This window comes from Netta rufina (genome assembly GCF_964035555.1).
Source record: "Netta rufina genome assembly, chromosome: 20".
Lineage (NCBI taxonomy): Eukaryota > Metazoa > Chordata > Aves > Anseriformes > Anatidae > Netta > Netta rufina.
In genome coordinates this window covers 9,443,837-9,512,095 of record NC_140144.1, presented here as the reverse complement: position 1 = coordinate 9,512,095, position 68,259 = coordinate 9,443,837, and the positions used below count along the sequence as shown (strand labels likewise).

Here is a 68,259-nt window from a genome sequence, read left to right as displayed (position 1 = left end):
CTGAAGGAAAACGCCCCAAAATCTGCTAGGAGGGGCTCCCCTCGCCGGGATGGGCGGTGGGCCACGTGCTGCTGGAGGAAGCGGGGGCGATATCTCCCCTCGGCCGCTATCTTTCTCTCTCGCACAGTTTCCCTTGTGCGGAGCAGCTGGCTCGGGGCGATAGGGCTGGGGTGACCAGGAGGGAAAATATCCCGGCTCCCAAGCCCGGGGGCTTTGCTGGGTGTGCTCCCATGGGTGCTGGCCCAGACCCTGCTCCTCTCCTCGTAGAGAACCCCCGCCGCCGCCTCCGAAGCCCCGGTTATTTTCACAGCGCTTCTCCCCGCGGTGACGCACCGAAAGCGGTGGGGACAGAGGAGCCGGGCTCGTTTTTGGCTCTCGTTTCGGGCCGCCAGGGCTGTCCCCAGTGTGTGGGAAGGTGACCGAGCGGGGACAGCTGCGAGCTGTGCGTGCCACCCCGGCCGAGCCACGCTGCGTCTTCCAGGAAGCGTGGGCACGGCCGCGCGTAGGAGCCGCTTTCCCCTGTCTGCTGCGCATAGGATCGCACAACCGAGCGCCTTCCCCCTCGGGCTTTCACCGCCGGCTAATCACAACCACGCTCCTCCAGCTGCCTGCAGCTCTCAGCGAGCCTGCCGTGGCCACCCGAGCTCCTCGGAGCCACCACGAGGCTTTTCCTATATTTTATGGGATGTGGAAACGGTGTTTGCCCATCCGCAGCAGGCAGGGAGGGACCCAGCGAGCTGAGCCGGGGCGATGGGCTCACCAGCACCCCAAGGGAGCTGGGGATGCTCCCGGCTGCCTCCCATCCCCGTTCCCAAATCTGGGTCCGTTTAGGAGCCCGTGTCCTACCGAAATTGGCGCTTTCCAAGGATGCTGGGTGAGGATTGGCCTCCTCTGACCCACGGCCTCGTTTGCCAGCAATAAAGCCCAGCATTTTGAATCTGCAGCGCGGGGTGGGGCGGGAGGGATTTTCCTGCCCCCCGGGGCAGGGCTGGGCACCAGCGGGGAGCAGCTTGGGGGGGCCCTGCAGCACCGACTGCACCCCCAGAGCCTGCCCTGCTCCTCGGTGGAGACACTGAGGCACGGGTGGCCGGGTGCTGTGCCCTGCTGCAATCCCCTTACCTTAATTTGTTTTTTTTTTTTTTTTTATCCCTTCTTTTACAAATTTAAGGCTTTCTGCGCGTTCCAGGGATCCCACTGTTTTGCAAGCCGAGGGGGTCTTTCGCAAGAGGCGGGAGGGGGAAGTTTTGCAAGCACGGGAGACCTGCACATGCCTTTTGAAAACAAGCCTGACCTCAGGGCACAGCCGCTGCGCCTCTCGCCGCTGCCTTCCCCTTTCTGCCCGCAAAGCCAGGGCCGCAGAGCCCCATGGAGAGCCCAGAGGGGCCACCCCTGCCTCCAGCTTGCTCGTGCACAGCTGCAGCATGGCAGGGGCAGGGAGGGGAATGCACCCCTTTGGGAGAAAATACAAAACCCCAGGGCCTGCTAGCATCTCCCTGCGCTGTGCCGGAGCCTTTGTGCGCCCCTGGGCTGGGCAGGGAGGGTGCGCAGGACACAGGGGAGCTCGGAGCCCAGCATCTCCCCATCCCCTGTGGCCACAGCTCTTGCAGAGCCACCAAAAGCCCCGGGGGTGTCTCCAGAGCAGTGTTTGGCTCTCTCTGCCACGCGTCCCGTGGCCCAGCAGGGCTCTGCCAGGGCTGCCCCCGCACGGGGCTCGCACCCGGTCCCGTCCTCCTCCCGCGGGCTGGAAGGGCTGGGTTACCTAATAGGAAGGGGTGGGGGTGGGCGTGGGTGTGATAACTGCACACAGATAATTTTACTTCAGGGTAAGTCAATAAATTACTAAAGAGCCTTTGATTGTGCTCTGGGTGATGCATGTTGATTCAAAAACCCGAGACATTTAGCCTCAATTATGTCTATTTGTATGTCTTTCCTGCCTCGCTTCTCCAGGGGCAGGGGAAATAACCCTGCCTTGTCTGCGTTCCCACACCTCTCCCACCTCGGCCCGGCTCCAGATTTCGCTCCTGTCCCAATAACGCTTGCAGTGGTGAGCAGGAGAGGTCCAGCTCCTGGCACGGCTCCTCCCGGCTGTGCCGAGCTCGCACCGGGCGGAGGAAACGCAGGGGCACGGAGCTGGGGGGGGAGCTCTGCAAAAACAGCTTTGTGCTGCCAGGGGGCACGCCACATTTCCTAGGGCATTTTGGGGGAGAACCTAAAGGTCCTTAAAGCCAATCCATTGCTGCCCTTCAGCCCCCAGCCCTGCCAGGCAGGCTCCCCGCAGGCTCTGTCACATCCCTGCCTCCTGGCACGGCACGGCTCAGCCACGAGCCCCTGTAGGACAGGCTGCAGCGATGCTCAGAGCACGCAGGTGCCTTAAACCAACACAAATTCGGCTTTGCAACACAACCTGGCACTGGGTGTACTGCAAAGAGGCAAAACTGCCCCGTCTGTGGCCGCAGCCAGGCTCCTCTTGCAGCAGCAGCCCTGAGGCAGGGCAGGAGCCGCAGGAACCGGCCCCGGGTGCCGGCGGGGGCCCCGCTGCTTTTCCTACATCAGGAATGCAAAATCCGCCCCTGGAGTGGGAGTTCATGGTCAAAGTCCCTTTCGGATGGATGGCGTGTGCTGTGTCATTAGGGACGAGCTCCTTTCCTTGGAGAGACACTTCTGTCCTCGTGGGAAACCCTCTGCGCCGTGAGGGGCTCAGGGAGCGAGCTGGGGGTGTGTTTGCCATCCTGCCTTCACCCAGGGCTCTGGGTCGAGAGCTGCTTGTGGCCGCCCTGTGGGTTGGTGGGCTCGGTGTGCAGAAGGAAGCCGGGATGGCTCTGGAAACCAGAGGGCATCATCTCTGCTCCTGGACCGACTACGTGCGTGTTCGCGCATGCAGCTCTGACAGCGGCTTTTCAAGTGCAAATCTCCCATGAAAACAAAAAGGAGCCCCCAAACCGGAGCTCCTCGCGCTGAATCGAGCTGCTCTTGCGACATCCACTTATAAGCTGCATCGAGATCTTCCTTCCCCCGTGCCTTGCGCCTGCAGAGATGCACCCAGCACCTTGCCCCGCTGCGCTCCGCCGCCTATTTTTAGTGTGCGCAGAGGAAGCACGCGGTGCCCGGCCCTAACCACCTGCCTCAGCACAATTTCTGCTCCTCGGTGCTGACACACGACCCAGCCCAGTGTGTGCCTGGCAGCTTGGGGCTTCGCATCGGCGAGGGTTGTTACCTGATGGGATTAGATGGAGAAAGGGAACGGGGCAGGGATGTGGGATGAGGCAGGGACGTGCTGTGCAGGCACAAAGGGTCCAGCCCCAGGCTGCGGGAAGGGAGCGATGGGGATGAGGGGATGTGGCCAGTGCCTGCACACCCGGACAGGTGAAGCTGTGCACCCAAGTGTTTTGCTGCCTGCTGCTTTGCTTTTAGGCTCAGAGGCAAAACGTAATCCCTACATGTTCCCAGTGTCCCACCCAGGTCCCAGCAGGAGTGACACAGGTGACAGCGGTACCAGCCGGCGGCGTGTGCCGGGGCTCTGCGTGCCACAAGCCACTGAGTCACCACCCAGGGCTATTTCTGCCCCGTGGGCTGGTCGGCTGGGTCGCTCCCAGTTCCTAATTGTCAGGATCAGACCTTCATAAATCTCACCAGAATGAGGAAGTCCTGGGAACAGAAACCTGCTGCAAGCCAGCCCGGCGCAGCTGCGGCCAGACACCACCAGCACCTTGTGCTGGGACCACTCCCGTGGAGGAGGGCGAGAGGGAGGGAAGGAGCCGTGCCTTGACCTGGCATTTCTTGGTCCCTGCTGCTGCGTTTTGGCTGACGTTTTCCTAAAGCAGCCTCTGGGACGGGCCTCTCCCAGCTCCCTGCCTGCTCCCCCAGTGGGGCCGTGCCGTGCCGGCACAGAGGAGCAGCGCTGGGTGGAAAAAGCAACCCTTGCCCAAAAGTCGCACCACGCCCAAGTATCTGAAAAGGCTTCAATGAACGGTTTGTTGGCTATTTTTGTCGTTGCCTCTGCCCTTCCTGGCCTGGGCTGGGAGCAGAAACACTGATGGCACACCACAGAGGACGAGGCAGCCCATGTCCTGGGCGCAGATGGAGGCGCTGGAGCCGTCTGGCCACGTTCTCATCATCACACTCCGGTGCTCTGTGCTCTCCGGTTGGCGGTGGCCGAGGGGTTCTGCTGCTGCTGCTGGGTTTTGTGGTGGGCTGTGGTCTCAGACGGAGATCTGCAGACATAGGCAGAGCACAGAAATATTGCCATCTGCTGTCACACCCGGACCTCGCCACGCCACCGGTCACCATCTGCACGGGGAGCTGGTGGCCTCCCTCCGCGCGTCCCCTCGGCCACCAGCAGGGCTGTGGCGTGACAGCGTGGCCCTGGCATGACGTGACTGTGGGAGGGCGAGGGGATCAGCGCCCAGACCTGGCACATCTCCAGGCTGTGGAGGCGGAGGTCTGACCGCGGGGCTGCACGAGCCTAGAAGCCAGGAAACGACGGAGGTCGCCCTGCTCAGCCCCGAAGAGTTAAGAAACTTTTGCCTTGCTGCAAGGAGCGACTTCAAAGTGTCGGGGCAGCATCCAGCACGGCAGCCACGTGCAGACAGAGAGGGCAAGTCCCGGTAATTACAGCCTCTGATGCAAGAGCTGAAAAGGATTTGGGAAAATGTGCACTTGGCTGAAAAAAAAGGGTTTGATTTCCCTCGTCTTTTCTCCCCCCCAAACTCCCCTCTGTGCCCTCCAGCTACAGACCTTCAAGATGCGTGTCTTGGACTGGATTTGCTTTGTTTCAAGTTCCCTGGGAATCTGGCACTGGCATCACCCAGAGGAAGGGTGCTTCCAGCTTCCCAAGCGTGGGGGCTTCGCCACAGGGGGCAGAGAGCTGGGAGCCCCCCGATGCTCTGGCCTGGCCCTGCTGCACCTGCTGGGAGCAGCCCCGAGACCCCAAGATGCAGCCCCACAGCCTCAGCAGGGCTGCAGGGCAGCCCTGTGCACCCCAAGCCACGAATGTGTCCTTGCACAAGCACCGGAGCAGAGCAAAGCGCAGCCTTTGGGCAGCCAGCGGGCAGCAGGACGCCTTCACAGCTCCTCCCTGGGGACTGCCAGCAGCAGGGAGCGGGAGGCACAGAAGATCCCAGTGCCATGAGCCTCTCCTTCCTTCCAGGAGGCACCGATGCAGACAGGTCCACGGGTGCCCAAGGGGCAGCTCCTGCAGGCACCTCTCCCTGCAGCCTCGGCGCGAGGATGGCACCGGGTGGCTGCCTGCTGGCACCCCACACCCTTGCACCCAAACCGAGGTCCCCCAGACGACTCCAAGCAGCCTCTTCCCCCGGCTTGGCCGTGCTCCAGCCTCCTCCCCTGCAGACGGAGGACGCTGCTCCCCCATCCAGCCCCCGTTTCCCCCCTCCACAGCGCCGCGTTCCTGCCCGGGGCCACGGGCAGGTGCACGCACCTCCACGTTCCCACCGCCCGCCGCTGGGCTGCTGCCAGCCGGGGATGCGCTGGCTCTCGCCTGGCCTGGCTGTCACTTGCGGGCATAAAAAGGGGAGGTGAGTGTTGCTGCTGAATGGGCAGGGGGGTAGGAGGAGATGGGGACGCGTTTCGGGGCAAGGAGCGGCCCCCCAAGGCTCCCTGTGCAGCGGGACCCCTGCCCTGTGCCAGGCTGGTGGCACCTGGGGGCAGGAATCCCTGCGAGGTGGTGACACCACGGGGTCCCCACAAAGCCGTCACCTGCCCCAGCCCCCAGCCCTGTTCTCCCTGCCCGATGCAGCAGTGCAGGAGGACACGGCGGTGCTGCTCCTGCTGCGGTTCCTTCTCTTCTTGTCCGGGCTCCCCTGGCCCTGTGGCTCGTGGTGCTGCTGCAGCGGGGCCGGAGCCGCAGCTCCGAGCTCTCCCGGCCGGGTGGAGCATCCCCGGGGCACCACGGGCAAACCCGGGCACGTCCCGGTCCCTCCTCGCGTCTCCCTTCCTCCGCCTGGCCCGAGACCTGGCAGCAAAGGCAGTGTTTCACTCCTGTGTCAACATTTGGAAGAAAAAAGGGGGGGGAAAAGAGTCATTTCTGTCCAACCCTGGGAATGTGGATGCCCCGAAAACAAACAGAAGCTCTGTTTCTTCACTGAAAGGCCGTTTTAAATCTGGTTGGCTGCCAAAAAGTGATAAAAATGATTGCTGTTCCGGCGCTAGAGAAGAGATTTGTTGAAAATGTCACCCCCCACGCACCCTCCCCCCAAATCTCACTTTTATGAAAACACCATTTTTTAGCAGTGGGCTGGCAGGCAGATGTTTGGCCCGGACCCCACCGGAGGCCAGATGCACCCGAACCGCCATTCCCAGCCCCCTCCGTGTCGTCTGCTGATTGACAGCTGTCAGTCACCTCTCGGAGGGGCTGAGCGTGCTCCCTGCGCTCCGTGTCACCTCCTGGGGGACCGGGGGCTCCTATGGTTTATGGGTTTTTCTAGGGTCACCCCCCGTGGAAGGGTCTCCTGGGTACGGCGCCGGTCTCCTGCCTCCGGAGAGCGCAGGAGGGAGGATGCTCGCCCGCACGCACGGTGATGTGGAAGGGCACGGGGAAAAGCTGGTGGTTGTGTCACCGGAGCTGCGAGCTGCACTTGTCGGGGCTCGTCCCCTGTTTATTTACGAAGGGTGGCAGGTTTCCAGCAGGTTGTTTTCCTGGTGCAATACTCAACTCCCAACCTTTTGTTCCAAGGTATCGCCCAGCCGGGGTACGTCAGCCCCAGCCCCGCGGTGCTCCCGTTGCAGCCGGGATGGCACCGAGCCCTCCTCGGTGGGGCAGGGGCAGGGGCAGGTGGCAGCTCGGTGCCACAAGACACGAGGACAGCTCCGAATGTCCCCCGTGCTGGTGCTGGCACCTCCAGCAGGGACTTTCCGCGATGCTCCTGCACTCGGCGCGCCCTCGCCCCGGGGCAGCGCGGCGCTGGCGGGGACGTGGCTCTGCCCCTGCAGAGTTTAAGGCACGGCCCTGCCCCGACTCCCACCCTCACCTCCAGGCTGTGCCCAGCACTTTGGGCTCCCTGCAGCCTTACAGACAGCCCCACGTCCTGCAGGGTCACAGATCGAGGGCTGGAGGGAAGCACTGGCCAGGGGATGAGAGGCTGGGGCGAGGTTGTGGGTTTCGGGGTGCGCAGCCCCAAGCACCATGTGCTGCAGGGACGTGCCTGGGCGCAGCCGCTGCCCCGCGCCGGGCTGAGAAATCCCACGGTGCCGAGGCTCCTCCTGCACCGAGGGGGCAGGTGGAGCGCCCGGGGGCACGATTCCCAATCAAAGCCACACGTGTCCCGGCTGCGATACGGAGGCGAGAGCAAAACCTCCGGGACCAGGCGGAAACACGCGCTGGCTGGGAGCGCTGGAGGCAAAAACGCGTGCTCGGCTTCCAAGACGTGTGGCTTTTGCTTCTGCACACGCAGACATAAATAACGCCAGGAAGCACGGGCAGGCTCCCAATTAATGGATAGAGCACCCCATTACCTGGGCGGGTTTGCCTCCCTCTTTCTGGGCTGCCCGGAGGCTCCCCTTGCCCCCAGCGGCTCTCCGGAGGGACACTGCTTTTGGAGCAGGTTGTGCCTTTTTTGCTCAGTTCCTGCTGTCTGGAGTTCAGCTTCATTTAGGAAAAACTCCCTCTTCTACACTTGCAGCCTCACTTAGAGAAGGCGGGTGGGCATGGAAAGGAGCACAGCTCCCTCAGCCAGCTACATCTGCTCGTGATCCATGCCCCATGGGAGGACAGGCAAGGTGCTCCAGGCTTTGGATCAAGCCTGTGTCCCTCTGGAGCACAGTTCTCAGAGCGTCCCTCCTCTCCTCGGGTGCGTGGCAGGCAGACCAGGCAGGCTGGTGGCAGGGCAGCTGGGTTCAGAGGGCCTGGGATCTGATAAAACGTGTGTTCATGGGGCAGTGCCACCACGGGATCGCCAGGAGCACGGCCCTTCTCCTGTGGGTAGGACAGGATATTTCGAATATCCCGAGTTGGAAGGGACCCATAAGGATCATCGAATCCTTTGTTTGAATGATCAGGAGGCCGAGTTCCTCTAGAAAACCCCAAGGGGTACAGCACTGAACAGCAAGCAGGGCACTTCCCTGGAGATCTGACCTTGCCCTTTGGGATTTTCCCTGTCCGGAGGGAGCACAAAGGGGCACGGGGCCATGCTGGGGACCTGTCCCCAAGCTCCTGCCCACCCCAAATCCCCGGCACGGAGGCAGCACCACGGAGCACACGGTGGCTCGTCTGCAGCAGGGAGGCAGCTTCTGCCCCGACATGTCCCACAACCTGCTGGGAGGCGAGAGCTGCTCTCTGGTAGCGGTACGAGCCGGGTGCTGCTGCAGGATGCCCACAGCATCTCGAGAGGGAGCTTTGCTTGATTGCTTGATTGCCTTTCAAAGCAGCTCATTTGGAGCACCCACCTTAACCCGTGGCTCCATCGGGGCACTGGTGATGGTGGGAGCTGTGGTGAGCTGCACCCAGCTGCGTGCCAGGGGTGAGCAGTGTGGGCACAGCCCGGTCACCGGGCACCTGCGGGCGGCACCGTGCCCAACACGTGCGTGCAAGCCCGAGCCCAGAGATGTGCCACGTGGAGGGACGGAGGAACCCAAAAATCCCGACTTCACCATAAAAATATCAATCATCTCCAAACATCCGTGCGATGCTGATCCTTCCCTCCCTGCCCAGTATTTTCTCACGCTCTGAAGCTGGCAGCAGGCGCTGGGAAGCGGTGTTGGAACTTGTCCTGCCGTCCCATCAAGGCCGTTTATCTCCTCCATCGAGCCCTGGAGCTGGAAGGGCTGCAAGTAGGGGCAAGGCGCGCTCCTGCTTGCCGCTTTCCATTGCGTCACTTTGACACGGGCTGAGCGAGCACCCCAGGGCCAGATCCCACACACAGCACCTTGCCTGGTCCTGCAAAACGCAGCAGGTCCGGGCAGCCCGGCGCTACCCCACAGGTGAGCAGGACGCGGGGACCCTACTGACACCCCTGAGCATCACCCTGCCCTCCCTTCCCGACAGCCCACGAGGAGCCGGTGCCTGCCTGCGCCCCCAAAAGCCCTCGTGCCCGGGGGCTGCACATCCAGGGTGACCCCAGAGGTGACCCTTGCTGTCTGGTGGGGATGGGGAAGCCTCCTGGGAGCGAACTTTGGAGCAGAGCACATAGATGGGGACGGGATGGGACGATCACCTTGAAAGGGGGACAGATGAACGCTAGATGGATGAGGAGGCACCTGCCCTTGGCACGAACGGCACAGCCCCTGTTGCGGTGTGCTCAGTGTGGGATCCTGCTCGGAGCGAGCCTGCTTAATTAAGGCAATTATGAGGCAGGCTGCTCCCTTGCCCCTCCCTCGCCTGCTGCTCCGAGAACCAATGGGTTTGAAAACCCGGCCAGCCGGCTCCGCGCCCTCCTCCTGCTCCTGGCTTTGAACACAAACGTCCGAAATTTTGCCTCCAAGCCCTGGCGAGCACCGGCCTGCAGAGCCTGGGACCGTGGTTTCCTTGGGCTCTTTGCCTGTGTCAGTGCTTGGCCAGCATGGCACGGCACGGCACGGCACAGCTTGGTGTGGCATGGCATGGCGTGGCAGGGCCCTTCTCCATCACAATCCAAGGATTTTGGGGCCCAGAGCTTGTTCCCTGCCTGGGCCAGGTTTGTGGAGGTCACAGCATGGTGGTCAGTGCCACCAGGAGCACAAGCACCATGTCCCTGATCCTTCCCACCTCTCGCTGTGCCCCGGGACAGGGACATTCCCCTGCTCTTAGTCCCTAGGGAAGCCTGGGGATCTGTTGTAGGGCCTGAGAGCTTCAGGGCAGGGGGCTGCCTGCTGGAAGGAGCCCCCTTTTCCCCAGGAACCTGGCCCTGGACACTGGCCAGGAGCACGCTCTTATCACTAGAGGAAGCGAGAGTTCAGCAAAACTTTATCCAAGAGTTCAGCACAACCTTATCTGGCGCTGCAGTGATTGCTGGTGGGGTTGCACAGCCCTGGCCACTGTGGCAGGGGTGACAGTGCCCCACAGGACCCCTGTACCACGCTGCGATGGAGCTGGTAGGGACCGAGCTGGGGCTCGGATGGGGCTCGTGGCACAAACCTGCACTGGGAGAGCAGCAGCAGGGCAGGAAACCAGCCTGGCTTCCTACGCACTTATGACTCAAAGGGTTTCTGCCGTGCGGGCGCTCTGCTGTCTAATAAGAGGCTGAGCTCCCCTCGCAGCCTGCTGCTCCGAGGTGACACCAGCAGCGACACCACCGGGGCCTCTCTGACCTCATCTTCCACCGCCTACGCGCACGACAGTCGCCGGCAGCAAACATTTCTGGGGCTGGAGCACCCCGGTCAGAGCAGGCAGGGTGCAGCCGCCCAGACTTCTGCGCAGCCGCAGCCACCATGGGCACGTTGGGGGGCAAGTTGGGAGAGCAGGAGGCGTCTTCGGCTTGTGCAAAACCCACGGGGCCAGGAAAGCTTCTCTTCCCAAACCTGGGTGTTAAAATATATTCTTTTGGGACAAAGGAAACAGCTTTTAATTCAATTTCTGGTTTAAAAACCAAGCAAGCTCCACCTTTAAGGAGTGCTTCGAGGTGAGAGAAAAGCCTTCGTTAGGCAGAAAGCCACAGATGGCCGGTGTTGAAAGTGTTAAAGGCAAACTCTCAAAATATTTGTCTTTGGCCAGCCAAGTGCTTGCTTTTCTAACAAAAAAAAATACTTTTGTTTCAGTGTCACCAGGATCCTGTGGCTCACCCCAGCCACGCTTGCATGGCGGGCTAGCTGCGGGGTGGGCCTTCCCAGCCTTAGAAACAAGTGAATCCTTTAAAAAAAAAATAGAGCAATGCTGCAAATGCTTGTTTACTCCAATAAGTTCCCATTTTGGTCATTTCCCAGCTCGCCTGGGTGGGAGCCTGCACGAGAGGCATCACATCCGTGCCGGGCAGCTCGCGGGGCTGCGGCCGGCGGGGTCGGGTGAGGAGTGCTCCTGGGGCTGCTGCACACGGGGAGCTGGAATCCGATGGGCAGGAAGGAGGAAAAGCGAAAAAATAATAAAAAAAAAATACCCAGGCTGTTCTGATGGCAAGAAACCAAATGTCCCTCTGCGCCCTGACCTTCATTGTGTGGGGAAGGAGGGAGCACGGCTACTGAGAAAACGTGATAAGGACGGCGAGCGGCACCCGGGCTGACACCGACCGTGGGTTTGGGCTGTTTGCACGCCGTGAGCTTGTGCGTGGATGTGGAGAGGTTGTGAGTGTGCAGGGAGCTTGTCCGAGCTCAGAGGTAGCGGAGCATGGAGTTTTGGGTCCCATGGCAGTGCTGCCGGGAGAGAAGTAGACCTGGTTCCCAAAACAAGAGGACCTCGCTGGAGGAGGCAGGATGGGACAGCAGAAGGGAAAAATGCTGGGGAGAGAGGCCCAGGACATCTGCAGCAGCTCTGCCCCAACCCCAAACTTGGGGTGCCCAGGCAGGACCCCCCTGGGGGCTTATCTCAGGTGGGACCCTGCCCTTTACCCATCCATGGGGTTCATTGCCAGCTCGGGGGCAGGATTGGGGCTGGCCGGGAGCGGGGTCCAGGAGCTGTTGTCCTCCCCCTCCCGGTGCTGGGGGGGGATGAGCTGTGCCTGCCGCCTGCTCCCGCCCCACAAACGGCGCAATTAGGGCCGAGGCTTAACTGAGTTCGCTAATTTGACATCTGGCGATTTGATCGGGCTGAGGAAACTGTTTACATTCACCTTCCACTATGTTTGGTTTGCGATAGCAGCGGGACAGAAGGCGATGCTGCGGGTGTCCTGTTCTCAGCGCTTTTATGGGGGTTTCCTATGAGAACAGCAGAGATAGGGCCGAGCCTGGCAGCCGCCCATCCAGGCCTCCTCTCCCTGATTTTTTTTTGTGTGTGTGTTTTATTTCTGTTTAGCCTTCGCCTCGTTTCAAATAAAAAGAGTGATTTAAAACTCTTCGCAATAAAACAATCCAAACAGAAGTCGGTCTGCAGCGCCGGGTAATGGGGGAGATGGCTCATGCTATTTGCTTAATTGCAGACTTGTGTTTGCCGAGTACTTGTGGGTGAATTGTTTGCAAATAACAGGTGAGTTTATTCGTGCTCAGAGCCCTGAGATTAGAGCAGGGCGGGGAGGCAGGAGGATGCTCCGGGCTGCGGGTGGCCTCCGGCAAATCCCCGCTGTGGGAGGCTGGAGGGACCTGCTCGGGGTCCTGGTCCCCTCGGGGGTGCTGACCACAGAGGGCAGCAAGGACACAAGGTTTTGGCACTGGGTGCCTTTGTAGCAGGATCTGAAACCCACGCAGTTCACCCTTTGATAAATTTCAGATCAGGTCCCAGCACTGGGGCACGGATATCTCCCCGGTGTGTCCAGGCTGATGGAAACCACAGCTGCCCTGCCTGCACGGAGCAGGGAAGTGACACCAGGCAGGGGGACGTGGCCCCAGCCAGAAAAAAACAACGTGCAGGAGGTAAAAACATCCCCGCAGCCCCTCTCCGCAGGGTGCAGAGAGCAGAGGCCCAGATGCTCAGACAGAGGAGCGTTCCCAAAGCTTTTCCAGCAAGTGACGAAATCTGAAATGGAGACGGAGGCTGGAATGATGAGGAATACCTGAAGGGCAGCAGCCCCATCTCCACCTCCTGCCCTGCTCCCCCACGTGCTGAGGCCCAGGGGCCCGCAGCCACATCCCAAGCAGGGGCAGAGGGGTGAGGAGGAGCCGCCCGCCTGCCATGCGCCTGGCTCAGGTGTGGGGCTGGGAGCAGAGGGAGGCTGCCCCGGCACGGCGTGACTCAGGGCCAAGTCACAAAGCACCCGCTTCACCCCGCCAGGGCTCTCGACTTGCTGCTTTGCCTAAGCCCGTGCTTGTACATTGTGCTGGGGGTGATAGGGAGCCGGCACGGAGCCACGGGTGATCCCTCGCCATGAGCCGGAGTGTGGGAAAAATGCAATCGCTGCAAACAATCAGAGGCAAAGCCGGCAGCAGCACGCAGCGAGGCAGCGAGGAATTTGGAGGCACATTCCAGAGGGGATGACAGAGGAGGGGCTGGGAGTGAAAAAAAAAAATAAAAAAGCGCTCTGAGTTTTTTTTTTTTTTTCCCCCTCTCTACAGCGTTGTCACACCCCGCCTGGCTTTCGAGTAAAGCTGCTGGGTGCTGCAGTGTCCCCGGCAGTGGGGACAGGGCAAGATCTGTCTAGGCACACCACTGCCCTGCTGCAGGAGGGCATCTGGCAGCCCTGGGGTGCTCCGTGTCTCTGTGTCTCCATCAAGGCCATGGAAAGTCACCTCTTTCTTGCAGCTTTGAGACATACAAGGCCCAAAGGGGGCCAGCTCTGGGCATGGGGACTTGTCCTTGTGCATCCCACGTGTGCTACAGGCGGTGCTAGCACACGGGAGCTGTGCTGGCCACCGGCTCAGTGTCACCGCCAGCCAGGGCAGCGCATCCTCTGCACGTGCTGCCAAGGGGCTGCAGCACAGCCCGTGACCTTGCAGCTCCCCCGTTCCCTCCTGGCTCTTCCTGACCCACTTTCTACATCGCAGGATCCGAGCAAAGCGAAATGGAGCAGGGGGAAGGGAGCCACAGGGCTGGCACGGCCGCTAGCACGATGTGCAGGGGAGGGGACGGTCATAGGGCAGGGGAAGGCTGGTGGCAGGAGGGTGGCTGGTGCCGGGAGAGGCTCAGGATCAGAGGAATTGGGGTTGTGTGGTTTTCCCTTGCCTGCTGCCCTGTGTAGGACATGCTCAGGGGGCTGCCACGCAGCCCTGCAGGCTGGTGCTCACCTGCAGCCCTGCTCAGGGGGTTGGTGTTTGGGGAGGGAAAGCGTTGGGGCAGAGCCCAAAGAGAGCAGAGGAGGTCATAGGGAGCAGGACAGGGGCCAGGCACCAAAATTTACAACCTCCTCCCCATCCTTGGTGCCCACCTTCCTCCCACCCCACCATCCTCCTCCTCCCTCGCCCAGGTGCCCGGTGGGCAGAGGCTCCTTCCGAGGCACAAGCAAGGGATAATTGTTAGAGTGTGTGGGGTGCCCTGTGCCATATTTCACTCATCGCTTCAGGCAGAGCAGCCATCCGGGAGCTAAAAGCATTCAATTGTTCACTGATGCTTTTCTTTGAAGCCCTCATTCATCCTCCAAGGTCTGTATTGATTGGGGACTCCAGGAAAGCATCTGCCCTTCTCTGCCTTCATCAATGACTTTCCCACATTAATCCACCTCTTCCCTTGATAACCACACTAATTACTCTCAGCTAAGTTGACTCTGGCAGGTCACTGGAGGCTGGGAAGAGCAACCTGCTCTGCGGCCGGGCTGTGCCTTAAAGCTGCAGATCCCTGTCCAGTAACAGACCAGTCTGGAGGGATGGATTGCACTGGGATGTGAGCACTGTGGCATGGGGCTGGCTTTGGGGCAGCACAGGAGTCCTCCGGGGCCTTGCTGGGGATGTATCCTGCTGAGAGAGGTGTTTGCTTTCCATTTCAGGGGCTCGTGGACCTCTGATTGGATCACTGAAGGTTTTGCATGGATGGGGATCCCAGATCCTGCTCCAGCGGGGTCCACATCCCCACCCCCTGCCTGAATTTGCCCAGGTTTGGGGGTTCAGCACTGTCCTGTTGTGCTGTGGGGTGTTTTAGACCACCATAGGAGGTTCCCACCCTTCAGTCCAGGGTGGTCTAGGCATGAACGAGATATTTTCCACTTCTCCACCTCAGTCTCCTTGCGGGGTGTGCAGCTCTCTGAAGTCTTTTGCTCTCAGCCACGATCAGGAGCAGCCCCACAGGGAGAAGCTGTGCAGGGGGAAGGAAGGATGGATGGGCTCTGGGCGGGCAGTGGATAAAGGACATGTGCCAAATGTCCTGCTGGAGGCATGCTCGCTTGCTGCTGCACTGCAGCTCCCAGAGGCTTTGAGAAGACACAGGAGGTACAGAGGAAGATGCGTAGGAGCTGAGAGAGATAACCCTGCTTAAGCAATGCTGATCCTGCTCTCACCAGGAGCTGATGCAGGAGGACACATCTTGACCCATGAACCCAGAGCAGGAGAGGGCAGAAAAGTGCCAAAGTGACCTGGCTAAGGGGGTGTGAAAGCCAAAGGACAGCACTCGGCTCACCAGCTGGTAAAATGGGGAGGAATGGAACAAGCTAAACCATGAGATCAGGAGGGATGGCCAGGTTTAGCCCTGCCTCATCTGGGATCAGCCTGGCAGTAGTGGGACATCCCTGTTCCACTTCAGTCTGGCAAGGGGAAGAGATGTTTTGTCCTAATGTGTAAGTCTGTTCCTGACCTAGAAGATATCATCTTTCTGCCTTAGGGAAAGGCAGGAAAATCCTTTATGTGTCTTCTAACTCAAAGCCTGTCTTTCTGTTTCTGTCTGTGTACCAGCATCTTGCTCACAACTTCAGTGTACACCATGAGCAGCTCAGCAGCCCGGAGGCGAGCGTGGGCTCTCCCAGTACGTGGGGTCTGACAAATCTCCTGTTGCTCTGGTACTCGAACTGGAGACAGTTTACTGTGCTTTTCCTTACCTGGGAGCCAAAGTAGCCCTTCAGGCTGTAAGAAACACAGCTTCAAGGTTAAAAAAAAGAACAAAAGTAAAGCTTGCAGGAGGGAGCAGGACTGTGTGCATGTGCAAGGAGTGTGCTGGAGCCATAAAATGTCTGCTGAGCTCTTGGTGATGAGGAGCAGCCTGGTAAGGTGAGGCTGCAGCAGGCAGAAAGGCCTCCCCCTCCAGTATACAAGGTCATTATTTACTCTATTTACTGTATATAGTATGCAATGTCTTTATTTACTCACAGGCGATTGCAAAACGGGCTCCCCTTGCCCATCCCTATGTACCATCTGCTGCCTGGGGTGATGGCGGTGGCACCCTGTGCCTGGGTGAATACCTGGCCGTGTGGGGTCCCAGGGGTGGAGGAGTGGTGCTGGGCCACCCCAAAACCTCTCTGAGCCGCTGTGTCCCATGTGGGGCTGGACAACTGCTCCCCTCCATGCTGCTGCTACCACCATGGTGCTGCGGGCTGTGCCTGCCTCCATGGCCTGTCGTGAAGCCCTTCAATGTGACCAAGCTGACCAAGGAATCATGGCTGGGGATGGCCCCACATGTCCTCATTCCCCTCCAGATGGTCCCACAGGGTGCACGTCCCAACCCCAAGGTGTCCCTTTTACCACAGGCTGCTTCTCCCACGATGGGTGAGCAGCACGGGCTCTGTGGTGGCCCTGCACTGGTGCCTGTGGGGACATGGGGCACCCAGGGGAGACAAGGGGGCTGTGCTGGGCCCCCCTAGTAGCCCTGTGGGACCGGGGTCCCTCAGTTGCCCCATGATGGCCAAGGTTCCCCAGGACGGGCCCTTCCATGCCCTGGCGGCCATTTCTGAGGCGGCGCCGCCATCTAGCGACACAACAGCGGGCTGCCTGCTGCTGGCGGGTCCCCGGGGTGCTGCTGGCCATGTCCCCTTCCCTGTCGCCGTCCCCACCATCTCCCAGCCCCTCGGGGGCTGAGGGGCTGCGGGACAAAGCCAGAGTTGGGTATGGGCGAGCGGGAGCGGGGTGCTCGCCATGCCAAGTGCCTTGTGGGGCGAAGGACTGCAAAATGCAAAAATGCGAAATACTTCTATTTCATCTTCTTTATCATTATTATTATTTTTAATAAAGCTCAAGTGGTGGCTCTACAGAAGGTGCGGGGACAATCCAGCCCTCTCCAAGGTCCCAGCAGCAGAAGCCAACGCAGGGCCATTGCTCCGCTGGGCTGCAACGAGACCTCTCCAGCCTCCCTCTGGCTCATGTTTTCAGGGATCAATGGTGGCTATGTGGCTGTCCCATGCCATCAGTGTAGCTTTAACTCCCCCAAACATCCTAATTCTGCCTCCGCCGAACAAAGGCGTTGGCCATCCCGCCGGCTGCGGGCCTGCCCGTCTCTTGTCCCCCCTCCATCTTCCTCCCGCTGGCTGCCGAGAAAAGGGATTGAGCCGTGCCCGCCGCATGTGAAAAGCCCCCGCCTGCCTCGTGTTTTATGAAGGAAAATCTCCTTGGGAGAGCAGCCAAACGTTCCCAGCCTCCTGCTGGGTGCTTCAGATATGTGCGCGGGATGAAGCGAGGGCACGGCTGCCCCGCGGGTACGGGGGGAGCGCGGGGGGACGGGGATGGGGGCTGCTGGGCTCTGAAAGCCACTGTTGAAGCGTGCTGGAAGATGAGATGGGAAGGTTGCTGTGCCACCAAGCACTCAGGAGGGTCCCACGTCCCTGCCATGGTGTGCCATGCTGGGGCTGCCCTGAGGATGCTATCTATCCATTTTCTCCGTTATTATTCCCACATTTCTTCTCTCCTTTTCCTTTCGCTGCTCCTACTGGTCTTCTCCCCGCCACCACACACAGACCCCTGACCTCTCCTGGACAGCCTCATGCTTTAGAGACCTTTCAGACCCAGCGACTGTTTCAGACTTAGCCGGGAGGCCCCCAGGGCTCCAACCTGCCACATTAAACTCAAATTTGCAGCTTATATGCAAACATAATGGATGTAGATGCGGGGGCTCTGCTGGCACACAGAGCAAACAAGCATTAACACATGGCAGAGCCTGGAAGAGCAATAACCTCAGCTTCAGCTGGGCTTCGAGGCCAGGAGCTGGAGTTTGCAGCCAGCTCTGCAACAGCAGAGTGAATTAATCCCACCTGAGTGCAGCTGTATCGGGCACTGCTGTCCCAGGCCACTGTCGGCAGCAGGGCTGCATGCAAGGCTTGGGGAGAAACGGAGGGGAAAAAGGTGTTTGTAGCTGAACAAAAAAGCACACAAAATCAGACAGGGTCAAGCCCAAAGACAGCTTCTCTGCCATGTTTCCTTCTCAAGTTCATTTTGCTAATGTTGTGCTCCACATGAATTAAAAACCTTCTTTCATTTATTGGGGGTTATTTCACATCCATTAAAACCTTTTTTATTCGTTCTCTTTAGGCTGGGATCCATTTGTCAGAGAACTTGCCACTTCCAAAAACGCATGCTTCATATCTGACAATGATGAAACAAAACATTTGGCAGATCCAAAATGAAACTTTTTGTTGGCAAAGCCTGGCGCAAAGTATTTCAACATTTGCATTGCATCCATCCTCCCCCTTGCTATGTGAAAGCCTCAATTTGAGCTGCACACGGAGACAATTTCTGTCGTTTTGTGATGTTGGATTTATTTGTGAGGCCGAGGAGCCCTCTGCTCTGAATCCATGCAGCTCCCACTAGCGTGGCTCTCCCACTCCACCTTTCTGTCACCTGGTGCTGCTGCTCCTCCTTGCTTTGTGAGCTTTCTCTAAGCTTTCCTGAAATGTGAATAGGACAAAAGTGTTCCTGAGGCTTAGAACAACGTCGAAAAAAGCCTCTGAGAGCCCAACACTCTCCTGCTGCCTCTTGCAGCCCAGGCACTGCAGGTTTACTGTGGTGGGCACTTTCCATAAGGGAGATCCTTGATGCAAACAGCCCTACTGAGTGCACGAGCAGCCGCGGTGGGGTGTGCTTCTCCTTCCCAAGCATGTTGGGAGCGTGTGGGTGCAGGCAGGCAGCACATACAGGCAGCTTCCCCTCCCCGGGAGCCGCACGTGTGTCTCTCCCCTTCCCAACTCTTGGTCTTGTTCCTCCTCCCCATCACATCATGGTCTATATTTAGTCCCAGACACAGCAAAACATTTTGCACAACTCCCGCCGAGTGCCTGGCAGGATCAGGGCTGGGATTACTTATGGTAATTCTTCGGGCTGGGAACACCCCGCCAGCGCTAATAACGAGTAACGAGGGCACTTTCTGCAGCACAAAGATAATTATCCTTGCCACGCTGGGGGCTTCATTAAAGGTCTGCCTCCAGGTGAGCAAGCAGCCTTAGGCCGATGAGAACGATCCAAGGAAAACCTCCCAGGGCTACCAAAGGAGGGCAGGAGGAGGCAGGGGGATCAGCACCCCACCGAGTCGCTTGGAGTCTCCTCTGATCAGCCTGTGTGTCCCCGCGTTGTGCCCGACCTCCTGCGTGGCCCTGGGGACGTGGTGGCCTGGTGTGGCAGGCGGGCAGCATCCATGCAGGGTGTCCCGAGACCCCTGCCCCTCATCCCACAGCCCAGGGACCTTTTGGAGAGCGCTTTCTCCCACATCACTCCTTGACACCAGGGGCAGAAGAAAAGGCAGATAAGGGCTCGCATGGAGCCGCTCACTTTCCCTTCACATCAAAGCCCCGTGTTTATCTCTGGGGGCCCGGCTGGGTGCACGGGGCTGCTCGATGGCTCCTTTTGGACAGGCTGGGAGGAGAGGGGTCGGGTTCTGTGTCTCCTGGTGCCTCGGCCGAGGTCGGTGGTTTAAGCACTGAGAGCATTGCCTGCAGCCCTCTTGTCACCGCTCTGCCCCCACGGCCCCTGTTGTGAGCGAGCCTCCCCAGGGACCCATGGATGTGAAAACAGACCAGGGTGAGAAGGGACACCCCACTCTGCTCCAGACCTTTTCTCTTCCTTTCAAGGTTGTGGTTGTAAAAGAAGCTCTTTCCTCCTCGTAAGATGGGCTCGTGGGAGGACCCGGGGGCTTCCAGCTCCAGGGGCCCCTCCAGCAGCGGGAGATGGATGGGTTTGGTGCACTGGGCAGGCAGTGGGGGAGAATTCAACACGTTTAGGAGGGGGAAGAAACACAGAAGGGGGTTAAAAGTCAACTTCTTCCCCATCCCGGCTCCTCGGGGGCAAAGGGAGCTTCCCAAGGTTATCAGCTGGGGTCAGCTGCTGGGGGGAAGGCGACGAGAGGCTGGGGGGCTCAGGGCGCCAGCATGGGGAGCTCTGATCCCCAACAGCCACCCAGGGAAGGGCACAAACTCACAGAAACACAGAGAGGAGGACCAAAACCCCTGGCTGGAGGAAGCGGGACAGCAAGGAAAATGAAATCTTGGTGTACTCCCTGCTGCCAGCGGGCTCCCAGCATCGCCAGCAAGGTCTGGCCCCAGTGTGCATGGTGCTGTGCATATCTAACAGAGGCACAGCTCATGCCTCGTGTCCTGTGCACCCTGCCCACGTTTCTGCACTGCTGACAGTCAGCCCAGCCCCAGGGAAGCCCTGTGGAGCCCTCTTGGCTCCGTGGGTGTGAGATGAGGCCCAGGCTGAGCTGCAGTTGCCCTGTTTTGATGTCGTTAATGTGACAAGCTGAATTAATTAAGTGCAGTCGGAGAAGGCTCCGGCGTTCCTCCCCTTTCAAAGGTTTTCACTTCAAAGGAAGGCAGGCAAGGAGAGCATCCCTCCATGAAGTGCCTCAGCCTGGCAGGGCAGGGCAGCCCAGCCCTGCTGACCCCATCCTGGGACACATCCTTCCCCAACACCACCAGAGCTGAATATCCACAGAGCACCAGAAGCTCCCTGTTGGTGTGCGTGTGCTGGCTCGGGCCCCATCCTGCCTGGGGTGGATGTTCTGAGATTTCCAGGAGCATCAGAAATGTTCCTGTGCAGGTGGCTACCAAACCTGAGCTCTGCTCCACGACAGCCATGCCAGAAACACTCATGGAGCTTGCCCGATTCCCCTTGCACACCAGTGTAATCGTGTCCTGTTAACGAGCACGTTGGGGACCCCTCCTGGAGCACTGTGCAGCATGCAGGCTCACACCAGGAGCTGTTTTAGGCAGCTTCTGAGGGCCGTTTCCACACCAGCTGCTTTGCAATCCCATCTCTCTTCATCCCAGAAGCCCTGGGATGCAGGGCAGGCATGTGGCTCCTGCCAAACAGCTCCTTTTTTGCCCTACAGCCACAAGCATGGGGCTTGGATGGCAAAGCCAAGCGGTGCCAGATTCACCCTGCAGAGCCAGGGCTGCCCCTGGCCCCCGTGCACCCTTCGTCCACTGCCCCTGAGCCCCCAGCCCCATCCCTGCCAGCTCAGCCTGCTGGAAACTTGAGGAGAACAGCCTGGCTTTTCCTAAAGCCCCCAGAAGGCTGAGGAGATGTTTCCTTGGAGATGTTTCGTTGGGTTTGTCCTGCAATATTTTGGAGCGCTGGAAGGAAAACAAGGCTGCCGTGGGCTCCCCTTGCATCTGTTTCCTGTGCCTGTGTGCTGAGCCTGCTCGCCCCAGCCTGCGGGTTTTGTCACGACGGCCTTCAGAGCCTGGCCAGAGAGGGCTGCAGCTGCGAGGGGAGCAGTGATCCACATTGCCAAAGAGCAGGAGAGCTTCAGGGCTAGGGAAGTGCTACTCTTTATATCAAAACAGCACCTGGGAGCACGTCCCAAGGCCACAACTGCAGAGCCTGGGCACGTGTCTGTGAGCTACAGGATGCTCCTGCCCTGAGGACGTCGGTGCCAGGAGCCAGAGTCGCCCCTGGAGGTGGCTGCATCCCCTGCACATCGCAGCCAGCTCCAGAGCCAGGCGGTGTCACCACCTCGCTGCCCTCCCTTTTAAAGGCAGGAGAGTTACTGATGCAGGCTCCCCGGGCTGCACGCAGGCAGCGTTTTGTAGGAGATTTGGTGTTAAAGGTGGAGCAGAGTAAAAAGAAAAAAAAGTAGGGGCAGGAAATGGAAAGCTCGCTCCTCCCTTCCCCGGGGACATCGCTCCTTATCGAGCCCCGCTCCCGTTTCCTTCTGGGATAAACCAGGACTTGGTTTCCTTCAGTTTGTGGTGGATGTGGCCACACAGAGCCTCCCGGCAGCACTGCCACCATGGGCAGAGGGGGAAGAGCCCCACACGTCTGCTCTCGGGGTGGTTTGGGAAAGAGCCACACACCGGGGCTGGCCCCAGCACGGGAAAATTCACTTAGCTGGGCCTCCTCTCCTACAGAAAGCGGAGGCACCAGGGGTCCAGTTACAACGTATTTAATATTTCCAAGCTCACTGGGGCCTTGCTGTCTCATAACTGGGTCATGCAATCAGCCCCGAGCTGCGACGTCAACCCGGCTCAAGGATTAAGTGTGTTGTAACCAGAGCCGAGCGCCCGGCGTGGGGCTGGAGGCTTTTATCTCGCTGCGGCTGCAACTCGGGCACGGGGGCGAGCTGGGCCACGGGAGCTCATAAAGCATCCCCCAGAGATGTCCCCGTGCCTGCTCCACTGGGGCTGAGCCCCTCTGCAGGGCTTTCTGTGCTGACCCTATAGGATGGTGCTGGGTTAAAGGGAGATCTGAGCTCGCAAAGCCGGCCTGCAGCCCGCAGGGTGATGCTGGTCACAGCTCCCCTTGCCAAAATGCTGGGCTCCTGCGTCCTGGCTGAGTGCTGATCCCCTCGTGCTGCCCGTCTGCAGGGCACTGCTTGCATTTCTTGCTCTCTGGCTCATCTTCCTTGCAGTGACGCGTGGGGAGAGCTTTCTACTCCCAGGCCGGCTGGGGAGAAGCAGGCTGGAGCTGCCTGGGAGGGATTTCTGACTTTTGACACCTAACGGATGGAAAACGAAACAAAAGCCGTGCTGAAATTTCACGCCAGAAAAAAAAAAAAAAAAAAAAAAAAAAAAAAAAAAGCATCGTTAGGGGTCGATCGATGTTTGCTTTGCGCTTTGAAATGGTGAAAAATGAAAGCGGCATCATTTCCTAGCAGAGGCAGGGGGTGGGACCTCCCCGGTGGGGGTGAAAAGCCGCGGGCTGCCCTGTGGGGAGGTTTCCTCCAACACCGCGTGCTCGCGAAGGTCTGCACGTCCCGGGGCAGGAGGCAGGGCTGGGCTGCTTTGGTGGCTGGTCGCAGACACCCCACCGGGCAGGGCATCGAGCTGCAGCCCTGGGGAAGTGCAGGCGAGAAGCCCACGCTGTTGTCTCGCTCAGGGAGGGATAAAAAAATAAAGGGATCCGTATCAAAGGCTCAGCTTTGCTTTGCTCCGCTGCAGTTTGCTTTGTTCTGCAGCTCTGCCTCGCCCCCCTCGGCCTCCAGATGCTGTCCCCAGAGGAAGCTGGCAGCCAGGCCTGCTCTGGGGACGCCGTGTGGCTTTGTGTCTGCGTGGAGGGACAAAGAAAATGGGACAGGGGCAGCTGCACAGCCCTGCCCTGCCCTGTGTGCCTGGCCGGGGGCTGCTGGGTCAAATCCTTTCCTAGTGCCGGTCCCCGGGGTCAAGGACTGTGGGGAAGCCTGATGTGTTGTAACAGGAAAACAGGAAGCTGGTGGCGGGGATGCGTTCCCTTTAGCACTTCACATCCCGAGCTGGATGGGGCCGGGGCGCGTTGCATCACACCGCTGCAGGCTGGGACCTGAGCCGCCCAGCACCCCGCAGCCCATCCTTCACTAGTTAGGGTGGCTTTGGGAAGGACTCGGTGCCTCTCTGCCATCCCTCCCGGCACCCATCCTGCTCTGTTAGGGTCGGGGAAGCGTGGGTGCCCCCAGGGAGATGGATCTGAACAGGGAGCAGTGCACGATGCAGGTGCTGCTCCACCAGCTCCAGGCCAGACGTGTCCTGCTGATGCCGGTACCCCGGGTGCAGGATGCCCTTTGCCCCGTGCCGTGCACAGCAGCAGCCAGCCCTGGCTGCCCCAGCTTGCCGTGGGGATGGGGAGGCTGTAAAACACTTTTTCTAGCCCAGCCCCTCGTTCAGCACAGAGCAGCTCCCTGCAGATACGGCCAGGGCTCACTCCTGGGGCTGGTGGCTGCGGTGCCACGGAGGAGAGCAGCGCACGGCTCGGTCCAGGGGGATGCCTCGGGGTTATCTGGGCTCAAACATCTGCAGGCGGCCCCGCCGTGCCGTTACACCAGTGTTTGCTCTGCAGGGACACAGGCAGCAGCCGCAGGGTTGGCTCGGGGTTGCCTTCCTGCCCATGAAATCCCCACTGCTGCTGTGTTGCAGCAGAGGGAGGCGGCCAGGCTGGATTTCTGGTTCGTGGCTCCGAATTTCCACCTGGGGATGCGTCGGCATCTCCTGTGGCTGCTGGGATCCCAGCGAGCTGCACCTGGGAAGTGGAGCCTGGGCAGGGAAGGATCTGGCTTGAGTGGAGCAGCCGCAGCCTCACTGGGGTGGACCCACAGCCGCTGCCCCAAGGGCCCTGCCTTCACCCTGTGATCCAGGCTGATCACCACCCAACTGCCAAGGGATCTTGCACAAACCCCAGCTGTGCTTCCAGGGAAACAACGCTGCTGAAACGCTGTCCTGGAGAGGCTCAGGGCCCTGGGAAAGCTCTGGCTTGCTGCAAACACAGCTGGGAAGGGGAATGGAGCTTGCAGCTGTTGGTAGAGGGAAGGTCCCTGCCCATCTCCAGCTTGTGCCGCTTGTGCTCGCAGCCCTGGCTCATCTGGACCACAGAGAGCCAGGCCAAGGTGCCAGCTCAGCACCCTCACACGAGGCTGGACCTGGGTGAGCTGTGGACGAGCCGTGCCTGCCCACGAGGGCACCTCCCCGTGCGCCCCGGCACGGGCACACGCACACGCGCCCCGCTCCGGCCCCGCTCGCACCGACTCCAGCTTCCTCCCCGCAGCGGCCGCAGCGGGTGGGATTAGTGATTTATTAATGAAGCGGAGCGCCTGTGCTGCTGGGGCGTGCCAGGCGGAAATGTCTGCTCGGGGAGATTGGATAACCCCCTGGCCTCTTTCCCTCGCAGCCTTCAAACGGCCGCGGCTCCCGGCACCGCCGTCTCCTTTTCCCCTCGCAGCCCGGTCCTGGGGCAGAGGGTTGCTGCCCATGGGGGGTCAGGGACGCCCCCGCTGAGCCCAGAGGGGCAGAACCGTGTGATGGGAGCTGCCCAGGGCAGGCCGGGTCTGTCTCAGGGAATAATTTCATTTACGGTGTCTGGTGCAGCCTGCGTCTGCTTTGGGCTTGCACGCATTCGTGCTAACATCCCAACGCCAGTCAAAGCCAAGCTGTACGGCGTTTGCTGCTTCCAAATGTGGGTAAAAAAACACAGAAACCTCAAAAAAAAAACCCCAAACCCTCAAAAGCCAGACTGTGCACAAGGGATTCGGCACTAAATGCTCCCTGAAGCCTTTGTGCCAGTGTGTGGCCCTAGCCCATAACGGGGACGGCAGGACCGGTGCTCTAATTGGTGATACCAGCTATTGCCACTCCGTTTAATTTAGAAACAAAGCTGCTTTTAACTCCAGGGAGCACTAAAGGTAAACAGCCAGGGAGAAACGAGCTCCGTGAGCGATTCCTCTCGGGCTAAAACCTTGCTTGGGAAAACGGCAGCCGGGAGCAAATATTTATGGCTGCGAGGACGGAGGAGGTACGGTGGGCTCTGCGCTGTGCACGCCGGGGCCTCTCCGCAAGGTGCCAGGGCCTCCACTTTATGATAAACATTTTAAAAGGGGCTTTTTCCAGCACCGATCCATCACCCGGGGTTTCTGGGTGTGGAGAGCTGGAGGCAGGAGGCAAGGCAGCTCGAGCTGGGGGCTCGGAGGGGCCGCGTGTGCGGCCGGGCATCCCGCGGCTCCTGCCCACCCCTGTCAGCACAAGCCGCTTCCAGGAAATGGGCCGGGAGAGGAAACGAGCACTAATGAAGAATCCCCTGGTGAAAAATGTGTTTCTGTGACCGTTAGATTAAGGTGTCCTTGAAAGGGCAGCGAGCGAGATAATGGAGCAGCCTTGCTGCATTCCAGCCTTGTCTTTGGGGACGCTGCTGCCGTGCTCCCCGGGGGCCCGAGGGTGCCCCACAGCCCCCTCGTTCCCTTCAAGCCTCTCCTTGCCCCGTGCTGCTGCGGGAGGAGAAGCTCCTGCTGCACGGCTGCTCCTCCTGCTCCTGGCTTTGGGCCTGGGGCTCCCCCCTCGTGTCCCCAGCACTGGCTCTGCAGCCTGTGACAGCCCCGAGCAGGGCTGAGTGACTGAGGGGTCGTTGTCATCCCGCACCGCAGAGGATGGGGCACGGATTCGGGTCCCTGCTGGAAAGCAGGAGGTGGCCACGGGGTGAGCTGTGCCCAGAGGGGGCCGAGCACCTTTTGAGAAGGAGCCAGGGGGAAAATAAAGATTAACTTAAAGAGGGGCAATGTTCCCTCCTTTCACATCACTGGGGTGCCGCTGGGTTTTATGCAGGGGATGTGTGTCCTCAGAGCTGGTTAACTGGGGACAAGGACAGGGGAGCAGCAGGGACAGCCGCAGCCGTGAGATGCTCTGCAATTATCCTCCAGCCCTTGGAGAGGCTGTCAGGGTCTGGTGCTGCCCCAGGAGCCTAAGACACGTGCAGGACAGTGCTCAGTGCCGGGGCCACTTGCTGGGACTGTGGGACTGCCCCGATGTCCCCAGAGGCGCTTTCTCCTTGGTGCCTTTCATCTCCTGCGCTCAGGAGTGGCTCAGACCAGGAAACTGGGGGCTGTGGCCACCCGTTTCCATCGTGCTGGGCCGCCCTGCACGTCGCCCTTGGGCTCTCACGCCAGCACCCAGCGCAGGGCTGCAGCCACCCTGCACCCCGGGGTGCCCGTGGCACCCAGAGCCCGGCTGAGCGCAGCCGCTGGGGGGTTTTGTGGGCAGCCGGCGGCAACGACATTCCTTCGGAGATGGGACGTTTCTGCTCAGGAAGGCCTGAAAAAAGCCAGGGACAAAGGGGGGAAGTGATGGCGGCTGTGTCTGGAGTTATCTTGCTGCTGCACTTGCGGGGGCCGCTGAGTGACAGCCCTTTTCTGTTTCGCTCCCGAGAGTCAGGAAACACTCATCTCCGCCGGCTCCCTTCCTGCCCTGCCTCGCCCCGCGCTGCGGCTCGCAGGGACCTGGGCTTCTCCTGGCCGTGCCCCGTGGCGGTGGGCACCTCGGGGGACAACCTGCTCATCCTGCCCTTTGAGCGTGCAGGATTTGAGTCCCTAAATCTCCGAGGCTGAAGCATCCAAAGGCCTGGGTGGGCTTCTCGTGCGCAGCACGGGTTGTAAGGTGATGGAGCTGCAGGGCAGTGTGCGGGGTGCCCCAGGCTGTTAGCCAGGAATGGGGCACAAAGTGCTGCAGGGACACAGTGTCTGGCACGTGAAACCCAGCCCCACAGCCCTGCTGGCCCCAAGGACCTGTGGCTGCAAACTGCTCCAGGGCTGGAACTGGGAGGGATGTGGGATCGGCTGTGCAGGGATGGGGTCCCCCCGGCACGGCGTCAGCGCAGGGTGCAGGATCTTTGTCTCATCCCCCCTGAAATGGGAAGTGAAAGAGTAGCAGTAAAAGGATGTTTGGCTTAACCCTGTCTGCTTTGGAGTATCCTGTGCTGAAATGTTGCTTTGCAGCTTCTCCCAGCGCCTGCTCGGCTCCGGCTGCCAGCGATGCACCTGGGACTTTAACAGCAACAAAGGGATCTGTTTTCTCTCTCTTTGGGGGTGGAAGAACTGCAATAATATTTTCAGTTGGAAGGCCTGTTTTTTCCACCGTGAAAAAAAAAAAAAAAAAAGTGTTTTCTTTTTGCTAGTAATATTTAGCTCTTCTCAGGCCGAGCCCAGAGGTGTTAGCAAGGAACGACCTGGCACTTCCCTGCCCCTGCGAGGACGGGGTCCCAGCGGGCACACGGGGCCTTTGGTGCCACAAAGGGATGGGAACGAGGATTCCTCCTGCCCCAGAGCCAGCGCCCAAACGCCAGATCCTGCAGCAGAGACCCGAAGGAAGGTGGTTATATGTGATAGGAATCAGGTTTATCACCAGGGCAGTTTCCAGCACTCGCCCAGCCTGTCCTGGGGTTTAAATTGCATTTCGGTACCTTTCAAGGTTGTTTTTAGGAGCTTATTTTTCCTTGCCAGTGCAGCCTCTAGCCCCCAGTTCCCACAGGGCCTGTGCAGGGTTTCAGCCCCCCTGGTGACTTTTACAGCCCGTTTGCTCTCATTTGCCTTGCGGTTGCAAACAGCGGGTTTGCAATGCTGCAGCCGCTTCTCCAGCTCATGGGGTGGATAAAAAGCCACGGCCTCAGCCCCGTGAGAGCAGAGCTGCTAACCTGGATGGAGGGGAAGAGCAGCAATTAAGAAACCAGCGGGAAAGTAGTTTTTTTTTCTGACACTGGGGCTCCCGGACCAGCTCTGTGTGGAATTGCTCCAGCCGCAGAGGTCAGGGAGCACCACGAGGCCCCGCGGCCTGGGACTGGGGAGCTGCTCTGCCCGCTAAAGGGGGATTTTGGGGGGTCCCCATTTCTGTGGCAGGTTTGGCCAGAGGGGCCGTAGCCAAGTTTTGCTGTCAGGTAGTGCAAATCGCATTGCTGGGGAGGCAGCTTGCCTTTCCAGGCCGCCCAAGCCAAATTAGCTGAAAACGGCGGGTTCCACAGTGACCTGGAGATTCGGAAATGGGGGCGTTGTGTTTTCTGTGACATTTACGGCCTCCAGAGGGTGAAACGTTTTGGATCCTTGCTTGGGCACGGGATGAAGTGCACAGAGCCTGGGGGCTCGGTCTCTTCTGCTGTTCCTCCTGCCTGGATGGGGTCCCCACACCCCAAGCTCCGTGCAGTGGGGATGTCACCGCCACCCCCGGGCCGAGCCGTTCTGCCCTAATAACGGCCCTTCTAGGGCCAAGTTCCTAAAGTCCCGCAAAAACAGGGCTTTGTCATGGAAATGCTGAGACAACATTAATGGCAGTGTCCCGAACGCAGCTCTAATTAAAGAGAGGAAGGAGAACTGAAGCAGGATGTCCTGTTTGGCTGCCCAGGATGGAAAGCTTGTCACAAATAAAGTGCATTCTCGTACTTTGTCTCTGTCCCTCTGCACAAGGCTTTCCCAGATTCTGCAGACATTAATTTTCTTATCTCTCCTGGATTCTTGTTTCTTTTCTTTTGAAACAGCTCCTCACAAGAATGTGTTTTCTCGGCCGTATTCCCCACCGAGCTTTCAAACACACCGATCAAACGAATGTCATCTCCTCGCACACAAAGTGAGCGCGCTTTCTTACTTCTTGAATAAAATCACTTGGGCACAATAGCTCTTTGGCTCCGTGCAAAGAAACTTTCCTATTAACATCGCCGAATAAGCCCTGGCAAGCAAGTGGGGACAGGCAAATCAAAGCTGGGAGCAAGACGGCAAATGTTTCCTTCAGAAAGCAGCTTTCCGCTGAATTAACCCAGGGTATGGCACGACCAGGCTCAGAGCTGCTCCTATGAGAGCAGAAAAGTAAATCAAAATCAGGATGAAGCCAGGAAGAAAAAGGGGAATTAGAAGGAGTAACAGACAAGGATTTTAGCTCATTGTGGGACACCTGAATACCAATCCTGTTAATTTTTGTGCTCATATGTGACCAGGTTTGGTAGCCTGGGGCTGGTGGGAGTAAAGTTGGGACATCAGCTCGGATAACTTGAGCTCAAAGCGCTCTGCTGCGAATCCAGGATGCAAAATCTGGCGTGTTTATGGAACACGAGGCGAGCTCCCCAGACCGAAGCGCTCGTTTGCGGTGCGGGAGGAAGCGGGCACGTGAGGATGTCCCGCTCCGAGGGCTTGATTTCCCTGCTGCCAGATGAGATGTTATCGCGCTGCCTTTGCTCAGCTGCTCGCTCCTGCTCGCAGCACCGACCCTCTGGGCTGGCGCCAGGCAGGTGATGTGGAGCTAAGGCTCCTCTCCTTGTACCTCCAGCCCTGCTGCTGCCCATCGCACACAGCCCCCTGCTCTCCCCACAGCTGCATTTTCCTTCCCGGAGGCCACGTCTGGTCTGGAAACCCAAGCCCAGTGCCACGACTGTGCTAACCCCATCCTCCCCTGCTGGAGTCCAGCCTCACGCATCCATCTCAGCCAGCACGATGCTCTTCACACCACCACCACTGGCTTTTAGGCTGTGAGCTGGCGGTGAACTGTGCTTTGCTTTCCCTCACCGTGCCCTGCAGCAGTCCCCTGGGCTCTCCTGGACTCGGTGTCTTCCCCCTGTCCTTCCCCGAGCCCTGCTTGGGGCACATTCCTGGGCTATTTGCACATTTCCCTCACTGCTGGCACCGCTCCCTCAGCCCGGCCCCAGCACACCGGCCCAGCTGCCAGCTGCACCGCGGCGACTGGGGGAAAGTTTAGGTCTCATTGTTCTCCAGGTTAATGAATTACCTCAATGCAGCAGGGTGCTGCTGTCTGGGAGCTGCAGGGGAACAGGAATAGGAAGACGGGCTGGCAGCTCCCTGCCCAGGTACTGCGCTGTCATCCTCGCCTGCCCCATGCCCCACTCTCTCTGCAGTCCCAGTGATGTGGGGATGGGCTCGCCCAGCTCTTGATGCCAACAGGCCTACAAGCAGGACCCCAATTTCACTCTGGCTTCACCCGGGGAGGGGGCTTGGCCCAAAACCTTTGATAGCAGAAGGTAAAAACTGCTGGAAGTGGGGGCTGCGGTGGAGCAGGGCCGGCGGTGACAGCATTTCCTCGAGCACAGTGACTCACTGCAGCCGCGGCGCTTCCAGGAGCACCTTTTTGCCTAGGTCTGGGCTCTGTGGATGTCTGACCCTAGCAGAGCTGATGCCCGACCTGCTCAGCACCGACTGTGCTTGTTCCCCTGGCTCTTGCCCAGCTGTGCTCTTATCCCTCCGCACGCTGGCGGGGGCATCCCTCCAGCTGCATGCGTTTCGCCTGGACAGCTTTGGAGAAGAAAAGTGGAAGGCTGCCAAGGTGCGTTGGGAGAATTGCAGCTTTAGTACCAGAGGTGATTTCATCCGAGCTCAGCTCCAGCTGCCGGGGGCTCTGCGCCTGCCCCGCCGTGCCTGGAGGCATTGCTGCAGCCCGGTGAGCCCCTGGGCGGGCTGGCTCCGGCCACAATTAGTGACAAAACCAGCACGGAGGCAACAAGGGAGCATAAAATAACGTGTTCGAGCATCAGCCCACATTCATCCTTCCTGTGATTGCAGGGGAGCCCCTCCTGGGAGAAACTCAGCCCCTTTTGTCTCATGAGTTTCTCTCCTCCTGACACCCACTGACATTTGCTGCTGACATTGCCCAGCTGTCGCTGCACCTTCTGGATAAATGTTTTGCTTGGAGGGGAGCGAAACTGCTCCAGGGAACCCCTTGGCCCCTGTTTGTTACTTGTGACTTGGTAGGGCGATGCTGTGAGAAGTTACGAGCTGAAGCTTTTTCCTAGGGCTGCTCTGTCAAGATGCTGGGTGGCACAGGGGTTGTGGCACTCACCTCCACCAGCTCCAGGGCTGATTGCCTCAAATATAGAGAAGTGTTTTGTGCCCTTGGATAACGTATGCTTAGGTACATTTCAAGGTCTCAACTACTGGATTCTCCAGCTCTGCATCTTCCTTGGGATTCTGGCTTGCATGTGGGGAGAAAAAAAAAAAACAACAAACAAACAAACAAAAAAAAAAAAAACACAGAGAAAATTACCCAGGGCCCACTGAAGTGGTGAGGATGAAAATGGGCAGGACTCGGAGATAAGCCCACAGAGATAATGTTTGGACACTTAGTCAAACCCCGCAGGCCTCAGCTCCCATCCTCTTCCCAGGGATGCTTGGGGAGGTTTTGTGGCTGACTGGAAGGGGACAAGGTTTAGTGGGGCCACTGCGAGGTCCTGACCACCAAACAGGCTGAGCTGGCGCCCTACCTGCTCGTGGGGACGGCTACAAGGAGGGTTTGGGGACAAAGGTGAGGGACTTCACTCAATCCCATCCACTAAATCTCTTCCTGGCAGTGCTGGGGAGGGACAGAGAGAAATATAGTAAATATTAAAAAAAAAAAAAAAAGGAAAAAAAAAAAAAAAGGGACTGTCCCTCGTAAGCAGGAACTGGTGACAGGTCTCGGTGACGCCCTTCACCCAGGATAACTAATAGGGCAGCGAGCGGCGCGCTGCCTGCAGTGGGACCCCACCGCCCGCGGGATGGCCGGAGCCCTTTGCCAGGACCAGGCCTTTATGACTCTATTTGTGCAGGCAGCCCCGGCTGCTCAGACCTTTATTCTTTCAGCCTTTTCAACTAAAGGTCATTTTCTCTTCCCTTCCAGAAAAAAAAAAAAAAAAAAAAAGGAATAAAAAAAAAAAAAAAAAGTGAATTCCTCTTGACGCAGATCCCCTTCCCCTCTGGATGGGAGTTCAATTGTTCTTGCAAGCAAACTCCAAATCTGCCCCTTGCATTCACTTCCTGTTTCCTGCCAGAAAGGAAACAGAGATTTCGGACTGTGTGAACCGGTCCTTTATTTAAGGATACAAGAAAATAGCTAAGCCCTAATTCGGCCGAGCGCTGTGCACTTTACCATGCTGCAGCGCAAAACAAAGAAAGAGAAACACACACCCGCCCTTCCCAGCTGAATTGTAAACTGCACGGCGATGCGAGTATAATGGGTATTTATGAAAGTTGCTCTAAAACATTCGCTGGAGTCCAATGCAAACCCGAACCCTTCGGCCAGGAAGTTTTCAGCTACCAAAAATAATCACCAGGCCTGGCTAATATTTTTAACGATCATGCGTTCTTGGGAATTTCCTCTTCCCTCCGTGGAGATAAGTGATTAAACAAAATAAAGGCAGTGGCCATTTTGATAGGACGGGACGTGTCGGAGAAGAGGCATATCAACAGTTCTTTTTTTATATCTTTTCCCTAAGTCTTGACTTCTGCATTCACTGTCTGGCTTTTAGGCTGAATTCCACTTCTCTATTATGTTGCTGACATCCAGTGAAGTCAGCAGAAAGACAGATATGTTTCCTGGGGAGGACTTCCAAGCCAAGGTATTAGATCCACTAACAGGGAGGCAGCTTCTCTTACACATTTTATTAATTTTATAAAAAAAAGAGATCGAGTTCTACACGGGTGCATGGTATTTATCTTTATAACTTCTGCAGACCACCGTTGGTTTAAGGCCTGTCCATTCCTCAGGACTTCTCCACGGAGACCTCGCCTGGCCGTAGTCCCACACGAATGAGATCAGAACTGGCCTTTGGAGTGTGATTTTCAATACACCAGGTATTTTTAACACAGAAAATTTTAATCAGTTGCAAGGGTTTTGTTCTGCGATGAGGTAGCTTTAATATTTCAATCATTGTTGTCTGGAAAGATCGGGGAAAGTCGCTGGGAAAGGCAGGGGGAGTAGGGTTCGTGGCCCTCAGGACTTTGGCAGAGGATGGAGCAGCCCAGAAGAAGGTGCCTTGCAGGATCCAGCACCATTTTGTGACATGGAAAGAGCTTTGCCGTGGTGAGAGGGCAACGTTTCCCCTTTCGGTGACTGCTGAAGCTAGCCATGTGTGAACCAGGGTGAGGGTTTTGGGCATCGGGAGGGTCCTGCCCCTGCACCACCCAAATCACACGTGGCTGATGCCCCTGGTGCAGCACCCAGATCTTCGGTCAGACCTGCAAGGGGATGGCTTTGACTCCGTGTCCTCTGCTCTCACGACAAGCCTTTTCCTCCCAGTCATTCCTTGCGATGTTACACAAGGATTTCATAGAAATAAATTGCCTCTGAAGGTATTCCCAAACCTATTTAGTCAGGTTCCCTGTAGGGAACAGCAGAGCACCAAGGGAAGAGCAGGCTCCCGGCTCAGTAAATCACCCTGGAGAGACACAAATTATTTTGCTATTATGATTTCTGTTCAAACATGCCCGTATGTCAGGGCTGTTCAGGAAAGTGGCTTGTTGCAATAGGATATAGCTCTCACTGGGTCACTAAAACAAACATTTATCTGGATCAGCTCTCAAAGGGCCACGTATCACCAAGGCTTTGAAGCAAGGGGGAGAGTGCCCAGCTTTCCCAGCCCAGCAGGGAGCCAGGACACTCATGTCCCCGTTCCCTCTGCAGTAATGATGTATAGGTTCCTGCAGTGAAAGGTCCTTCCAGCTGAGGAGCCCCGTTTTGTCCTCACACGAACAACAAGACACCGAAAACCACGCAGCGTCGATCTGATCCACCCTGTGTGTCTTTCCATTGCACACGGGTTTCAAAAAGATACGGTCTTACTCAAATATTTTCTGAACGCCTGACACCCACTGCAGCACGGGGAGGTATCTGCGAGATACAGAGCTGCTCTGGCAGCACTGAAACCTTATCTCACACCAAAGAGAAGATAAGGGAGCCCTTTACCAAGCTGGCTTAGCAAAAGAGAGGCTCTGGGCTTTTTCCTGCCTCTGTCCTCAAAGTTGTCACAGCAGCAGCAAGGCACGGCCACGGCCCCCATGGGCTCAGGCATCCTGGGGTCCTGGTGGCACCTCGGTGCTGCGGGATGTGCTTGTCCCCTGGTCCTGGTTTGATGCCTGTGCGAGGGACACCGACGTGTACAGGAGTCACCCTCTGCTCCCTGTCTCTCTCAGTTTCTTCCTCTCCCTGAACAGCTTCCCTTGAACCCTGAGCAGAGATGTGGGGAGCGAGGGGGGAGCCCACGGGGCTCATGCACATGAAGCCTGCCAAGGGCTGGCGTGCCACGCAGACAGGTACATCACCGTGCTTACAGGAAGGGATCGTTCCTGGGAATCCACACACAGCTTTTTTGGTAACCAGCACACACACAGTCCTTGGCAGCCACGCACCTGGGAGCGTTCCAGGAGCATCTCGGGGTGGCTCCAGCTCAGGAAGGCACGGATATTGGTGGTGTGTTACGGTAAGGCCTGGCTGATGCTCGATGCCAGTCTTAGCTCTGCTGGGGATGATTTACAGGCTTTGGCAAGCAGGCACACAGGGGATGGCCCTTCTGGGGAGCCCTTTGCAGGAGAAATCTGTGGCGTGGCAACCTCCCCTTTCAAAGGCTGACCTTGATGACACACAGGGTGGTGCTGAGCTCTCCCCGCGCCTCTGATGCAGCACAGGAGCATGTGAGGAGCTCCAGGCATGCTAAAAACCTTGCCCACAATGGAAACGCTTCCCTGGCCAGGGGCTGTTGCTCACACGGGGAGCCTCTGCCTTTGCTCAGCTCCATGTTTGTGGTGCACACAACCTGCCCGCCTTCTGCGCAACAACCCGACCAGCTCCTTGTGCAATGCGGCGTTGAATATCTAATTAAAAAATGGGTGGGAATTAGGCTTTGGTGTTAATGAGCAGCTAGTACCAATGGGCCCAGTCTGAGGAGGTCAGAAGGGTGTCAGCACACCTTGAGCAATGTCTTTTGCCAAAACCAGAGGCTTCCATGAGCAATGAGGAGCTCTTGGCCCAATGCTGGCTTCTCCTGGGGAAGAGAGCCAGCTCTCAGAGGTGGCTTCTGGTCCTGGCAGTGTCCACAGAGGATCCGTCCATCCCTGGAGGATGCAGCAAGGCACTTCCCAGCTGTTGGACGTCAGGAGCCCTTCTGTCTCCCACTGTCAGAGAGAAAATAAGCATTTAGTGTAAGATAAAAAACCTAGAGGCATGCAAACGAGCTGAAACAACAGGGGAAGGCTTCAGGAGGGGCAGCGATCCCAAAGCGTCTTTTCTTTAACTCTTTTTATGAATATTTTTTTAAAAAGACTAATAATCAAAGAGCTGAGGGAACAAATACTCCCCAAAGACCCTTCCCTGCTGCCATTTCTCCCTGCCCAGCTGGGGGCTCACTGTGCTCTCGTGATGGAAATGACCCAAAAACCGCTCCACAGGTAGAGACCGATGAGCTGGCCCTGCCTCATCTGCCCAGTCATCCTGATCCCATCCCAAACCAGCCACCGAGTGCGCCTGCTCACAGCCTCCCCAGATACCTCACTGGGGAGGTTTTGTTTTAACGATAATGCTTTTTTAACCAGTAGGGAAATTTCTGTGGGAAAAGTGCAATTTCAGTTGATCGTTCCAACTTCTGGGCCCCAAGGCTCAGTTTTTGAGCTGCGGGACTTTGATCATTTCCAGGGACCTTTTCCTGAACTCAGATTTCTCAGAGATGGCACTTTCTAAGATGCGAAACGTGGATAAAATTTCTTTTCATATACAATTTTCACCAGGAGAAGACAAATGTGTTTTCCAGCAAGGCTGCGGTTGTCTGCCGGCCTCCCGAGGCTCTCCCGCGTGGCAAGAAGTGCTAACGAAGAATGCAATCCCTGACCTTGATTAATTACGTCTGCACCGCAGTGGTATTCCCATGGCACCCTCGAAACTCCTCGGTCCTGCCCCAGCACACGAAGCACAGCATAAACTCTGGGCTGGAGTCACTCGTGTCAGCTTCACCCGTGTCTGCACCCCAGGGACCGGCTGGGGGGGAGATGAGAGGCGTTTGGAGGTGCCCCAGGGGATCACGGAGTCTGAGCATGCAAAACCTGGGGGTGGCTTTCATCCCAGCCCACACGGTGCCTTGCAAGAAACGTCACCGCAAGGGAGGAGATGGCTGAGGTGCAGCTCAGCCAGGGGATGGTGGAGCAGAAGTCCCCGCTGCTGAAATCTGGCTGGGGGCACTGAGAATTTGGCCATGGCGTGGCCAGGATGCAAAGCAGTGCTGGCACCTGGTGCCAGGCCCTCACAGCTCCCATTAATGCCCTTGCAGCACCCAGAGAGATTGTGAGGTTGTTCCAGCATGGGTAGGGCAAATGGGGCTCAGGATGGGATGAGCAGCCAAAGGCTTTGCTTTTCTTCCTCTGCTCCCTGAAGATGTTCATGTTTGCAATACCGTTTCCTCTTACACTTTCAGGCTCGAGTGAGCATCTGATTCTGCTGAGAAGCAAATTAAATCCCGCGGCAGCTCGCAACATCTGCAATTAGGAGTTAAATTCATGCAGCAGGTTTCGTGCAGGAATATAAAAGCAGTTCATGGGTGTTAGTCGGGTAAATAGCATAACATCCATTCGTCGGGACTGGCGCTTTCATTATCCACAGTTGAGAAAACAGACAAGGGATGGTAAAATAGTTTTTCCATGGGGAAGAAGAAGCTGTCACTCAAGGATTTGGAGCGGCTCCAGCCTGTAAACATCTGATGCTGTGCTCCTGAACCCACCCCGGGTCAGGGCCAGCTCTGCAGTGCCCCTGTCCTGCTGTACTAAAACAGCCGGGCTGTCCCAAACCCGCTGTGATGCAAAAAGCTGTGCAAAGTGAAGGTGGAGATTTTGCCACCTGATTTGATTGCTGCTTAGTAATTGATTTTATTAAAGTGTCACGTGTTGCTGCATGACAACATTTTCTCCAACAGTAGCTTGCAGCGTCACAGCTACCTGCTCCATGCTAGCAAACAGCCCCAAAAGTGCCCATCAAATAAACCAAGCAGATTTAGTTTCTCAAGAACGGCTGAGACTCAGAGGGAAAAGACACAATGAGGGGCAACGTTCCTGCTATTAAGCACTGGGGTAAAACCGATCACAAAACCAACACGGCCTCAAATTTGAGGGATCAGTGTGGGCAGGGGGTATTCAACTGCAGCCCCATCAGCTGACAGGAGAGCAGCATGCCACACTAATTGGCTGGTGCTAATGAGGAGCCTGAAGTCCCTCCATCCCCCTACTCCATTCACGCCTGACAGGCCCTGAATGCCGCAGGGCTTTTGGAGAAGCACGTGTCCTGGCTTTGTCTGCCTGCGTATCCTTTATCCCATGCTCGTATCCCTTATCCCGTGCTCAGCCCGTGGTGGGTCCCAGCACCACCTCACCACCAGGACTACCCAAAATGTCACCGTGCCATGGCTTGGGGCAGCTGTCAGGAGCTTGTGTGTGCTGGGGGACACCAGCAGCAGCTCTGGGGACAATGAGATGTGCGGATAGAGGTGGGCCATGGGCAAATTTCAAATTTAAAACCCGTTTGTGTGGCCCCTTCTGACCGCTTCCTGCACCAGCAGCTACTGCCGCAGACACTGCAGGCTGGGTAAACAGGAAACTTTTTCCACACATCCCATCCCGCTCCTGCAGCTCCGCCGCTGAGCCCAAAGCCATCCTGCGCGTGGCGGTGTGGGCGGCCGACGTCCCAGGGATGCACCGTGACCTGTGCCGGGGCAGAGGACACAGGAAAGATGGCTTGGGGCCAGGCGGTGGTTGCTGCAAGTGGTAGGATTTGGGTCTCGAGCTGTCCCCAGAGTTCAGGGGCTTTGGTCTGGAGGAGTGGGGAGGATCATGAGGGTGCTGGGGGCTTTGGGAAGGCTCTGTGGCTTGTGGGGCTGAGAAAGCTGCCAGCTCTGGCCCTCAGTTTTCAGCGTCCCTCAGTTTCCAGTGCTGCCTCTTCTTGCAGGCAGTGCAAGCCATCCGTGCAAGCCCTATAACTCCATAGAGAGCTTGAAACCCTGAAGCAGAAGAGGCTGAGCTACACCCTCCCTGCACACACACACACGCGCGGTGTTCCGTGCACAGCTGAGCACAAACACACGGTGGCTAGAACTGCTCCTGTGGAGTCCTTCGGCTGGCAATGCTGGCGGGAAGCAACCCACGGTGTAAAATCACCTATTGCTGGAAAAAGAACAGCGATGGGAGGCAGAAAACAGCCCTCGAAAAACCCCTCGTGCCAAGGAAAACAAGTGGGGTCTTTCTTTAGCCATGCGTTTATATAAATAAACATGGGAATATTTTGCGAGCCTCAGGGGACTTGCCTAGAGTAGCATTTTGCTGAATCAGGGTGGGAGTCATCCTCGGCTTATTGTAAGCCTGCGCACAAGTGTGCTGTGCTGCCGGGGCCAGGAGGATGCGGTGCAGCAAGGGCTGGGGTCCTGGGGCTGCCCTGTGCCAGCGGGACAGATGGCACGTGGGCTCTAACACGGGTCTGGTGGCCAGCAGCAGATCAAGGTTTCAAATTCTGATTAAAAAGCATTCTATTCCTCCTTTGAACCAAGGTCACGTATAAACACGCACTTAAGTGGAAATGGCAGTAAGCTTTGCTCCAAAATGGCCTTCAAAATGAGGGAGCTGCAGCAGTTTTTTCTGCGCTCCTCTCTGCTGCCCGACGCTGAAGAGGCCATCTTTGCTGGGTGATTTCCAGCAGGTTTGGTAGCCCAAATGTGCCTGTGCCTCACTCGCCTCCAATGCAGGGACAGTGCTGTGACGAGGGTGACAAGCCAGCCAACAAACTGACTGACCGCTGAGGTGCAACCTAAATTTTGGGGCGTCCTAAACCCTGTGCTGGCACCCCACACTGACATGGCCCCCTGACAAGAAGATGGCCGTCGGCCCCGCCATGTTTGTCACGGGTTGTGAGGGCAGCCCCACTGCAGTGGGGGTCCCCACCAGCCCCCTTTGAGGGGGGATGCAGGGAGGCTGTGGCTGAGATGTGCACCAAGGGGTGCGAGGCGGGAGGGTGGGGGCAGCAGCCATTTTAGGGCTGTTGTGCGGTGCAGGTGGGAGCCCAGGCGGGCAGGCAATGCCTCCTCCTTGGCCGCCTGTCCTTCCACATGGCCCTGATGGCAGCCAGCTGTGTCCCCTCCATCTTGGGGCCTGGCAGGCACGGGGTGGGGGTGCCGCCCCACAGCCCCTCTCCCCTCCGGGCATGCGGCAGCCGTGTTTGTTCTCCTCGCAGCGCCCGTTATCAGCGCACAACACACACAGGAAGTCCTGTCTGGGATTGTCCATCCCCGGCCTGATTTATACAGGAAGAAAAGCATAAAAAGCCACCCTTCCACCTCAGCAGTCACCTCCTGCCTGTGCGCGGCCGGCGGCCGGCCATGCGGGGGGCGCGAGGCGAGCAGCCGGGCCCTGGCCCAGGGCGGCCATGCGGGGATGGCGGCTGGCAGCCACGGGGCAGAGCGGCGACAGGGACGGTCCCGGCACGGCGGGGGACAGCGGGGCGCCGCAGGTACGGTACGAGACACGGCCATCACCACCGAGGGGATAGACTGCGACGGGATGGGGTGGAGGGGTTGTGCTTGTCAGGCTGCGGTGGGGTTTTGAGGGCAAGGATGCAGAAATGACGAAGCGCCGCCGAGCAAACAGGTTTGCGAAGCATCCCTCGGCTGCCCCGCTGCCAGCTGCCTGTGTGCCGAGCTGAGGGATGGCTCCGGTGCTGGTTTGCTCAGAGCTGAGCCCAGCCCGTAGCACTATTATTTTAATTCACTCCACTGGTGCTTAGGCTGTTTTCCAGGAACAGAAGAGTCCTGGCTGCTGGACAGAGGGTTTATTTTAGCCCTTGCGCATGCAGAGGAAGGCTGCAACGCCTGTGCACGCAAAGATACGTATATAAGACAGCTGGAAATTCCTAGCAAACCGCCTTTCGTTCCGTCATTCCTTCTCTTTTTGCATCTGTCTGTCTCTCGGAGTGCCTCTGCAGTAACCCCACGTTGTTCATCCTTGCACCCGCGCCCTGCCACCTGCGCCCATTCCCCCTGCACAGCCGGCGGCAGTGGGACCCCGGGCCATGCTGCTGCTGCTGCTGCGCTGCCTATTTCGGGTGGCAGTGGCAGAGCTCAGCCCTTGGGGACAGGCAGGACACAGGGCTGGACAAAGCTCAGGGCAGGGACTGGCCTTGCTGAGGCTGATGCTGGATAACTGCGAGCCCGGAGCGTGCTGTGGTTTGCCTGCCAGGAGCTCAGCAAAGCCTCTTAATTTATAACCGTGGGTGTTTTGCATACCGTTTTTTTTCAGCTACCTGCAGACCTGTGCGTCCTGCCCTACTAATCTATGGCATTACACGATGCAGGGAGCAGGCTTTCAGTGGCTCACCGGGGGTATTTGAGGATAAAAGGTGGGCTATGGGTAGGAGCGGCAGGGCTACCCAGGCATGCGGGGCAGGACCAAGCCAGTGAATATTCTTGACAGAAATAATTAGGCATACTTTTTCACAGGGCCTAACATTCACATAAGAAATACTAAGGTTTTGTAAATGATAAAACTAATGTGAAAGTGGGTTGGCAAGCTTTGCCTGGGAGGTGTAAGACTGAAGCCCAGATGCGGTGGCTGGATCCTGAGCCTCCCCTGCAAATGCACCTCTCTGGGTATCAGTGGGGTTAGTGGTGTGTACAGAAACCCCCTAGCCTGCCCTCTGAATGTTGTTCCCTGTGATCAAGAATTAATTCCGGGGATTGAGTTAGTTCCTCTCTATGCTGCTAAACTATCAGCTCTGTACAACTTTCCCTAGAGGTAAGGAAGAGAAATTGAATCTGGGATGCAGGATTATTTGAGCCACTTCCCAGACTCTGCTGCTGCAGATGGGGCTGGCTCTGGGGAGATAGATTTACAAACTGCAACAAATTAGAGTAAACGAACCTGACTCACAGTCACACCAGCAGCAGAAGGACATGCTGAAACACAAGGGAAGATTTAACTTGAGCTTTCAGACCAGACAGCGAAGGAAAAGGAAGGGAGGGGTCTTTGCAAACAGAAGAGGGGAATAAAAAAATGTTATTTAATTCTCTGTCCCCTCTCCCAGAGCAAACCCTTGGCTTCCCGTCTGCCTGTAGCCGGGGAGGTGATGGCAGAGAGGAGCTCCGCTTAGTGCAGATTTCTGGAACTGGAGACTTTCTCCTGATACTGAAGGATAATTAGAGGGAAAAAAAAAATGAAAAAAACAGTCTTGTGCTGAATGCTCTCGCTGGCATGGCTGTGATTAAGAGACCAGCTGAGCCATGCATGCAACTCCCAGCCGTTCCCACTGCACTTTCCGTGCGCTCCTTGGGGAGTGATTCACTGGAAAAACGCAGAAGGGAAAGGCAGGGCGGGAACCATTCCCCACTGACTAACACTACTTTTTTTTTTTGGCCAGGGAAATTTCACAGAAAGCAGCAAAATTCAGTTTATTCCTGAGTGAGATGAATCATTTCCAGTTTGTATACAGCAGCCGTTACTGCCTCCCCTAAATGTATATAAGAACGGTGTGTACTAAAAGAAAATAAACGTGGCTGCAGGATGCTGCCCTGTTCACACCTTTGTTTTTTGCACAGTTGCAGGCTGCCGTATGTCCCTGTCGCAGACTCGATTTATAACATGGTCCTGCTTGAGGAGTCCTTACTCAGAGAAAAAAAAATCGCTTTGTGGGAATGAGATCTGGGTCATAATACGCATAGCAGAGGCAACTGGTGGTGAGAGACCCAGTGCTATGGGCCAAGTACTTTTCTTGGTTTGACCTGCTTTGATCCCACTGACATCAATGGACGCCTCTAGATTTCCACTGAGATAACTGCTCTGCAGCTGACGCAATGGAGAACAATATGGAACATAATAGAATAGTGGGAGGTCTTTTTCCTCGCAGAGTTCTGCAGAGCAGAGGCTGCTCCAAAGCCTAAACTTTAGTGTAAAGTTTGCAGACAGCCTTACGAAAAGCCCGAGAAGGAGAATTTGTCCTAAACCAGGAAAAGCAGACCCCCCCTTTTTTTTTTTTGAATCACCGAAAATTCCTATTTCTTTCACAAGCACTCCCGGTTCTGTGCCAGACCCCCGTGGAGGCCAGCGAGAGACCATTGTGCACAGCAGGTATGCAGCCAGCCCTGGTTTGGAGCAGCTGAGAGGTTTTGCATCTGTATGTGTGTCACTCTTCTGTCCGTGTCCCCATCCATCCACCTCCAGCTGCCACCTCAGCACCTCTGGCCCCCATTTTGGGAAGCTCTCCCGTACGTGGGCGCATCCCGGCTGGTGCGAAGGGCTGTAAGCACTCCCCTCGAGGAGCAGATCCTGCTGTGGGACCTTAATGCTGGTCTCTTATTAGGTCTCCTCCGTTAATCATTCCTTTTTCGTGCCGACAGAGCCCCTGCTGCAGACACTTTCATTCTCCCCATGCTCTCCTCCTGCATGGGGAGCGCTTGGTGCCCCACGGGACGGTCAGATTTGGGGGCTGTGGTGTTTTCGCCTTCAAAGCCCGCCTAGTGCATGGTTGGAGACCTTCCCTGGGTGAGGCTCGGTTTAGCTCGTAGTACACGCTGGTGGCAAAACCAGTGGGAGACGAAATTTAATGTTCAATCTGAGAGGGAGGTTGTGCAGAAACATTTCTTCCTTGGCCTGGAGACAAGCATTAATATTAGATGTCGTGGGAGTACGCTTCTGAAGTGCAAGGGAGAAAGCTTCGGAGGAAGCAGGGAAAATGCCAGCCCAGGGAGGACTCCAAATTCAGCCAGACTCTCAGTCGGGAGCCAAAATCCCTTACTGCCACTGTCAGAGCCTCATCACACCTGTATTAACAGAGCCAACAGATCTGATCTGCCCCTGCGCCCAACTGGCATACCTCCACTGCCTCCAAGGGAACTTTGCCAGGCAGTATCCTGGGGGATTTCCTCCCGGCATAATGAATATTAGCATACAAGACACTGAATCCTCCCTCTGAGCGGAGGATTAAATGCTCTTTTAATGTGCTATACGCAGTTCTTAAGCAGATAACACGGGCACTTGCTTGCGCAAAGATTTGGCCAAGCCAATGGAGCTGAAAAGCAAACATTTTGCAATTCAAATAATTGCAGAAATTTCAAATCGCTGCAGTGCGCTCCGGGAATTATTGTGGGATGGCTGAAAGGGCGCTCACAAAGGCCTTGAGGTGTTGTGCTTAGCCCTGCAGCGTGCTGATGTCCCACGAGGAGCTGAAGGCTGCGTGCCGTGAGGGAACGGGTCCATCCCCTTTCTCGCCATCCCCGGGGACTCGTGCAAAAGTTGCCTGGGGATTGAGGGAGCTTAGGCCCTAAATCAACGTCTGCAAGTGTTGCAGGTGGCAAAATACGGTGTTGGGCTGCAGCGGGTGGGATCATAAGCGAGCAGGAGGGAATTTTGGTACAGCCGGGCTGTGTCAGCAGGGATGGGGCACCCCGGAGAGGTGGGGAACCTGCTTTTGGGGGTTCTCGGAAAATCCCAGCCTTGTGCAGCAGGGAAACTGCTGAGAGGGGAGAGCTCAGTGTCTAGTGAAGCCCTGGCGCTGCCTTTTAGGCAGTCCTGCTGGGCTCTGCCCTCGCTCGTGTCCCTGTTTGCTCTATCCCAAAGGGTGCAAGGGCACTGCGGGTCTGCCCAGCCTTTCCCACCAGGCTCACAGCAGTGTGACCCCACTGCAAGGCCCTGCTGGATGCTCCTAAAGCCCCCGCTGCCCAGCTGTACTGCTCAGGAGGGACGAGATGGCCCTCCTGGCACCCTTCCACCATGAATGCTGTGTCCGTGCCTCTCCAGCACACCAGCTGGATGCCAGACACGGGCGCTCTGCGGCCACGATCCCGTGCTCACCCCAATCCTCAAGGAGCTCCGGGTCCCTCATGGGCAAGGGCTGGATCCCCAATACCTTCCCACAGGACACAGAGAGTGTAACCACATTTTTTTTCTTTCTGTCCTGACAGTAAGAAGCCAAGATGCTGCTTCAGGGAAGGATCCCCGCTCGGGACAGATGACAGAGCACCACGGATAAGGTGAGCGTCTCGGTCGCGAAATTAGATGTATTTCAGTATGGTCACACGGAGAAGCTTTCCACCAGCTTCCAAAGATGTTTTGCAACTATTAGACAAGCTGACTATCAGGCACTGTTCATCTCCCCATAAACCAGAAAAAAAAAAAAAAAAAACAGTGGTGCTCTCTGCATAATAAGATAATTACCGTCCCTTTGAGGCTCTAGGGAAAAGTTGCCTGTGCTTTGCGCTGATGAGATTACGTGAGCTGAAATCAGCCCCCAGAGGTTTGCTGGATCCAGGCGGGGCGAGCAAACCCTCCTGTTTCCTGCTCGTGCAACCTAAGGTGTAACGTGGAGCCGTGCTTCCACCGGCGTCAGGGATCCTGTGCCTGGCTGCTGGAGGAACCCCGTCCCCAGCACGCTCCATCCTGCCTCGTGGTGAAGCTTTTTCTCCACAAGCACGTCCCGGAGCTGATTCCCATCCGCTCTTTTCCCTTCCCTAAAGAGGGCCTGAGCAAAGCAGTCATGCTTCAGTTACACGAGCCCACCTGAGAGCCCCCCAGCAGCACGCCCTGGCTTTCCTGGGGGGCGCAGCGTGACCCAGGGCAGCTCCGAGGCAATCTGAGCATCCACGGGGAAATAGAGGGGACGGGGCAGTGACCCCGGCTGCTCTTCTGGAGCCATTACTGTTTAACTGGTAAACATTTCCTTTAAATGCCTACATGGTTTCATTAAAAAAAAATAATAAATTGCAAAGCTTAATGGGAACAACTGTTCCCGGGGGGGTGTATCCTGCCACTCAGTCACACATCAGGCCCCTGCTATCTTGAAGGCTGGCTCCAGGCGCCTCAGTCCTTTGAAAAACAATAAAGCTCCGTGCTCTAATTTCCCGAGGAAAAACGTAGACCAAACAAGTGGCACTTCGGCACGAAGAGAAGCAGAGAAGCGCAGGGTTTTCTTTGGTAAATAAGCGGGCATTTCACACCAAAAAGCTGCTGCATCTGCCCCCAGGGCGTCCCAGGAACCCTCCGAGCATCCTTTAGGGCTGGCCGAAAAGCAGCCTCCCCGTCCTGGCAGTCCTGCAGGACTTTGGTGGTGTGAGGAGTTTTGTGAGGAGTTTTGTGATGGGTCCAGGGGGATTAAAGGGGCACGGCGGGACCCCACAGCCGTTGGGTTTCGGGGGCAAGGTGATGCAGAGCCACATGCAGCCTTTTTTAGGGAAAGAGGAATAAATTCACACTGGTGATGGACGACTTCAGGAAGCCTGTAAGGGGACGGGGGCTATGCTGGGGTCTTCCTCTTACCCTGAACCTGCTGCCCACCCAGGGGAGCTGGTGTGCAGGGAGGGGGCCGGGACCTTGCCCCCCTGATGCCCTTGGGGGCTGTATGGACGCCCTGCAGGTAAGCCCAGCCACCAGCACAGCCCCCTGACAGCCCAGGGGACACCCCAGCAGCCCCCCCAAAAGGGTCAGGACCCCCTCGGGGACCCCCGGCACTTGTCACCCTGTGTCCCCCCCCTCCCATGGCCAGGCTCTGCCGGGTCCCTGCGCATCCCCCCACCCCCGGGGGGCTGCTGGCAGCCAGCATGGGGGGTGTCCGGAGGTTTTGGGGAGGGGGGCGACACATCGGGGCGGGGGCAGGCGGCTCCCCCCCGTGTCCCGGCGCTTCTCCCCCCCCCATCCTCTTTCTCCGGGAGGCTCCGCTTTTCCTGCTCATTGGGCCGGGGCGGAGGGACCGGCTGGGGCTTGGGGGGGGGAAGGAAACGCCGGGGGGGGGCAGCGGCGAGGAGGCGACTCCGCGGCTCCGCCACCGCCACCGGTGAGTCCCGGAGGCTGCGGAGCCCCCCACGGGGGGCTCGGCACGGCTTGGGGGGGGGTCCGCATCCTCGGGGGGTGAAGGGGAAGGCGTGGGGAGGGGTAAAAGGGGGGTAAAAGGAAGGGGGAGAGGGGCTGGGGGGGCTGGGGCAAGGGGGTGTCGTGCCCCGGGGGGAGAGGGGCACCCTGCAGTGGGTGCTGGCACCCTGGGGGGTTGCTGGCACCCTTGGGGGGGTGCTGGCACCCTGCGGTGGGTGCTGGTACCCTGCGGTGGGTGCTGGCACCCTGTGGGGTTGCTGGCACCCTGCAGTGGGTGCTGGCACCCTACGGGGGGTGCCCGCATCCCGGGTGCCCCCCACCCCCTGTCCCCAGGTCCCTGCGCTCAGCTCCGCGCTGCCGAGCAGCATCCATCCCCCTGCCCCTGCTCCTCGACCCAGGGGAGCGGCTGGAAGGGGTCGGAGGGGGGGGAAAGCTGCGCCCCTACTGCTGCTCCCGACCCTCCCCAAGGGCCTGGGCACCGAGCTGCAGGGCTCACCTCCAAAATCGGACCACGCTGGTGGTAGAAATGCAGCTCGGGGGGAATCGCATCCCTCGGAGGGGCTGGAGCCTCTGGCATCACTTCTGGAGGCAGCCCCCGGCTCGTGCTGCTGGCATCACCTGGAGCTTTTAGCCTGGGATTTTGGAGGCAGAGCTGGATGAGGTGCCGCTCGCCTGCCTTGGGTGAGCGTTTTCCCGCTGCTCACCTGCTTCTGGGGTTGTATTTTCCCCCTTGGGTCCTGCTGTGAGTTAGAGAGAGGGCTTGGAAGCGAAATGGGGATGTTTCCGGCTGCTGGAGAAGGACCCACAGAGCACAGGGCTGGCCGAGGAGCCTTTGCTGCCCCCTAAACCAGCAGAAGCTCAGATGCACCTACGTAGTTTCACTTGCCAAGCCGTGGGGCTTCAGCTCAGCATTCAAGAAATGAGAAAGACACTGAAAAAAGGCTTTTTTCTTTATTATTTTTGTTTCCTTTTTTTCCCCTCAAACCTGAAAAGCTTTTCCTTAAATGATGTGCTTTAAAAATGGAATTCTAGGAGATAGAGGCAACAGGTTGGAGGATCTTCTGCAGCTTTCAAGAGGCCGATTTTCACAATTTTCGTAAGCTCATAAAAGAGACAAGCACAGGCTATGATATTTTCCGCTTTCAAAACTCCATCTGATATTAAGCAACCAGGATTTGATGTCCCGAGGGGATGCTCGGACCACTTGAGGTAGGGCAGCGCTGCCCCAGTCCAAAGAGAAAAACAACCCGTCTGGATTTTCGGCTCCTGCCCTGCGTTTCTGCCCTTCCCCACAGGCAAAGCTCCCCTGGTGGCTGCAGGAATTCTGTGGGAGGCCTGCGATGGTTGGCAGGGTTTGACTTGGAGGCTTCTGGAGGAGCACCACTAGCCCAGGATCTGTGCCTGTGGGGAAAATGTGGAAAGCCCCTGTCTGAGCAGCAGGGATTGAGTCCGTCCTTATACACCGGTGTCCCTGGGACGTCTCCAGAAGGACTGGGGAGAAAAAAAATATTGCTTTACTGGTTTTTAAGAGCTTTCCCACAGGTCTTTCCTGATTTATTAATCATTCGAACGTGAGAAGTTCTGTTAAGTCTGGAGGAAAGGTAGGAGAATGGAGGGCTGCAGGCTGCGTATCCCCCAAATCCTCCTTTCCCCCTCAAAGCCAGGCTCGCACCTTGGTTAAGCTGGGCCCAGGTGTGTGCAGCCAGAGGGTGGTGGCGTTGCCACCCCCTTAATGTGCTTCTGGAGCCAAGTCCTCAGCTTCTGCCCCAGGTTCGGTGGTGGAGCGAGCTCCTGGGGCTGCGTTTTACAGCGATAAATCTTCTTACACGAAGAGGTGCTGCTGCCTGCCTTGGAGGAGGACTTGGAGAGTTGCAGGTCTACAGCTTTGGGATGATCATCCCCAAAAACCCGGCGTTAGGAATTGTCCATGGAAGTTTGGGGATGAACCTGCAACTCTCCAGTCCGTTCTCATCCCACCTCACCTGGGGATTTTAAAACTTTTAGGTAGCTCTGCGGTTTCAGAAGGATTCTCCTCGTTGTGTTGTACCCCAGTGAAGCAACTCCTTTTTCAGGGTTTAATCAGAAAGCATGATTCTTTCTTTAATTGTCGTGTGTTTAAGGTGGGTTTCTTTATTTCTTCCTCCTTTAACTGCTGCCATCCGGAGGCCAACTCTTTTGTATAAATCAGACACTGTGTAAATTAGATATTGTTACTGACCTCCTGCAGCCCTGTTTCAAATTTGTCCTCTGCTAGAAAATCAGAGCCTCTTTATTTCCAACTTGGTTAGTACTGACTCTGCGGACGGGACATATGGCCCTTAAAGCACTTTTCTCTGGCACGAGCGTGTATGTTAAAGAGAAGAAGATCAGATTTCAGCATGTTATGTGGTGGGAAAATGCAGCTCCACAATGCTGTATGGATTAAGAAATTACAGGCCATTGTTTTGGCCTTGCTGCCTGGAATTGGCTGCGTATTTCGAACGATGCAGGTTCCCTCTGCACAGCCCAACGAGGGCAGTGCAGCCACCACATCCCACCCTGGGTGGATGCCTCAAAAGGCAATTCCTGTCCCCTTAGAGCCAGCCTGGCTGTCAGTGTCACGCCGTGCCCTGTCGGATGTCATCGGCTGGGTGTGGGCACCACGTCTTCACACCTTTTTTTTTTTGCTCTCTTCCAGGGTTCCCCGCTGAAGCGTGAGCCATGCAGTAGGAGCCAGCGCTTCCCACCGAGGAGTGACCCTGGTCTGTGCCGCACAGCCCAGCAGGCAGCAGGAGGGGACAGGACATGCCCCGATTCAGCTGCCTCCTCTCGGGACTCGCCTTCATCCTCAGCACGACCAGCACAGAGGGTTTTGCCCGGGCAGGGTAAGCTCCTTTATGTCTGCATCTCCCAGAGCTGTCACGAGCACAGGCTCATCCTCACCCGCTGGTGGGCACCTTGCTGGGCTGGCCAGGAGCTGGGAAAAGGTTCCTGGGGCAGCCACATCTCGGCAGGTCCTCACTGGGGTCTGTTTGCTGGGCCACTGAAGCGAAAAACCCCTCTAGAGAAAATGCCCTGGCTCTGTTTAGCCCGTGCAGGGGACACAAAGGCACTCCGGGCTTTTTGTCCGGGAGAGTCAAAAGCTAAAGAGGCCCTGAGCTGTTCAGGAATTATTATTGGCCCTTTCAAGCACATCCTTGCACAAAAATACTCTCAAAAATGCTGTCTTGCTGTCGTGCCAGTCAAGCCTTGCAAACGAGCCATCAAAGCTGGCTGCCATCTCCCAGCTCCGAGAGGCTGCAGCATGCAGGGGATGCAGGTATTAAAACCCCCAGGGACTGCTGCAGCACTTGTGGCCCCTGGGAGCAGCAGCCCCAGCAATTCCCCTTCCCTTTTCCTGGAATTGGGGCTGACACAGGCCCTACATCCATCCCAGCACCACCTCAATAACCACGTCTCAGCTCCCTGCTGGGCCAAAGGGTGCCCAGCGCTCAGCACCCGGTTCCTTCCCCTGCCAAAAGGAGCTCAGGCTCAGCAGATTCAGCTCACATTTTCTACAAAGTTTGTTTTTACGTTGAAATACTCTCCTCTAGCATTGAACCTTTCACATTCTGGTCGTGACTGTACCCACAGGCTGGATTCCTCTCTCACACGCACACGCTGCAGCTATAGCTTTATTATAAAATCTGCAAAGCAAACAATTGCCATTTAAAAACCGTGTCTTCTGTAACATTAACCAGTGAGGCTGAGAGGAGTTTTCTGGAGTTAATGGAAGCCATCTGATGTCCATGTTAATTCCCAGACTCTTTTATTCTAATTTTCTAATCGAGCTGGGAGGCTGAGACAAGCAAACAAGCTCCTCAGAGGGACTGACCTGCTTGGGCTGGAAAATGTTGAAGAAAAAGAATCTTTAAATGATACTGCTTTGGCTCTTAACCTTGGGAAAGTTTTTGACTGGATCTCAGTTATCTTAGAAGGAACAGAGAGCAACTTTCCTCTGTCCTCTACCTTTTTGCTTTGAGCCTGACCCTTTCTGTGAAATCATTAAATTTGTGGTGACCACAGAGGCATCGGGTTCAGGAATAAGAAGGTCTCAGAGAGAAAAAAATACACCTAAAATTGAATGGTTTTAGGGGAAGGGAGGTAGTGAATGGAAGGAGAACAGCCCTGAGTGAATCCCCCCCCCTTAAATCTAGGCCCCACTTGTCCAGGACAGAGGAACTGTGCAGGGGTGAGTGGACGAGGGGGCGTCAGTGCCTTTGGTGAGGGCTGGGGAGGAGGAGGCCGTGCAGCCCGCAGCGCTGCCAGCGTTGTCTCCCTGCCCCAAAACAGCCTGCAGTCACTTCCCGGCTCACTCAGGCACCGAGCCACTGCCGTTTCAACAACCCCGGGTAATTTGGGGTGGTCAGGCTGTTCACCCCTCTCTGCTCAGCCGCAGGGCCTGCGCCGCCGAGCCGCGGAGCCGCACGGCCGCCTACACCGAGTCCCACGTGCAGCCCGTGTACCAGCCCTACCTCACCACCTGCCAGGGCCACCGCCTCTGCAGCACCTACAGGTGAGGCAGCTGCCTGCTTTCGGTGAGCAGGAGCTGGAGCCTTCCCAGAAAAAAAAAAAAAAAAAAAAGCACCTGGAGTGGTGTGGGAGCGGGGTGGGGGGCTCGGGGTGGCCCCCGATGGTCAGTCCCGCAGCTCAGCCCCGTTTCTGTGTTGCAGGACCATCTACAAGGTTGCCTACCGGCAGGTGTACAGGCAGGTGCCCCAGCACGTGGCTTCATGCTGTCCTGGCTGGAGCAGAGCCAGCAGCCATGAACTCAGCTGCAACACAGGTAAGGAGGCTGCTGTCCTACCCCAAGGCCAGTGCTCGCCTTCCCTGTCCCCAATCCCTTGTGTCCAGGTAGCTCAGGTCCCCGAACGAGGCCCCAGCTCTCTCGTTTACTGACACCAGTCCAATTCCCCCTGTAGCAAAGCGTTTACATTTTTAGTTTCCGATAGCACAGCTAAATGTGACTCGATTTCTGATTAATTTCAATCCTTTCTCTGCTGCCTCACAGGCCGTTTTGCCTTCGGGATTGTTTATTAACTTTATGGTCACCGGAGGATAAATAAAATGAGTAAGTCCTTTCCATATCAATCAGCAGTAATGGAAGAGAAATGCTTTCAGGAGGAAACTGTGATGTGCAGCACAAAACAAACGCAGAGCACATCAGCAGCTAATCTGCCCCCAGCAGAGCTCGGAGCTCAGCACCAGACATTTCCCAGGCCTGATGCTGCCTGAGCGGCCGGGGCTGCTGCGTGCACACACACCTTTGGTGGCAGGGGAGGGGGCTCGGCACCCCCAGCCCTGCCAGTGATGCTGTTTCTGATCTTTTGCAGCTCTCTGCCAGGTGCCGTGCCAGAACGGCGGCCGCTGCGCCTTCCCCGGCCGCTGCTCCTGCCCACCCGGCTGGACGGGGCTCTCCTGCCAGACAGGTACTGCTGCACCCCACTGCATCCCACGGCACCCCACTGCACCCCACGGCACCCCGCTGCTCTCCTGACCCATAGATGGGGACAGGGAGCAGCACTGTGGCTCGTCACCAAGCCTGGTGCTCCCCAGAGCCCAGAGGGGAACCTGTGTGTGAGCTCTCCGCACATACCCCTACGCATCCTGCTCCAGGCAGCGTGCCTGCTGGTCCAGCCAGGAAAGCAGGGAAGCTCAGAGCTCCCTGTGGCTGTGCCAGTGCTGCCAGAGGTAGAGCACAGCCCTGGTACCCACATTTGCTCTTTGCTGCTGCTCCACGCTGGGTCAGCACGAGCAGAGGCTGTGCTCTGCTGCAACTGCAGCCAGCAAAGGGCCTTGTGCAGAGCGGCCGTCACACTCACGGGGTCAGCCCGAGACTCTATTTGCAGTGACCCATCTCCCAGCCTTTGTAAACTCACGCTGTAAACTAAGACACCCGTTTGCTGCACAGACTAAATCTGTAAACCAAAAATATCCGGCGGTGGAGGGGAAGGGAAGCTCTCCTGCGTGAGAGCAGCCTCTCGCCAGGGCGCAGGGAAATCTGGCAGAGCCGAGGCAGCAAAGTTCCACAGCCCTTAGCACACCAGCATGGTGCAAACCACGTCTGCCGTGGCTCCTGGCTTTCCACCCTCCTGTAACGCAGAGGAGGAACGTGTGGCATTGACCCACGCTGGGCAGGGCAGGGCTGAGCGCATCGCTGACAGCTCTGGCTCCAGCGCGGGGGAAAAGGATTTTCCCACTGCCTAGAAGAGATTCGCCCGGGCGTGGGAAGCAGCTCTGCTCATTTTGCTTTGTGGGAACAGCTTTAATAACTCCCCCGTGTGAGGAGAGGTTACTGGGTTTTATACACACTTGAAAGGCTGATAGCTCCTCGCCACGGCTGGCTGGAACCAAAACCCCGGCCGTAAATCCAGGATGAGAGCCAAGCGCTGCGAGAGGCAGTGCAGGGCCGCCTGCGCCCGCCTGCTCGGGGATAGTGACCACCCCAGCCTGAATTTGGACATTTCTGAGCTTATCTTTTTGCTTCTGACTCATGTATGGGGACACCAGAGCTGTGCCTGGCACAAATGCCAGCCCGCTCTGGGTGCCCCTGGTCCCATCACATCAACGTGGCCGTGGCAGGGGAGCAGCAGCACCCTGCTCGTGTGGCACCGCCATCCTCACCACTCGTCCCCCGTGAGCATCACCCCACAGCCCTGTCCCCACGGAGCCTTCCCTTTCCTTCCAGATGTGGACGAGTGTGCCGGCCGGAGCCACGGCTGCAGTCAGCTCTGCGTCAACACGGCCGGGAGCTTCCGCTGCGCCTGCCGGGACGGCTTCAGCCTCGCTGCTGACCACAAGGCGTGCCAACCCGCCGGGCTGGGCCCCGGGCCAGGAACCTTCAGCCAAGCAGGTAACCTTCTGCTGAGGCAGCACAGCCCCAGCTGCTCGGGGCCTTTGATGCAAGCTGGGATTACCTCTCGGCATCACAAGGTGGCTGGAGCAGGACTGGCAAGAGGCAGGAGAGGGGACAGCAGCCAGCACCCATCAGCTTTATTCCCAGTGACCCAGGAGACCCCAAAAAAACACCCTCGTGCACAAGTTTGGCCCCTGCAAGGGTGACAGAGCCTGCTGTGGCATGCGGTGGCTGGGGCTGGGGCTGTGCTCTCCGTCATCGTCGTCGTTCTTCTCGCAGGGCACGTCTGGAGCCACGAGGAGCATCGGGCGCTGCTGGTGACGGCCCATTATTACTTTTGGTACGCGCTGTGACACTTCAAACTCGTACCGTGAGTAATAATGCGCTGTGGCCAGCACTGGCATCGTGAGGGCAAGACCTGGGAGAGCAGGGCAGCCCCCGGCACGTGCCCCGTCACCTGCCTGCCTTTGTCCCACGTCCAGGGTCCTCAGCAGGGACAATCCTTGGAGCTGAGAGGGACAGGGCAGAGCTGGCTGCTAACTGATCTCCTGACAACACGGGCATTTTGTCCTTTAAGCATCGAAGCCTGAAACGCTCCCCCACCTTGTTCTAGGTACTCCAGCAGCCAGGAGAGGCGTGCTCACAGTAGCACCAGGTCCGTGCTCGGAGCAGGCGTTGGATCTGGTTCCTGAGCCCTGGGGATGCAGGAGGGGAGCAGCAAGCAGCAGTGCTTGGCCTGAGCCCAGCACGTCCCACTTCACCTCAGGTAAATTTCAGGTTTTTACTAACCGACCTTTTCTTGGTCATATTTTTTCAGGCCCCTCCAATGAAATGAAGGAAGAAATGAAGGACCTGAAGAGCAGAGTGGAAGCACTGGAGGAGGTGGGTGTTCGGTGCACCCCTCTGCCCCTTCCTTCCCCTCCCTGCCATGGCCCACGGCCGTGCACAGCCAGCTCCAACCCCGGGCTGTGTGCAGCCAGGCTTTCCCTCCACCCCTGCTCTATTTTTAACGCCACGCCGGCCTCACACAGGCAGGGATCAGGCAAGGATCCCAGCTGTGCTCCACGCTGCTGCAGAGCCTCGCAGCGGCTCTTGCAGCACGGTGTCCCTTTGAACACAACCAAACGCCCCTCCAGCACCGCTCCTGGCCGAGGAGGGCACGCTGACGGCTCCCCTTCTCCCCGCAGAAACTCCAGCTGGTGCTGGCCCCCTTCCACAACCTCGTGACATCTGAGCCCGAGGACGTCGGCGCGGACCCCATCAGCCGGCTGTCCCACTCCCTGCAGCAACTGGACAGAATCGACTCGCTGAGCGAGCAGATCTCCTTCCTCGAGGAGCGGCTGGAGACGTGTAAGTGCCCGGAGGAAGGGGGATTGCAGCGTGGCACTCCGTCCCTCCACGTTTCTCCCCACGCAGCCAAACGCCGCTAACCCTGCCTCGGACCTCAGCCCAGGGCTCTGCTTTGCCAGCAGCCTGGGGCTGGTGGTGCCCTGGGGCAGGGAGGAGGCGCGGAGGTTGGCCCCAGATGCAAGCCTGCAAGAGCAGTAACACACACGCCACTATTAATCTGCATCTCCCCTCAAACTCGGCAGCCTGTAATTAATAAAAGATGAACACAAACAGCCCATTAGCTTCATTTCAAAGACGTCTTTAAGGCTGCAGCATCTGATTGCCCTCGTAGCATCCAGAATAGCAAGACCAGCACACGGAAACGTGGCTCTGAGGCAGAAGCAGGAGGAGCCCACCATGAGCAGTGGCTCACATCTCAGTCAGCACCTTCACCAGCTCCGTTCCCTTCCTCTAGCATTGTAACTTAGTCTGGGGTGAAATGAAAAGAATCCCAAACTTGTAGGAAATTAATAGTCCAAAAAGGCAATCAGGAGAGTTTAGGGAGCGTGCTGAAGCTGGCAGATTTATGAGCCTGGGAAGTTTTAGGCATGTTTCTTCTTGAAGTCTATAGAGCAATCCTTTGCCATGCAGCACACCGGAGGAGGTGTCTTGGTAGCAAACTGAGCAGATTTGAGCAAGAGATGCTGGCGAGAGCTGTCGGTGTGACCGAATGCAGTGTGTCCTGCCTGGCATGCTCCCCTTTATTTTGATCTGCAGCTTGTAGGCAATTTGCAGCTAATTTTCCCATGAAAAAATTCCAGTCCGGCGTTCCCAGAACCCAACCATGGTTTGGCTGGCTCAGGAGCTGGTGTGCAGCAGCAGCCTGCTGCTAACTGCAGAGGGGTTACATGGAGAGACAAAGGGGCAGCGAGGTTTCAGGGCATATCCAGTCCCAGCTCACTGCTTGTGGTAATGGCTTGGATGTAAAAGACTTCAAAGAGCTTGCTTGAAGCTTCAAAATGACCCTTTAAAAAAAATAATCTCAGAAAGGGGTAATTATCAGACCCAGCAGTGTCACACAGCAGACCAAGTTTCCTGGCATTGTCCTGTACATATTATTAGTGACAGCAGCGAGGAATGTGAGTAACATCACAAGGTAACGTGGATTTCTTCCAAGGGATGACTGCAGAGCCCTGAAATTAGCTTCTCCCAAGCCTGCTCCAGCAAGCAAAGCGTGCTTCTGTCCCTCCCATGTTCTTGGAAGTCCCCAGAGGACACAAGACTGTTCCTTCTGTCCTGTGAGCGGTGGGGTTTGCAGGGCATCCCTTGGAGAGTGACGTAGCCATCCATTTTCTGTGCCTTGTGAAGCGTAACACAAAGGTGTAACTGCACCCCTCGATTCTCTGCCCAGAGGGGCTGTGTTAAAGCCTCTTCCTTAAACCACCAGTGAAGGCACAAGGTCAGATCTCAAGCCGTGACCGCTTGAGCCCCTCCAGGCCTGCATTACCCCGCTTAGCACAGCCCGTGTCAGCGCTCAGCAGGCCGCTGACAGCCAGCTGGCAGCCAGCAGCACCACTGCCTTGGCTGCTCTGCGGCCACAGCTCCTTCCCCAGCCCACAAAACCTCCCTGGGCTCCCGCTCGGGCCCGCCGAGGCGCTGGGGGCTTCAGCGAGCGGCAGAGCCTGCTTCCAATTACTTCCAATTCCACAGGCTGCAGTCAGGACAGGCTGGTCCCAGCCTTATTGTCACTGCTGTCCCCACCTTGGGACACTTTGTGCAGGACTCCCCAGGCCGGGGAGGCAAGCACCACGCTCCCAAAGGCAGCGGGAGGGAGCCAGCAGGGCGTTGTTGGCAAAGGGAAACCAGCAAAAACAGGTGACATTTATAAAGGTCTAGGTCAGCCCCATCGTTCTGGGGGAAGGAGACAGTGAGAGGATTTAGCACCTTCTGGAAGATGGGGATTGGTTATGGCCAGCACAGGAAACCCTGCGCTTCTGTGCCCATCACGAGCATGGTTGGAGACATCCAGTGCAGGTTTTGCCTGCAGGTGCTGAAAGGCTGACTCTTGGTGGGTGCAGCCAGGCGCTGTCACCACACCAAACCCCGGGGAACAACACTGCTGGGTTTATTGATTTATTTTTCGTCTTCCCAGGTTCCTGCAAGAACGAACTCTAGCTGAGCGCCTGAGGAACTGGAAGAAGCGGAGCGCATCCGTAGCTTTTATCTCACTCTCCAGCCACGGGCTGGGGCTGAAGCCACATCATCCACAGGAAGACACAGGGTAGCAGGAGAAGGCTGGTTCCCCATCAGCATCTCTGGTGTTTTCTCTTGCAGCTCGCCTTACCGAAGGTCACGCAGTTCCTTCCAAACTGGACTCCTAACCCTCGAGCATCCCACCCCACTGCTGCTGGAGGGGCAGACAATAAATTGCCTTACCTCGTGCCGTTCATGGTGCCTGGCTGGCTCTACGTGAGGCCGTGCGGTGCTCGGTGCTGCTTGGCTTTTACTTGGCGTCACCCAGAGACATCGTCCACGGAGCTTGGGGCATGGGGGGGGGCTGTGCTGCGTGCTCAGCACCAATTCCCAGCAGAGCACAGCCCCAGCAGGGCAGGGCAGTTGTCCTCCACGTCCCTCCTGACTGCTCAGGGACAGGGGTGCTTGGGGACCTTCCTCCCCCTGCAGCCAGCACTGGCAGGGGGCTGCTGCTTTGTGTCTCCTCAGGGTAGCTGCTGCAGCAGCTTGCTTTGAAATTACCTGCTTAATTCAGTCATCTTTGCCACCCCCGAGCCCCATAGAGCAGTAAAGATGATGCTTTTACACCAGCCTGAAGGCACGGAGTCTGGTTTTACCTGCTGTAATGCAAAACCTTTCCCCGTGACACTCCCATCATCCACACAGAGCAGCCAGGGACAAACCTGTGCAGCTCAGCCATGCCAGCAGGGTGCTGCCAAGCAGGGGACCAGTCCCCTGCACACCTGGTTTTGGGGCTGAGGGCTGACAAACCCATTTCTTTACCCTGGCACGGTGCTGGCTGTGGGGGTAGCTGGTCTCTCCCTGCCCTACAGCCGCCTCCCAGCCCTGTGTTGCTCAAGCCCAAGGTTGCAGGTGCAGCAGAGCAGATGGGACCGACCACGTATGAGGCTTTCCTACCACCACAGCTGCAGGAGGAGCCCCATGGGCACGGCTATGCCACAGGGCTGTGATAAAATAAAGCCTCCTGCTGTGCACACCGGTGCTGTGGACCTGTTACTGGGGGGAAGGAGCTCCCCAGGGCCCTGCTTTGAGATGGGTTTGGGACCACTGAGACAGCTCCCTGGGGGTCTCCGTCCTCCTGCTCCAGCCCAGGCAGGGGCTGTCAAAACAAGGCTGTGAAATTGCCACCAGATCCCCAAACCCTCCCCCTGCCGGATCAGCACCCTTCCTGACACCAGCCTTCCTCCCCCAGCTCCCACACAAGACCAGGACTCTCCTTTATTTAAATAACCAAAGGTGTACTTTTTTTTTTTTCTTTTAAAGCAAATACATCATTCTCACCCCAATTAAAAGCGAGCAGCAGACAAGGCCCGGAGGCACCCCTCCCTCTTCCCAGGTGCTGCAGGAGTCACCCCCGTGGCTGCTCTCCTGGGACCCGTCTGGGTTTAACCTCTCTGACAGCCGCTCGCCTGCCGCTCTTACAAAGTGCTGGTTGAGTTTCCATCCTCCCACCCCGACCCATCCCACGGGTCTGACACCTGAGACTGTACCGTGAGGCCCCCCCGTAAAGCCCCAGGCAAGGCTTTAGCCCCAAAAATGCCCTGTGAGCCCGCTTCCACCAGCGCAGCCACAGACAGGCTGCAAGACCCGGCTGTACGGGGTACCCAAGCAGCCCCAGGGGGCTCACCTCGAGGTGTTGCCCCTTTAGCAGGGGTGCTGAAGCCTCCCCGCACCCTGGAAGCACCCCCGTGAGCCAGCCCTGCTCTTCTCAGAGGGCATCAGTGCCCCCAGAGCTCCTAGCAAGGGATCCAGGAGCCCTGCTGGTCCCCTACCCCGGAGCACAGGGGAAACCCCGTTAGCTGAACTCCTGCTCTGAGCACGGAGCTTATTTCCCCCCAGGGGAAGAGCCGAAGCCTTCCCAGCTCCGTTGCTCGTTACAGATGCAGCTCACACACCCCGCGTCTCCTCCTGAGTTTTGCATCTCTCTTGGAGCAGCAGCTCCGCTGAGCTCAGCCCACAGACAAGGGAGAGGCACCATCTTTCGGCCAGTGCTGACCATGACAAGGCTGCGACAGGAGCCCCCTGCCTCTGGAACAAGCACCACAGGCACCGGGATGCTCACTGCGAGGGGCTGGAGCAGAGAGCACAGCAGGGAGCTGGCAGAAACTTGCACCGAGGAAGCACTGGGGCAGCCCGGGTGCGTGTCCCGCAGTGTCCAGAGGCTTGTCCTGAGCGCAGCTTGGCAGACCCTAACAGATCTGGGCAGTTTTTAAATCAGGCTGTGGCTCTGAATGCCAGCAGCGGGCGTGGGGTCTCATTCAGAAGATGATTTCTGGCAAGGCTGGGCAGCACTCAGACAGCCCCAGCCCGCGTATGCTGGCTTGGGGAGCCTACAGCTTCCCCTGCACTGCTGCACCCCTCAGTGACCAAGAGCACTCGTTCAGATAAAGGAAATCTGAGCCCTAAGAAACATTTAAAAGGCTGCGTGCACTCCCCTTTTCAGCCCACCTGAAGTTATTGGCCCTGGGAGCTTTCCACAAAGTGCAAAAGGCTTGGCTCAAGAGCGCCTGGGCAACGCAAAGCCCCGGCACAAGGCGCTGCTGAGACCCAAGGGCATCTCTCAGAGACAGCCGGGAGCTCTGCCCTGCCCGGGGAGGACACCGTGCTCCCAGCACGCACAGAGTTGGGCTTTTTACCCAATTTTCAGCTTGGTCTGAGCAGCGTCATGTGCACGTTGCTGCCTGGTGGCTTTCCACCTGGGGCCGTACAGGGCCAGCACCTAACGCAGGCGTGGGGACACGGGGCAGAGCCCAGCCTCCAGCCAGGCTTTCTTCATCGCCCCACAGCAGCTGCCCGAGCTGGGGAACTCACCTCTCTGTCATCGAGCCCTTTGGTAGCACAAGTTTGATGCCTGAGAAATACAGAAAAAAGGAGACGTTTCATTGCAAGATAATGTACCCAGAAGAGAAATCCGCTCAATGGGGAACCTCAGCGCTGGCTCAGCACGCCTCGTGTGCCAGTCCACGATGTCCCCAGAGTTAGAAGTCACTGCAGAAGAGAAGTTCCTTGGGTATTTGGCAACAGACAGGTCCCTTCAGCCACCACCGCATGGTGACGCCACCGGAGGAGCATCTAGGACGAGTCCTTCACCTCGCCTGGGCGGCCGGACAGCCTGAAGAGGGTGGCCCTCATGGTGCGGTAGCATCTGTCGGTGAGCTCAGAGACATCGTCGGATGTCAGGCCTTTGGTCTCTATCGGAGGCAGAACCTCGACCTTGATTTTGCCTGGGAAGACAAGAAGAGCCTGTGAGAAGCTCCCCACGCGATGGGAGCGCTGCTCCCTGCCCTCCCAGGACACCTTCACCCCCTGCCCGGCCCTCACCCCCAGGCATCCATCCCTGCCAGCACAGGGCGCGCTGCCCTCAGGGGGAGGGATCGCTCTGGGAATCAGGCCCTGTCCTGAGCAGCTGCACAAAGCAAACAGCGAAGCATTTCCCATGCCCCAGTCTGCAGGGCAGGGCAGGAGAGGAGGCTGCAGCTTCTGGCAGCGTCGTGCTTTGGGTTAGGCCCCTCTGCTCCAGAGGAGCTCAGCCCACGGGCACAGCCAAGCCCTAGCCACACGTCAGGGTGTAAATCCACATCAGGACCAGGTGTAAATCCACATCAGGGCCCACCACTCCCCTGAAAGACTGCAGCAACGCCTGCTCTGCAGGGTTTTCAGCCAAGGCTGGGACGAGCACGCGGGGCTCAGCCTGGGCCAGGTGCTCCCTCCATCTGCTCCTACCCGGCCTCCTACCTTCGGCTGGCTCCGCTGAGCCAGGCACAGAGCACGCAGAGCTCCCAGAACTGGAGCTACTGATCCAAGCTGGGTGAAAGCCAATTTTCTGCCCGGCATTTCCACTGACAGCCTCCCGAGCACTGACACAACTCGCAGAGGGGTCCCTGCTCTGAAAGGCCTGCAGGCAGACCGGGCTTGCTTCTTCCCCAGAGCCTGAGCCCTCATCCCTGGCTGTGCCAGCTACGAGAGGGCGAGGTGGTGCCCCATTTTTAATGAAAACTTGGCACGTTTAATCGCATTCTTTCCCGAGTTAACCCAGCCCAGGCTGCGGTGCCAAGCATTTGAACTGCCTCCACACATCTGCCAGCAGGGCTCCTGCTGCTCTGCACCGCTTCCCTCCCACGTGGAGATGGCATCGCCCCCGTCTCTGCAAGGTTTCTCTCATACCTGATGTGAACAGATTCTTCTTTGGGTTATAGAAGGTGGTGAAGGAGGAGTACACCACGGGGATCACCGGGACCTTGGGGAGGAAGAGGGGAAAAGGCAAAAAGTTACTCGCACTGCAGCATCCCAGGGCAGGGCAGAGACAAGCCGTGAACGAGTCCCAGGCAATGGGGCCAGCTCTGGGCCTTTTGGGGCGCACAGCCCCACAGGGGAGGCTACACTTCAGCCCCAGGCAGCGCTCAGCCTGGCTCCTTCCAGGGCAGGCTTCAAAAGGCCTTCAAAAGGTAGTTTCCGACCTGCAAGCATTACAAGGTGCCTGTTTGGACAGGCCTCCTGTGCTGGGTCAGCACGAGCGTGGGGCAGGCCAGGCGCTGCGCCTTCAGCTGCTCAGAGGGCGTCATCGGCTGCACCCCCCCTGCTCCCAGGGGAGCCTCTGACAGGCAGAGACACGGCCAGGAGGGCAAGCACAGAGCCACGGTGTTCCAGTGCTGCTAACACAGGCAGGATCTGGAGCTGGTGACTCACGGGGAGTGTAAACAGAGCTGGGTGCCGTTTCCGCCAGCAGCCCTTCCCGCTGGCCCCACCAACCAGCCCCGGCAGGAGCAAGGGTGGCACAATTCGGGCTCCACCTGGGCTTGTACCAACACCCCGGGGCTCCAGTTGGACACCACCACTCCTTGAGGAGTGCCAAGAGCCCAGAGCCAAGGAACGGGTTGTTCCCCCGCTGACTGCTCACAGGTCTTGTCATTTTGGGGTGGGAAGGCATTTTAAGGCAATGCGGAGCGGTGCCATATGGCTGCCTGGGAAGAAGCAGCTTTTTCTACAAAGAGCAAGCCCAGATGTTGCTCGGAAGCTTGAGCTTTAATAAACCCAAATCAACACTTCGCTCTCGCAGCCTGGAGGATTGAGAAAGGAATTGACAGCTTTGGGATCCTCCAGGTTGAGCTGTGGAGGCGCAGGGCCCGCTGGGCTCCCTGCCAGGGGCGAGCTCTGCCAGGAGCTGCCCACGAGCCAGCCCCGAGGGCCTGACCCTAAAGCAGGTTCTGCTCAGGGATCAGGTGTGCCCATCCCAATGCTCAGGACCACAGTGCTGGGGTGGTCAGTTGAGGGGACACGGCAGCTTGTCTGCTGCCTGCAGCCACCCGCTCCAAGTGGTCACGTTGCTCCTGCAGAGGGAGAGGCTCTCAGCTCTCACTGGGCAGTGCTTGTGACACCTAATGGTGGTTTAACGGAGGAGCACAGCTTCCTTGAGAGCAAACTGGCCCCGTGACTGCACAACCCGTCTGCAAAACCTTCCAGGGTCCCCCCACGCAGGAGCAAAGCGCTGTTACCTGCGCCTGAACGGCGACGTGAAACGCTCCCTTCTTGAACGGCAGCAAATCCCCGGTGCAGTTCCTCGTGCCCTCTGGGTACACCCACACCTTCACCTGCATGCGGGGAGATAAGGCCCTGCTCCAGCGATCCCCTCGCAGCACTCAATCCCTGCCGGAGGAGGCAGCAGCAGGGCTGCCACGTCCCCCAGCCCGCCCCGGCCACACTCACGTTATCGGTCGCCATCGTCTTGGCCACCTCCGCCATCACCATCTTGGCACTGCTGGTGCTCTTCCTGTTGATGAAGATGACACCCCCGAGGTAGATGATGAGCCCCACGGTGCCGGCGTACATCAGCTCCTTCTTCCCCACCTGGACACAGTTGTCGGGCAGGACCTCCATCAGCCCTAACGTGACGGCAGAGGGTGAGACCCAGCAGCCACCCCCCATTCCCAAGCGCCTGCACTTGGACGGGACAAGAGACACGATCCGAGGCGGGGAGGGGATTGTGATGGCTCAGGGCGAGAGGAGAAACCCTTCCTGAACCCAGCACCGAGAGAGAAAGCTGGCCCAGCTGCCTCGGTAGCGTAGAGCAGTGCCAGGGCAGGGGGGCTGCGTGGCCAGCAGGGTTTCCCAGCTGGCGATCAAGAGAAGCGCTCCCTCCCTCGGGCCAGCTCCTCACCCATCATGTCGAGGATGCTCTGGTGGTTGGACACGATGATGGCCGGGCCCTCCACCTCGAAGTTCTCCAGTCCTTTCACCTCAAACCTCAGGCCGAAGAAGTACTTGAAGGTCTTGACTACGGTTTTGATGATCCTGGGGAAGAGAAAAGAGAAGAGGAGAGCGGTCAGACAGCAGCTGGGCAGGGGTGTAACGGGGTCTGCTGTGCTGTGCAGCACCAGAAGGGGTGGAAGGAGGTGAGAATCGTGTTCCAGCCAGCCTCCAGTCTCATTTGCCCTTGGTTCACCTAGGTGCCTGTCCTGCATGACTGGTCCCACGTGCCCAAGGTGCTTCGGTTGCTAAGCACGGCCCTCTCCAGTGGGGAAATTTCTGGAAGCCTGGGGGAAGCCGAGTAACTTTGACCCTGGACCACTCCCATCCCTTTATCACTGCCCGTTTCCCTCTGCATCACGATCTGCCCCAACGCCACCGACACTTTCCTGCTGCAGTCAGCAGAGCCCCACAACCTGCTCTGACAGCTCTTCTAGGAACTGCCACTCCCCAGCACACGGCCACCAGCCTGTACCTTGCACCCGAGGAGTGCTCTGCTAACCCTGCCCACTGCCCTGCTGGCAGGTGCTGCTCAGCAGGACCACCACCAGCGAGGTGTCCTTACCCTAGGGGATGCCAAGAAAGGAGGAGAACAAAGGCAAGAAGCACGTCCTGGTACAACAAAAGGCTGCAAGCAGTAAACGGGGTGCTCCCCACGCAGCTTGGCCTCGGGGAAGTGCCCCTGGCAAAGCCACCTTCAAGCCAAGAGCTTCCTCCTGCCAGTTTGGTCCCCCAATGCACCTTCAGGTCCATCCACCAAGCTCCTGGCTTTCTTCCCCAGTGCCTGAAGGTCAGGGGCTGACAGGAGGCCCCAGCAGCTCGGCTCAGCCCTGCCAACGCATCCCGCGGGTGCTGTGCCCTTGCTGAGCACGGACAGCCCAGGTTCAGGGGCCAAGCCCCTGGCAGCACCACCCACGGCCACCACCCCTGGGCAGGTGGGAGCTGGGGACCCTCCAAGTGTGCCAAAGGACGCGGGCAGAAGCTGGCAGCACACGAGGCCTATTTTGGGCAGGGGAGCGGTCATTTGCCAGGACGGGAGGTGGAGGAGCTTGCACAGGAGCAAAGCCCCCAGGAGCAGCCACCAGCACAGCTCTGCCTCCCCTAGAGCAGGTCTGTGAGCATCCAGCAGCACCCGGACACCCTGCACCTTCTCCCTGCAGACAGGGGATGGAGTTTTTCTCCCTGCTGTGGGGAAAAGAGGGACAATATCAGCTTCTCCCCCACCACGGGGTCCTGCTGGAGGGGTACACACCCGGGAAGCATCTCTGTCACCTGCGCTGGCAGGTGAGCAGCCAGCAGGCATCTCATCCCAGTTTGGAGGGGCTCCCAGCATCTAATCCCCAGAAGTCCCCTCTGATCCTTGCCATCAGCTCTTCAGCCACAAGCTCCCCTCCACACAACTTCCCTGCCTCGCTCCTTCCCGCAGCGAGGGCCGTGTTTCCGTGGGGTGTCCCCTGCCATACAGATCCCTGGGGCTCTGGCTTGAACACCAGGGGTTCAGGGCAGGCCAGTGGCCGCGGGTAACTCCACTGCATGACACAGCTGCTATCAGCCCCCAGCACGCAAACCTGCTGCAAAGGTCAGAGCCGCACCCAGGGAAGGCAGGCAGGGAGGCACGGGGGCTGCGGGGCCGAGGGGGAGCAGGGACAAGGGGCAGGTGAGGAGAGCCGAGGTGACACAGACCGCTGAGGGCACGGTGGAGGCCACGCCACCGGCCTGACCTACATCCCACTTCTCCTCCCTTCTGCCTGCCAACCAAAGGAGAGGTCGCTGCTCTGGAAGTCACGCCGCTCGGAAGCCGCCGGCAGAGGCTGGTTACACATTACTCAAGAGCAAACCATCCAACTTCCCCCTGCCAGTAAGGAGCGAGCGCTTCCTTGCACAAGATGTGGCCTGAGCTGCTGAAAGAGGCGAAGGGGCAGAGCTCGGAGCAAGCCAGGAGGAACCGGGCGATGGGCAGCCCTGCTCCAGCTGGCCACGTCACCCACGGGGCTGTGCAGATGGATCCTAAACCCTCCAGCCGTGCGAGCAGCCTCCCTGCTGCTGTGGGTGACCCTGACTTGGTGTAGCTGCAGGCAGCTGTAAACCTGATGTGCTTGCTGCCAGGCTGAAGGAGCTAATGGATAAATAGGGAACGTGCCTTTCCAGCACATCTGTAACAGCTCGAGCCTGAGATCCAGCAACCCCGGCCCCACGCGCTCCGCAGCCTGCGACAGAGGCTTTTTTAGGATCCCCTGATTTTGAAGGATTAGCGCAGGCTGCTGCTTACCAGATTGGAAACTCTCTCGCAAGAGGTTTCGCCACTAGATAAACAGATCTATCTCTATCAGGCACGGAGGGCAACCTCTTCCAAGTCACACCGACTCGGCGCCGGAGCCAGGAGCACAGCAAGGACAGGGCGTTCTGCGCCAGGCAGCGACGCCGCTATCGCCGTCTGACCACCGGCATGCGCTCTCCCCTAACCCCTTTCCTCACGGCGGTATAAACAGCCTGGGAGATGGCAGAAATAAGGAGCTGGTTAGATCACCTCAGCCACAGACCTCCCGGCAGCTAGGATACGCGACCAGGATCATCAGCCAGCGCCAGCGCGTGGAAACGATGGGCTTAAGTTACAGGAAAAGGGTGGTTCTGGCCAAAATTCAGCTCCCGGTTTCAACAGGAGGATTGTTCAGAGCAAGGAGCTCTTGTTCCCAGCGAAGTTCCTTTTTAGCTTTGTGGATTTTAAAAGTTTTAAGGGTAGGAAAAAAAAAAAAGAAAAAGGGGGAAAAGGGCGTTTCCATAACTGACATCACAAACTCTAGCGGTCGCAGGGTTGGCTGTCGACTCCTGGGAGGAGGAGACCTTGCTCTGGAAAGGTTCTCCGGAGCAAGCCAAGGAAGTCAATGCCCGAGACGGAGCTGGGATGGAGACCCCGGGGCACGGAGTGGTTTGTAGTGCCCGCAGCCAGCCCACGGGGCGCATGGCAGAGCATGGCCCGGGGCAGGGCAGGGCGCAGGAGCCGCGTTTCCTCCCGACACCGCTCGCTCCTCCCCGCGTGGGGCACTGGGAGCTGCATCAAGCCCCAAAGCAGCCAAAGTCCAGCTCCACGGGCCGGGACGCTGCCCAACCTTTGATCCACGAGGATGCGTCAAGGCACCGGGGCTCCGCGTTCACCCCCAAGGAAAAGTTGCCCCAACTCCCTGCCCGCAGAGCTCAGCCTGCAGGGCAAAACGAGAAACGAAGTGGGGCTGGCAGCAGGGCCTGGTAGCCACCAGCAGCCCAAATCCTCCTGTAGCAAGAGGATTTTGGACAGAAACCACCAGAGACACAAGTGCTAGCCCTGCTCCTGAACCACTCCTGTGCCTTCACCTGCACTGGGGCTGCTCCTCTCCAGGAGCACCCCGGGCTCGTCCCCAGGCACCGAGCACCCCGGGGTGGCCGTGGCAGGACCCTAATGCCCCCTGGGCAGCTGCTTGGTGCCAAGTTCTTCATGCAGAGCACGGGGGTGTTTTAAACAACACAGGCACCGCTTTTGGAGGAGACAACACCGCTGGTGCCTTCACCGCAGGCATGCCAAAGGGAGCGCCCCAGCATCACCCCCCAACCTGCTGCTCCTGCCGGGGTCCCACACACAACCACAGCACAGTGGGGCACAAAGGGGTTGCTCTGAACCCCCCAAAACCCCCCTTAAAGCCTAGAAGCCACCCCCAACCCGCTCCCCGAGCCATCCCCAGCAGCATCCCCACAGCGCGGGCAGCCCCACCGCGGCTCCCCACCACCCACGCGTGTCCCGGGGGCTCTCCCCCCACGACCCCCGGGGCTCCCCCCTTTATCCCCAGCACTCGCCTCATGTTCTTGACGGTTCGGCCGCCGTTGACCAGCAGGCAGACGGGTGCCGTGAGCGCCGAGCAGACGAAGAAGAGCAGGTAGTAGAAGCCGATCCGCAGCGCGAAGTTGACGGCGGGGCTCAGCTCCATCAGCACGGGCAGCAGCAGCAGCACCGCCGCCCCCCACAGCAGCCAGCCCAGCTCCATGCTGCTGCTTTCTCCCCTTCCTTTCACCCCCGGGCCCACCGAGGCGAGCTAAACCCTGGTCCCTTCCAGCCTTTCTCTGTGGGTTGCCCCCGCCTTATGTGGGCGGTTCGCCCAGCCCCGGCCCGGCCCTCAGCCAGGCGGGGAGGGCAGGGGGAAGGCGGCCGGGGCCGGCCCGGTGCTGTGGGGAGGGACGTGGGGGGCTGTGGTGGAGCAGGGAAGGGGGCCCTAAGGTGCTTTATGGTACGGTGTGGGGGGCTGGGGGTGCCCCCCGCGAGGTGAGGTGGGGGCTTTGGGTCCCCGCGTGGGCATACGTGGGGGGCTTTGGGTCCACTCGTGATAGTATGTGGGGTCTCGGGGTCCCCTCGTGATAGTATGTGGGGGCTTTGGGTCCCTGCATGACAATCTGTGGGGTCTTTGGGTCCCCTCATGACAATATGTGGGGTCTCAGGGTCCCCTCGTGACAGTATGTGGGGGCTTTGGGTCCCTGCATGACAATCTGTGGGGTCTTTGGGTCCCCTCATGACAATATGTGGGGTCTCAGGGTCCCCTCGTGACAGTATGTGGGGGCTTTGGGTCCTCTCATGACAATATGTGAGGTCTTTGAGTCCCCTCATAATTCTGTGTGGGGTCTTTGTGGCCCCTCCTGACTCTCTGTGGGGTCTTTGGGTCCCCTTGTGGCAATATATGGGGTCTTTGAGTCCCCTTATAATGCTATGTGGGGTCTTTGGGTCCCCTTGTGACAATCTGGGGGGGTCTTTGGGTCCCCTCGTGACAATATGTGAGGTCTTTGAGTCCCCTCATAATTCCGTGTGGGGTCTTTGGATTCCCTAATGACGATATGTGGGGTCTTTGTGTCCCCTCATGACTCAGTGCAGGGTCTTTGGATCCCCTCCTGATGCTACATGGGGTCTTTAGCTTCCCTCACAGTGCCCTGAGGGCTGTCTTTGGGTGCCCCCATGGTGCCATCTGGGGTCTTTGGGACCCTTCGTGGCACCCCCTCACCACCCCCTGGCTGTTTCCCTGCCTCCCTGCAGAGGACCCTAGAGCCACATGCTCGGTGGGTGGGAGTTCCCCCGCTGGCACTGGGGTGAAGTCAGGATCAGGCCCAACAGCTTCGTGGGCGCGAAGCTGGCAAGGGAGATGAAAGGAAGTCTGCTGGAACCAGCACAAACCCTTTCTCTGGCTTCAGCAGGTTTTGCAACACTTTTTATGGTAAAATCCCAGTCCCGTGGATGATAATGACTTCATCGGGGTGGGAGGTGGGCCTGGCAGCGCGCTGGATTTACACCCCTGGCGCTGCGGTACCGGTGGCATCAGCACAGCAGACTTCCCAGCTCCTGGAAAACCAGAGGAAAAGCGATATCCCTTCACAAATAACTCATCCCCTCGGCTCCCACGTGAGCAGCCACCAAAACCAGGGGCAGCTCGCTGCGTTTTCACCGCCCCTCAGCAGCTGTCATGCCTGACCCGGCAGACAAGGTTTCTCTCTGTCGGAGAGAGCAACTCCCTACAACTGCCAGGCAATGACATCTCAGAGCCGGTCTCATGATCCCTGCTAACGCCACAAAGAACCCTTATTGTGTTAGCATCTCGGCACGGCATTAGATGAATCCCTCGGGCCCGCATCGCAGAGGCTGCTCGGCGAGCCTTGCTCCAGCGCGCTGCCAGCCTGGGAAGGCAGCGCCGCCTTTGCAGCCGAGCATGTGATGGCCTAGGGTGATCTTGCGTTATCCTCATGACTTTCGCTTTTGTTGACACAGGAGGAAAGTCACCGGCAATCCGTCACCGGGGTGCATGCGAGCCGACCCACCGAAATGTGAGTTTCAATGTGAGTTTCAGCGTGGACGTGGTGCAGGTGGCAAACGGCACTAGGAAATGCAGCATGGAGGGGCCAGCATCACGCATTGCTTCGTGGATAT

The 68,259-nt window shown here is 58.1% G+C and overlaps 2 protein-coding genes across 9 annotated transcripts; one reads left to right on the top strand and one right to left on the bottom strand.

The window, feature by feature from the left end:
• The first annotated feature begins 39,122 nt into the window (after positions 1-39,122).
• On the top strand, positions 39,123-56,653 carry EGFL7 (EGF like domain multiple 7). Of its 8 annotated transcripts, none has more exons than XM_084299336.1 (9): positions 39,123-39,287; positions 43,729-43,797; positions 48,306-48,492; positions 50,040-50,162; positions 50,320-50,432; positions 50,980-51,075; positions 52,335-52,499; positions 53,320-53,384; positions 53,690-56,653. In XM_084299336.1, exons 3-9 carry the CDS (start codon positions 48,413-48,415, stop codon positions 53,930-53,932), a joined length of 885 nt encoding a protein of 294 aa, XP_084155462.1. In that variant the 5' UTR covers positions 39,123-39,287; positions 43,729-43,797; positions 48,306-48,412; the 3' UTR covers positions 53,933-56,653. The 8 variants fall into 8 exon arrangements, with proteins under 8 accessions (XP_084155462.1, XP_084155464.1, XP_084155463.1 ...); XM_084299338.1 differs by lacking the exons at positions 39,123-39,287; positions 43,729-43,797 and adding exons at positions 45,763-46,309; positions 46,661-46,724; XM_084299337.1 differs by lacking the exons at positions 39,123-39,287; positions 43,729-43,797 and adding an exon at positions 45,763-46,309.
• A 648-nt stretch (positions 56,654-57,301) lies between these two features.
• On the bottom strand, positions 57,302-66,437 carry AGPAT2 (1-acylglycerol-3-phosphate O-acyltransferase 2). Its single transcript, XM_084299342.1, has 6 exons — positions 66,153-66,437; positions 62,239-62,372; positions 61,788-61,963; positions 61,577-61,672; positions 60,249-60,321; positions 57,302-59,308 (listed from the first exon to the last, which is right to left on the bottom strand). Exons 1-6 carry the CDS (start codon positions 66,338-66,340, stop codon positions 59,157-59,159), a joined length of 819 nt encoding a protein of 272 aa, XP_084155468.1. The 5' UTR covers positions 66,341-66,437; the 3' UTR covers positions 57,302-59,156.
• Positions 66,438-68,259: the final 1,822 nt, after the last annotated feature.

What these genes read in the sequence shown, in the direction of transcription:
- EGFL7 (XM_084299336.1), top strand. Translation starts at nt 48,413, where the DNA reads ATGCCCCGATTCAGCTGCCTCCTCTCGGGACTCGCCTTCATCCTCAGC. An exon ending in GGGGCTCTCCTGCCAGACAG is followed by an intron (nt 51,076 to 52,334) that starts GTACTGCTGCAC and finishes CTTTCCTTCCAG; the next exon opens with ATGTGGACGAGTGTGCCGGC. An exon ending in AGGAACCTTCAGCCAAGCAG is followed by an intron (nt 52,500 to 53,319) that starts GTAACCTTCTGC and finishes ATATTTTTTCAG; the next exon opens with GCCCCTCCAATGAAATGAAG.
- AGPAT2 (XM_084299342.1), bottom strand. Translation starts at nt 66,340, where the DNA reads ATGGAGCTGGGCTGGCTGCTGTGGGGGGCGGCGGTGCTGCTGCTGCTG. An exon ending in GAGCATCCTCGACATGATGG is followed by an intron (nt 61,964 to 62,238) that starts GTGAGGAGCTGG and finishes CCGTCACGTTAG; the next exon opens with GGCTGATGGAGGTCCTGCCC. An exon ending in AGACGATGGCGACCGATAAC is followed by an intron (nt 61,673 to 61,787) that starts GTGAGTGTGGCC and finishes CCCCGCATGCAG; the next exon opens with GTGAAGGTGTGGGTGTACCC.